We start from the raw sequence: 72,089 nt of genomic DNA on the forward strand, positions 1-72,089 counted from the left end.
AGATATCAAATTTTTTTTTTATAGGTTTACACCAAACCTCAACCCTGAGCCTTTACTTGTTCTTGTTTAACCTAGTTTTAAATGTATTTACAATTAACATATAAAAATTATCTTTAAGTGCATATTCTTTGCGGATGATATAGTGTTGGTTAAAGAATGAAAATAAGAGGTTAATATTAAACTTGAATTATGGAGGAATACAGTAAAAGTTAAGGGTTTTTACTTAAGTAGAAGCAAGACAAAGTATATGTATTGTAATTTTAGCCAAAAAATAAAAAAATAATGACCATGTGTTGGAAGTTAAAATTGGAGATAATATTATACTATTAATCTCCAAGTATATGTACTTGGATCAATTCTATAGAACGATAGAGAAATTAATAAAGATATTACAATATAGATGTTACTCATATAATACAAGTTGGATGGTTAAAATAGAAAGAATTATTTGTAACTTTAAAGTACTTATTAAATTTAAAGGAAAGTGTTATTATAATGTAATACAACAAACTATCTTAAGTGGTAGTGAATATAAGTTTTAAAAGAACAAAAAAAAAAAAAGTGAGAGTAATAAAAATGAGAATGTTAAGGTAGATAAATGATCACACTAGAAAGCACAAGATAAAAAGTAATCGTATATACAAAAATATTAGAGTAGCATCTGTAACACCTCGATTTAATTTTCAAATAATAAATTTCACAAAAATTAAGGATATTAAAATTTTTCATTAAATAAAATTCTCATCACATGGTTTCACAAATATTTCAAAATAAAAAAAAAAAGGTTATAAGCTTATATCAATTAACTATTACATGACTATTTCAAATACAACATATTTTTTTAATAATATCCTAAGCCCTATAACAGTTTCATCCAACCCTTCACTGAGTCCGGTACTGATTGTCTTGATTACTTGAAAAATGAATGTAAGGGTGAATACTCTACACTATCAAACACACAAACAAGCATAGAGTCTCACATTGCACCTATTCTACATCATTTCTAACACAATTCATAAAATATATTCACAAGCAGCAATACTACTCCATTTAATCTAATTCAGACACTAATGCACTCTTGGCATTAAATAGTTTATATATACAAAATTAACAAACAATAATCATGTGCACTCTCGGCACGCCAGCCACGCTCATGGTGGCACTGTGATCACAGATTTTTACTATGGATAGTCGCCGGTTACTCCCGTCTCATGGATACCACGTGGGCAGTCACGGGTCGCTCAACAAAGGTAGTGGTCAGAGGTTTAGTCAGGAAGAGGGTGTGTGGCCCGTGGTGTACCTGCTTCCACTATTGTAACACCTTAAATTTAATTTCAATTAAATAATAATTTCGCAAATCGAATAACCAAATTTTCATAAAAGATTTCAAAATAAGTGAAGGGTTACAAATTAATATCAAATAACTGCTACAGAACTTATTCAAATACAATAGTTTTCCAAAATAATATCCTAAGTTCTATAGCAGTTCCATCCATCCCTTCACTGAGTTCGGTGCTGATCGTCTTGATTACTTGAAAATGAATGTAAGAGTGAGTACTCTACACTACTCAAAAGCACACAGTCAGCATAAAGTCTCACCTCTAGCACATTACCAATACATTAAACAAACACAATCACAGGCAGCATTTCATATTTATAAGTACAATACACAAACTCGTGCATACGCACACCAGCCACACTCACTGTGGCACTGTAATCACAGATTTACCCCATGAATAGTCGCCGGTTACTCCCACCTCACGGATACCACGTGGACAGTCACGGGTCACTCAGCAAAGATAGTGGTCAGAGGTCTAGTCAGGAAGAGAGTGTGTGGCCCGTGGTGCACCCGTTCTGCAATCAGTGTCATCACCACTCCCTCTTCCCCAGGGTATTTCTACCGTCCTCATCTCCCACATCCCTATTGTATTGGTGAACCATTCACAATGGCGCTAACACGCCTCATTCACATATGTTTCATTCACACACGCAATATTCATGCTTACACATGGCACATAGCCCACATAACACTCAAATAGACGGCACTAGGCCCACATTCATTTCACATTACACGGCACATAGCCCACATTTATTCACAATATTATTAATTTACCAATCTATGACATTCTATCACACACAATCACCCTCACGGGGTCCAATTATTCTATCACACATCACATTGTATATCAATTTTCATCAAACACACAATTTCTATCTTCTATCTTAGCCACATTGCATTAATCATCAAAACACACAAGAATTACAATACATTGAGATAGGGTAGAGTCCCCTCTTACCTTGAATTAAAGACCCACATGCTAAATCCACCAAGAAGTGCTCCCCCTCACGGATTTCATCCTAAACACATGGAGAAACTCCATGAGAACCTATGGAAACCACGAAAACAGAGACAGGGGATGAAAAATCGAAGCCCTAACCATTAAAACTTACCTCTAAGCGTTTCTCACACGGATTCAACCTTTAATCAAGCTTCCGAATGGCTTTGGAGGCAATTTAATCGGTAGAAAAGGGTTTGAGAATGAGAGGATCGAAGGGAATTCGAAGGGAGAGGGAGAAACAACCCTCCCCGAACCCTAACTTTCTTTAAATCCTTTCTTGGTCGTGACACTCTCGCTACAATGAGATATTCTTACTGCAGCGAGGGGACCTCGCTGCAGCGACACGCTCTCACGCTGCAACAAAAATATCAAACGAAACTGTACCCTAGTTAATGTAGAATCTCGCTACAGCGAGACCCTCTCGCTACAGGGAGACTACACCTAGAAATGTACCCCAAACTGTCGCTCTGCCGCTACAACGAAACGTCTCTTGCTACAACGAGAAAGCGACAGTTCTGGTCCTTCCTCCCAGGGCCCCTCTCGCTGCACCGAGAACAACCCATAATTACTCCTTGCACTTAGGCACTTAGCCTATTTCAACCCTATCCAGTCATGCATACACATAATACACACATTCATATACTTAATACACATAAACATCATTATCAAATAAATCAATATAATAATAATAATAATAATAATAATAATAATAATAATAATAAATATTATCAAAATTCAGGGCTTGTCGGTATCACCACCACTCCCTCTTTCTCAAGGTATTTTTACCATCCTTATCTTCCACACCTTCAGTGTATCGTTAAACCATTCACAACACATTACACAGGCGTTAATCACGCCCCATTCACACACATTGCAATATTCATTCTCAGTATACGGCATAAAGCCCACAGTCATGCATAATACACGACACTAGGCCCTTATTCGTTTTACAGTACATGGCACAAAGCCTACATTTATTCATATTACACAGCTCTTGGGCCAATACTTATTTACAATATTCATCCAAATATACGACACAAGTGCTCATACCCATTCACAATACTTGGCATATATGGTCTCATTCTATTACACGACATTTATTATATAATCCACATTAATCAGTTTCGAGTAAACACACATTCTTTCATCCATGCACATAATATTCACATCTCACGGCACATGGCCCACATCATATTTCACAACCATTCCCATTAACACATATTTCCTACCTTCTAACTCCGCCACAACACAATATTCAATGAAACAAACGGTTAATCACACATATTGAGATAGGGTAAAGTCCCATTTACCTTGGATTGAAGACCCACACTCAAATTCAACCACGGAAGTGCTCTCTACATGAATTTTGGCCTAAATGCATGGAAGAACTCCATGAGAATCCAAGGAAATCGAGAAACCGAGAAAAGGGATGACAAACGGAAACCCCAACCATTAAAATTCACCTCCAAGCGTTCCTCACACGGATTCAATCTTCAATTTAGCTTTTGAACGACTTTGGAAGCAATTTAATCGGTGGTATAGGGTTTTGGGTCAAGAGAATTGGAGAAATTTTGAAGGAAAAGTGAGAAATAATCTTTCTCGAACCCTAACCCCCTTTAAATTGTCTTCTGGTCACGACACTTTGGCTGCAGCGAGAAAGGACCTCGCTGCAGCAACTCATTTCCTTGCTACAGCGAAAAACTTAGACAAAACTGCACTCTGGTTTGTGTAGAATCTCGTTACAGCGAGACTGCACCCAGAAATGCAGCCTAAACTATGACTTTGTTGCTACAGCGAGAGACCTCTCGCTACAGTGACAGAGCGGCAATTTCATCCTTCTCTCTCAGTAACCTCTTGCTACAGCGAGAATCCTCTAACTACAACGAGAAAGACACAGTTTCATGCCTCACGCCCAGGGGCCTCTCGCTACAGCGAAAATGTCCTGCAGCAGCATCCACACTTAGCCTGTTTTTAGCCCAATCAATCCAATCTAATTATATAGACACACATACACATGCATCCATATACATTATACCTACAAACATAATCATTACGCATTCAAATGCAAATTACATCTTTCACATTTAAACGTACATATAAACACATATACATATATCAATAATAATTAATATAACAAAATTTGGGGCGTTACAACACCTACATTGAAAAAATAATAAAAAAATCATTTAAGTTGATTTAGTCATATGTAAATAAAATCACTAGAGGCACAGTGAAGAGATAGACATGACTTTTAGTTTGGTAAAAAAAAAGGTACAAGGAAGATCTAGAAGAATCTTAGAAAATAATATTAAAAGAGATCTATTGATAAATAATATATTTGTGTTTCTTTACCTATTTTTTTTAGTCTTTTTCTTATGGATTATTATCATATTATGTTCTTGTGTAATTACATAAAAGTGTATTGCCTAAAGAGTATTGGTTTACAGTGACAAGACTCTACAACCTACAAACAATCTCATCTCTTTTTCCTCACCAAAACCAAAGTTGAGTTGATTAAACTTACATCATTAGTGTGTGTGTTCTCTCCCATTTTTTCACTTGCAACTTGTTATACTATATAATAGTTGTTTAATTTTAAACAACTCTTGTTGCTTATACTCTTGGCATAAGGACTGTTTGTTTAATTTTATTCTTGACATAAGGACTATTTTGGCCCAATGAATTAAAATTTTAGGTATTATCTGATAGGAAAAATTATTATATTGGTCCTTTAATTCTTAATTTTATTTTAATTTGTTTTTAAAATTTTTCTTTCTCATTTTGGTCTTTTAATTTACAGAAGTGTTTCAAACAGGTTATTCTTTGTAAACAATGCTTATTTCGTTAAAAAAAAAATATTTATCTTCTTTTTTGTAAACTCTTACAAAAACGTAATATTTTTTTGACAAATTTGTTGACTACCACATTTTCTTTTTTTTTCTTCCTCTTACCCCCTTTCACCCTTCCATGACACATTTTTTTACATGTTCAAACTCTGACAAAATCTTGTTATTTTTATTTTTTCTTTTCTTTCTCTTTTGACATCTTATCCACACCTCCACAACTTATTTTCCCTGTCCCTTTTAAATCTAGATAAAAAATTTTTTTCTTTCTCTTTCTTTTACTTTTTATCCATGTGTTCACGACCTATTTCCTCCTTTGAACTCTTACAAAAATATTCTCTTTTCTTTTTCTTCTTCTTACTTCCTTTTTCTTTGTCCCTTATTCACTCTCCTACAACCAATTATCCCCTTTTGATTTTCAACACAAATTTTCTCTTTTCTATTAGATTTTTTAGTTAGATCAACCTTACTTTGTGTCTTCTTCTACAATCTTAAGACTCAACTGAAAAAAATACTAAAAGAAAGGAAAAAGGTAAGATTTTTTTTTAGAGTTCCAAAATGGTAGGAGACATGGATGAAGTATGAGAAGAAAGAAAAAGAGAAAGAGAAAATAGAAATTGTAGAGTTCAAAGGATGAGAAAAATAGGTTGAAGGTGTGACGAAATGTAATAAGAGAAAGAAAAAGAAGAAGACAAAAAATAAGAAAAAGAGGCAAGTAAAAATTTTACAAGAATATATTGTGTTTTTAAGAGAGTTAAGAGACCAAAATAAGAACAGAAAAAGAAAAGAACTCAACTTAAAAAAAATGAAAAAAGACTTATTTAAAATACTTTTATAAGTTATGGTATTAAAGTGAAATAAAAATAGTTAAAGGACCAACCAAAATAAAATAAAAAATTAAGAACTAATCTACTAATTTTATCTATTTAATATTTTTTTTTAATTTTAGAGACTAACTTTTTTTTCCAATCTTATAAGGACTAAAATAACTAGAAAATATTCAAAATTTTCCTATCAATTATCATCTCATGCTAAGATTTTTTAAGATCATTGAACCCTTTACCTCAATCTGTTCTAATATAGGTGATGACGAAGAAAGAGGAAGACTTTCAAAGAATTAGAACAGAGAAAATTAAAATGAAGTATACTAAAGAGCGCATTTTAAAAAACCATGTTGCTAATATTCCACTTTAAATAATCTACTTAGAAGTTAGAACCTATTTGAACAAGAGTACTGCTATTTAGTACGGAAAATAAGGTGTGCATTTTTTTTAATAAAAAGAACATGTTGCTAATATTCCACTTTAAACAATTTACTTAGAAGCCATTTGAATAAGAGTACTGCTATTTAGTCCGAAAAATAAAGGGCACAAATGACATAAATCAGTCTTTTAAAGTTTTATTGACTGAACATTAAATAATTAAAATTTAAAAATGATATTTACTTGAGAGAAGTCATATGATCGAAGTTGAAAACAATTTTTTTCTTTACTTACGTACTCAAAATAATTGTACTATTAAGCATGTGTAATGGAATTTTTCCACTGAAAATTAATCGTAGCTATTTAACCACAAGTCCATTGTATTAAGATGCGTGAAACCACCTTCCAAGTATTCAAACAAAGAGATCTTATAACAAATTCACTGAATCCCGTTCATTTTTCTTCTTTTTACTTTTGGGACTGTGACTTGTAACAAGTTTTTTTATAAAATAACGTTAGAATTATATATATAAAAAAAGGTGTAATCGAATGGAAATCAAGGATACTCTGCTTCTCCATTTGCAACATGAACGATATATTGGAACTGTATATATACACAAGTCTGAGTAGAGTGAAAAATCAGGGCATCAACAATTTCTTCAATTGATTCCGTCACAGAAGAAGAGAAACAAAAGAAACCTCGTATAGACAAACAAGTTGTAAGAAGTAGAAAGTGCATGCGAAGTTCACATAGAGCTCCGGTTACATAGGATGTAACCAGAGATGAGCGAGCTCATTGCAAAGGCAATAAAAGCGATGAAGGACATTCCAATTGAAGCAGTTGCCATTTCTGTGAACTCATCTTTCCCCCAATTCGATTGCCAATCGTCAACCCGCGTGGCTGCACATGATGATGCTGATATCAGAAGATATGCCAGAACCTGATCATCAATTTGTCGCACAAATGTTACTTAGTCTTTCCCACAACAACCAGAGAATAAAACATTCAGTAAAGCATTGGAAGTTGGGGAGATAAAAATGGGCCTCAGTATCACCCAGCTAAATGAATACAAATCTAAGATTTCTCTTCTTCATCATCATCATCATTATTATTCATCAGTATTTAACTAGGTTAAATTACTCCCTAAAAATGCAGCTTCAGTCATATTAATTCCTGAATTATAAAATTAAATTTTTTAATGTGTCAAAGTTACACATATTAAATGTCATATTAGCCAAATGAATCCATGAGATTGAAAATGTGAGAAGAAATTTCATAGAGAAAATGCATATTGAGTGAGCTTAAGCGTAGTTTGGTATGACTTGCCTGATCGAAGAAGAAATCAAAGTGATAGCGAAGGTGGTGACTGATTAAGTGTTTCCCAGTGACTAATTGACAAGCCAGATCACATGCTTGTAACGCCGAATAAGCAAATCCGATAACATTCACAGATAAACAATACCTGCCACGTCAATAACCTTTACCATCACCGTTCATAATATCACCTAATTAGGAATTCCATTTAAGTTGCACATTCTGGAACCATCCATAAACTAGGTTATAAATTTAAGAACATCAATAAATACTTTTTTTTTTTTTTTACAAATATTATGTCAAAAGATAAGGCAAAAATTTATATAATAGCATAATTTTCTAATTTATTTGTCAAGAAAAATTATACTAATCAAGGAATCTAATTATTGGTAAATTTTCTAAAAAAAGTATTAGCAGCGCACTCTTTCAATTATATTTATAATTATTCATATATTTATTATGCTTAACATTTTTATACAAATAAAAAGATATTAATAAAATATGATAGTTAATATTATTTTAAAATTTTATATCAACAAAAAATAAAGTAAATTTTATTTTTACTTAAAAATTAAATAAAAATAGATATAATATATTAATAACCATTTTTAATATTTTTATTAAAAGTTATAAACTTTTAATATTTAATAACATTAAACATTATAATTTTTAATAATTTTTTTAACCAAAACCTAAACTAGTTTTTAAAAAAATTAAGGAAATTGATAATACCTATATTCTCTATAGCGATCAAAGGAGTCGCCACTCCAACCTTGCGTTTTATCTGCAGCCATAACTGAAAACGAAATCAGACACACCGCCACCTCGCTCAGCCGGAACCCTAACGCCGCCTTACTCACCACCTCCTCCGTCTTCCACCCCAGTGCCGCCGACCTAGATCTCCGTTCACCTCCTCCGCTTGCCGCTCCCAACTGCACCGCCGGCCGCTGAGGCTCCTCCGCTGCTGATCCGGTGTACATCATCACCGCCGAAGGCGCTTTTTCCGGCGGCTTCTGGCGCTCTGCGCGTTTATTGGGAGAGACCTGCTTTCGCATATCGAGCTTCACGATAGCCATAGGGTTTTCCACCAGTTTTCCCGGCGAGTTTTCCGTCGACTGGTATTCCGGTGACTCCAGCGGGTCAGTTCCGTCCCATCGCGCTGGAGAGTGGAAGGGGAGAGGCGAGTCGAACTGAGTCGAGGAGTCGGAGTTCTTCGACAGCGATTTTTTCATGGTGGCAGCGTCCTGGTGAGTTGTGATTCTGCGTTTTCCGTTTGCATTCATTTTTGTCTTTCGTGGATTTTAAAAGGATGATGAGGGAAAGAAGAGAAAAATAAAGGGAAAGACAAATGGAAAAGGAAAAAGATTGTTTGGGTGGTCGGAAAGGGAAAGAAAGTGAAAAAGAAAAAGAAAAAGAAGAACAATGGGCTTTAGTTTTGTTAGTGTAAGACCATGCCACGTGGATTTCTTCTCCAGTTCCACTCCTCCTTAGTGCTCTACAGACAAAGGGCCAAAGAGAAAAGTTATAACCAATAATTAATTAACCAACCTAATGTTAATATAATTTATAATCGGATTTTTTGCATGCTTTAATATAATTTATATAATTTCTATTGAAATTTTTTTATTTTAAAATTATTTTTCAAAAAATGACTATGGACAATTTTTGAAATTTTATTTTCTGTTGTTCCATTTTGAATACAAGATGAACCCTTCAAAGTAACTTTGACACAATGCAGCATACAAGACGACGGGGTTGCTTTTTTGGATTCCACCACCAAAACAACATCCCTCAAAACAGTCAGAAAGCGGAGGGCACGTTTTTTTTTTTAAATATTAAAATAAAATAAGTTATTAAGAAAAGCATTTAAATCAAACAAATAAGATCTTTTAAATCAATTTTAATAATTATTTTTTAACAAATCTAAATGCAGAAGAATTTTTTTTTCTTATCATTTTCTTCCTTTTTATTTTAACTTATCCAAATATTAAATATTATCTACTTTATTTTTTCTCCTTTTTTTTTTCTATTTCACCTAGTATTCAAACATACATAAATAAAAAATATTTAAAAATAGTCCTAAAGTTAACGTCTGTTGTAAAACCATTATCTCTTATTTACATTTTTTTTAAATTTTTTTTTGACCCATATACATAATATATATATTTCATTGTAGTAATACACGATGCAATTTTTATTTTAGTCCTTAAACTAAAAAAAAATAAAATCAATTATAGGATAAAAAAAATATTTTATTAGGAAGTCAAAATTATATATATATATATATATATATATATATATATAGAGAGAGAGAGAGAGAGAGAGAGAGAGAGAGAGAGAAACGATAAAAAAAAATCACCAATAAACACAAGTTGATATTTATTAAAGATGACTTAATAATTTTAAACAATATCATTGAACTTATAGAGACTATTATGAGAAGATGATGTTTGATATTTAAATAAAAAATATTTTGTCTTCATTCATTATGAAATATTATATATGCGAACTAATTTTTAATTTTTTTATTTGAAAAAGTAGTGATAGCCTCTCTTTTTTTCTTAATTTTATTGGTTAAAATTTATAATTAAATTTGTTCAAATTTCCAAGTATAACTATGGTGATTTACATTATTAAAAAAAACTATGGTAATTTACTTATTTAATGAACAAAACTTAAATACAGTCATTCAATTGTTGGTCTCAATTAAAATTTTACTTCAATGACCAACATAATAAAAGTTAATGTCGAATGATGATCCTAAATAAATATCTAATTTAATCAAAGAAAAACATCAAAAGTATTAAGATACAACTGGTAAGTTTTACACTTAAACAATCTTTTAAATAATCTTTAAAATGTATCAAGAGTATATTACAAAATATTTTTTACTAAACTTTTAAATAACAACTTTCCATAATAATTTTCATAAATACATTAATCTACAATTATATTATTTAAACTTAGTAAATTATCTTTTGTAACTTGCCATGAATCAATGTAACCTCTGTCAACTTGTTATTTTTTTTTTTTTGGGCATCTTTATATTAACACTTTTTTTTTTCATATTAGTTCCTATGCATAATACATTCTTTTTTATTTTGATTCTTGTAGTTTAATTTTTTTACATAAGGACTAAAATGAAAAAGTGTACTATGATGACAAAATATGTTGTGTATAAAAATTTAAGTAAATAGTAAAGCAAGATCAAATATGATCAATAATGATTGATCTTTGTGTTTCCAAACAATCATGGCCGGAAGGACCTTAGTAGTAGATGAAGAAGAGAAAGAACAGTGACTTTTTTTAGAAAAAAAATAACAACCAATTAGTTTATGTAAAACTAATAGAAATGGTAAGAGTGAAACTAAAAAACAAAAGACGATGGTTAAGTCAAGTATTTTCACTTGTATCTCCATCATTCTTCGCTTAATAGAATTGCATCGTGTTTGTTTCTATCCCTCGTGCTATTTTCAAATTGATACAACATTGAGATGATGTGAAATTATATTTATTCAAGATGCAATTCTTTACCAGCTTTTAAAATTATAATTACTAATCAATTTATTCCTTATATTACAACAATTTTTTTAAAATGTGTAACATTGTACATAAGAAGTTATATATAATATTTTTTTATTAAAAATTGTAGTATTTAGTAGTATCAATGAGTTATATTAATTTATGTAATTTTCAATAAAAATTTACCATATAAAACTTCTTATATACAATATTGCTCATGTTCAAAAAAATTATATTATAAAAAGAAATAATCCAACTTTCGTAATTATCAATCAATTTGGTTTTAAAATTGATATTACCGGTGAACATAATCTCTACTATTATTAAATAATCAATTCTACCGTTAAATATGATAACTATCATTAATTTAGTTCCTAAATTTGACAGTAATTGGTTGGTTTAGTTCTTAACGGTAATGACCAAATAGAATGATATAAATTGAAGTTAGGGACCATATTAACTGATAGACCCCAAAATCAATAACTAGAATTATTATAATTGTCAAATTTAGGGATTAATTGACAAATTCATAACATTCAAGCCCAAAATGATTGGAGACTTTTTTTAAGAAAATGTTAACTAGGCTCTTAACTAGTGAATTAAAATATCTTTTTATTAAAAAAAAAAAAAAAAGGTAATAATACATATATTATTGTGATTCTTAATACATTTCAATATAATATTTAATAAAAATTGTTGCTTATGAATTCCTTAACCTGAACCTTAAAACACTGATTATCGAGACATTTCTCTTTATAATTTTAAAAACTACAATGATAATTTATAGCATCCTAAGGATTATTAATTTAATAGTTTGCTCCAATTATTTTTCACAGATGTTACATAAAATTAGATAAATCAATACTAATGCCATAATTATATGACCAAAACAAACTACACACCTACGGTCGTATACAAAATGCTTGTGACCATAAAGTTTAGTAGTCTTGGGATGCTCATTTTAAGTAGTGTCAATGCCTTAGAGATATATGCTGAAAATTGTATATATCAAAACCTTAAGCATTAAGGTAGAGGATATACAAATAAATTTATGTACCTAACACATTCTTTCACTTACTAATTTTTGTTAACTTATTATTCTTGTACCAAACATGCAGTTAAAATGTGATGATGTGTTTACCAAACCATCCTATATTATAAGTCAAGTTATTTCTAAAATAAAAATGAGTTACAAGAATCCAATTCTTAACTAGGTAAGTCTTGATTTTGTAACGGGATAAAATTATTCTAAAATAAACATGTCTGTATTAACTATCTGGTTATGTCTTATATAATGTCACTGGATAAAATTTTCTAAAATAAACTTCTGTGTAAAGTGTACAAGTACGAAAATATTCACTCAAGATTTCACTTAAAATAAGTCAATCTTTTGCTCAAATTTAAACATGGGCATTCTTTACAAGCTCAAATTTAACTTGCTTAAAATGAACAAATATGTAAAATAAAAAATAAAGATTAATTCAACAAAAAATAATTATTTATACACATTTAAGCTCATTTGGTGAATATGATAAAATGATAGGATATCCTATCATATCTTATTCTTATTCCTAGTGTTTGTTGATTAATAAGATATAATAGGTTATTCTTCAAAGTTATTCGTTCAAATTATTATCCTAAAAGAGTGATGAGTTAAAAAATATCTATATAGCATAATTTTTTTTATTACATTTTTACTTATACTTTATACTTTTTTAAATATTTTATAACAAATAATTTTATCATTTAAAAAGAATAACATAATATCATCTGTTTTACTATCTTATCATGTTCACTAAACTGATACACATGTATACAAGTAATACAACAAATGTACATGAATGATTTTATATGACATGCCTAAAAATACTTTTGTTTTCTTATTGCTCTATTGTCTGTCATCTCGGCTATGGTGAATAATCGAAGGAAATTCAAGTGGGCCCAACTAAAATCTAAACAAGCTTTTCCCATGGAGAAAAGTTATCTGATTTCTTTTGGGAGTAGCTTTAGTGTAATAATAAAGACACGAATTCCGTCATACTTTAGCCAAGCGTCTGCTGGAAAGGTTCATCCTGCGCGTTTTAATGCAATTTATTGATATAAAAACATCTATAGAAAGCAACCCACCCAGCTGAATAATGGAGCACTTGCTTTCTCACAAGACACCTTTTTTGTCGCCACACGTCACCAAAAGCACTCTAGGATTATACAGGAATCTACCACGAGGCACCTTTTGAGCTGCCTCCTCCTTGACCATAATTGTCTTGATGGGGGCCACAAGAAGGATGAAGCGTATAACTATTATTTCCTTTTTGCCAAGAGGAAACCCATCATTATCAAGAGGAAATAATGAAACCAAATCTGTGGATAAATTACCACACGTTTGAAGTTCTTTATTGTCAAATTTAATTATATAGGCTTCCTTACATACAGGCAGACTGAGCGCGACTTCCACACCAGAGAAGTCCAAACAAGAAAAGAGGCACACATAGGCCTGAAGTATAATGCACATAACGGATTCCTTAATGGTTCTTTCGGAGTTCCTAACACTATTTTCACGGTCAGCAAAATTTATATACACAATATGATAACTAAGAAATTGGTAACAGAAACTACGAAAAATTGAACTCATGAAAGGATTGAAGGGCTAGAAAATAGCAAGTGCCTGCATGTTGGGTAAAACTACTCTCAATACAAAACGTAACACAGTACTGTAACTAGTGTCAGAATCCTTCATGTTTCACCCCGTATCAGAGCAACAATAAATTTAGATAGGATTAGGGTTTTGTCGCTTACTCAGGAAGTTTCAACCGGTTGAACAACACAAGAAAACTTTGCTCAGGCACAACATAAAGGAAACCAAGATCTGCACCTTTCATGTATGGTCCCATGCCCTAAATATGACAACAGCAAACACAAAAAATGTCAACAGAAATTCTACCAAACAAAGTCTGTTGATTGAGACGAAAATTCAGGCTTGCATATTGAAGAAAATGAAACAAATCTGACTGCAAATTTACCTTGCCATTAAGTTGAAGCAATTCTCCATCAACCCATTTTGGATTTCGAAAACCAAAGTCTGCTATTCTCCCCTGGCCCTTATAACTAGCAACCTGTTCGTAAATGAGTGCAGTATTTAAGATTAGTTGCTTTCCAGAACAATCCAAAATGACCAAAATGACAACTCAAGAATAAAAATCAGGCAAAGTAGAAAAGATACAAACCAATTAAAGTATATGGGTCTCAAAATACATATAAAAGTATTAGAAATCAACCACAGAAATTGTAGCAAAACTTTTATGCATACTAAGGGTATTCTTCAGCTGACAATTGAAAACTAATTTTTCAAGGAGTAAAGATTACCAAAGTGCATATGGTCTATTCAAACAAAACCTTTACTGCCATCATTATCTTTTTGTTTTGGTATACTGTGAATGGAGAATCAGTTAAAATTGACTGCCAGTAATGTAACTTTCTTTAAAACTTATAATATGGAGAAAGAATTCAATTCTTACACTTCATGCTCATGTTTATGAATACTGAAGAAGTTAGGAGATTCGAGTAATTAACAGTAATACAATATAATAGTGGCACAAAATAGGACTTGAAAGGGCAGAAAGTTAAGTGAGACAGCAGGTATGAGGTCACAACATAAAGGAATATTAGGGAACAGGTCCAGAATGATGGTTAGAAGTGAAATTTGAAAAAGCATGAGAACGCACACTGACACACACAAACCCAATTATGCAGCATTTACCACTCCTAATTCATCAGGATACATCCCACGGTTGCTGTTGCGATTGCCTCTACCAATTTTGGCACGGAATGTCACCTACGCAAAAAAAAAAAAAATTAAAATTTTACTTTCTTTTCATGCTCAAACATAAACTTGATATAAGTTTACAATATGATTGCAAAGATTCAAGAGATTAAAGATGTATAAACCTGGCCAGCAGGAACATTAAGATCCCCAGTCAATTTCACAGCCTCTACATATTCAAAGAATTCCATGTCTGAAGTGTGGTTTTCAGTGTCCATTTCATTCCAATGTCCAAATTTTCGTCTCAGTTGCACTATTTCAATGCCATAAGGGCCAAATGCACCAACATAGAGTCCTACATTTTAACCAGAAGAGTCCGCTTTCTTAGCTAATTCTTTGCCCAAATTCCAAAGAACATCATGGACACAAAAGATAAGCAACCTTACCATCGAAAGGATCAAAATCCCCTCTTGAACAGGTAATCCGGTTAAAATATGTATCCTCAGATAATCTACTTCTTTTCTGTGCTTGACTAATAGCAAGTTTGACAATTTCACGCATGCTTTTGGAAACCTAAGTTAAGTGAATAATCAGTCAGTTCACTGAAAAGAAAAACATGAATTTCAGGTTCGAGTTAAAATAAACTGTGCAAGGGATCAGACAGACACCACAATCCCATGTTTTCAGAGTAATTTAAGATAAATTTGCACAGGAACTGTCATCAAGATTATGTTACTGTCATAATGTTATCATTTACATTAGAATATAAAGTCAACTCTCAACTACATTCATTTTGACTAGATTACGATAATCAATTACTGATTATTATGTTGATGTTAGTTTTTGTCAGCTAGGATTAATCTCTATTTGATTCTAAATCAATCAATAAATTAAAGACTACCTAACACACAATTTCTCTCAATAATTCTCTCTTTCAATAGATACCACTTCCATCATTTTGGGGTAAGGAAAATCATTTTGAATGCAAGCATTTATCAATGATAACCAAGAGAGTAAAACTAGAACATTCTGAAACAAAATTTACAGAAAAATTTATGTAAAAATTATGCATTCATTATTAATTTACACTTTATTTGGAAAACTATATCTTCCCAAATGCAGTACGATTTGTTCAGTACTACACTTCTATCTGTAAATAATAGAGCAAAAAAAAAAAAAAAAGGAAAGAAGAGTAAATCAAGCTAAATCTCTCAAAGTTCACAAAAAAAACTTAGACAAGACTCCTCTAGTTTCATTTTATATGAAGATCTACTGTGTAATTGACTTTTCAGGGGATGTGAGTGGCAAAATAATAATAAATGCACAAATTTAACCAGAGGGATTTTGGGGAAGGTTATTGATGAGATAGAGGATCCAACATCCCTCAGCTGGCTAAGACCAGGCCCAAGGCCCTACAAGTGTGTTCTAGGTTGAAGGATGGAAAGGGTGACTTAGTTAGTGATGCAAGTTGCATGTTAGTTAGAGGAGAGAGAAAATGGATGATAGATCTAATGTATTTTATATTTTTTTTGGGGGGGGGGGGGGTTACATGAGGTGAAATTGTGTATGAGTTTTCCACCTTCTAGGTTAGGCTTGAAGCTTTGGAGTTTCATTCATATCCACATTAGCTCTTCCCTTTTTTGTACCTCTTATCAGTTTTTAAATCAATAGTACAGTCTAATTTTCATACAGGAATTGTCCTATTGGTTAGTGTAAATTGTCAAAAGAATTCTAGTCAGCATGATTTTCACTTAACATTATAATCATAACAGGAATTTATTAATTCTTATCTAGTATCAGCTAACAGAACTAAAGCAATATGAATATAACAATGATTATATATTACTTATCTTAATCTCACCTTAGAAGACACTTTGTCAGAACTCCAAAATGCCTTGGCAACATCGGGAGGCATAAGCTCTGAGACTCCTTGTGCTGCTAGAGCTGCCACTTTGATATTGGGAACCTTATCTTCTCTCATATCATAATCTAGATTTCTCTTAGGAATATGAAAGAGAAAAGAATCCTTTTCCATATCCTTTATTTCAGCTGGAAGACGTATAAATTCATCCTTGACAGGAGTATCTTCATTGTTGTGTACAACTCCACCAATAAAAAGTTTCATATCCAAATCCTTTTCTTCTTCTGAGGAATCAGGATCTCCTTCTAGAGTGACCCCATCCGGTTCATCCAGATTATTAACTTCCTCATCAGAATTCTCGCTGGATTTTGTTTTATTACCATCTTCCTCCATCAATTGCTTAATAGAATCATTGTCCTCTGCCGCTTCCTCTTCAACATTAACATTCATAACTTTTACTTTCAATCCTGGAATTTTTTCTTTAAGAAAGTTTATGACACTTTTAATGCCCTCCTCAGTTGCTCCCTCAATGTTACTGCTTTTCTCATCATTTTTCTCAACCTTATCTTCCTGTTCCTGCACCTCAACTGAAGATGCACTCTCAATCTCTGGTTTGGATGGGCTTTTAGCAGGTATAGATGGAGGGTTACTCGTAGAATTTCCTTTGGCTCGTCGCAAATATACTACCTAATAATTGTTGACAAATATGACATCATAAGCATTACAGGCACACTACTGAAGCAAGATATTCACAATCAAGTAGAGATATCAACGACAGCAGACTCAGTAAAGAAATGCCACACCTGAAAATTATAAACTTAAGTGAAACCTCAAAATAATGTTCCCACTTTATAATTCATTTATGTCCAGTTTACTTATTAAACATTTGCATTAGTACCCCAAAATTAAGATTCTTCTGAAAAATATGTGGGTGTCCTTTTTTCAGATTGAAACAATTCAAAATCATCCATGAATCAACATTTGGACTAAGACTTTGTTTTCCTCAAGTGTATTTGTGGGTCACAAATGAACAAGCATCATTTTGTTAGAAAATTGGAATATTACCTGCATATGATATGTGTCGTCAGCATTTTTTACCACATAAATTTCAAATATTGGTGTTCCAGTAGATGCTGTGATCAACTGTCTGTATGAAGCAGAAATAAGCAGTGCAACCCAATAAACAGAGGGAAAAATAGAAACTGGAATAATCATACCTTGGACTGTAACTCTTGCCAACGAATCTACCCATCCCAGGACTTATATGTATGATTCTACCAAAGGGGTCATCTGAATCTTTTGAGTACCCTACCCACCAACCCACCTGCAAATAAAGGTAAAAAAAATAAAAAATTCATGGTCATTGGACAATAAGAGAATATGATTAACAAAACATGCCGAGGACACAAGTACCATAATCAATACTCACAAATCATAACCACCACTTTATTTTCCAGATGGGCTTATCTGTACCTTCCCAGATAACTCCATAAGTTTATTATCACAAACTTGTTTAATCTGTTTTGATGTTTCTTAATCTGGAGATCCTTTCCTATTATAATATATAACTTTTGTCAATCCTTTTCTTAGTTATAACTTAGAAATGTGTTGAATGATGACAGTTTCTAAATTTCTTCTAATTATATCTCTTCTTCACTCCTTCACGAAGACAAACTTCAAAACGTTCTCACATAAATCAACAAGTTAGACTGTCATTAGTGAGTGAAGAGGAAACTTTTGGAGGGTTTCCGCAGCTGCCTCCATATGACTCCCAATTTCTATTTTCCAAAACACACCTTTAATTCCTATTCTCTCCTGCACTCCAGAACTGAGTTATTGGTTGCAACTTACAAGTAGCGTTTGGGTTACTGATAAACACAGTGTGAGAAATAAATATTATTAATTGTTATTTCGTGCAGTGGATATTTTAGTTATATTCTCTAATGGATCAGGGCAAGTTTGGTGAGCCATGTTGAACTGCGTATTTTTTTGTTTTTCTCCCTTTTCTCATTGTGGGATTTTCCCAGCCAAATTTGTAAGGAGAACAGAAAAGAAAAGAAAGAAAGAAGCTAAATATTCAAATATTAAGGTAGTGTTTCGCCCAGCTTTTTTGGACTTCTCATCTCCATAAAAGCAGATGTTCCTTCAAAAGTTCTACCCTTCAAAATTTTTGGACTACTTTTAATTTTTAGAGCTTTTCTAAAATTTCTGTTTGACTCAACTTCTTGTTAAGTGGAAAATAACCCTAAAAAAATTAACCAAACGCTACCTAAATACAACGAAGCTGCATATATGATAATAAAAAACAGAAGGAACAACGGCTAGCACAAAGTAGCAACCAAGAAAGTTACCAGTCCACTTCCAGTGTATCTGCACAATCTTGAAGCATCATGGTATCGTTCATCATCTATGGCATTCTGTAACACAAAACAATCCACGACATCACCATAAACCAAACTATAAGTATAAAATTTGAAAAACCAACTAAGGAAATTTTTCGTTTTACAATTAGAAAGTCAATTCTCACACTTCTCAATAAAAAAAAACACACGTTTTCTATTAAAATTATATATTCAGATTGATTTATTTGGTATCTAAAATTATATTCAGTTGCACAATTAATTTCATAAAAATCATTTCTACTCACCTTTTACTCAAACACACACTAACTCAAGACAAAACTGGCTCTTACCTTCAACTGAGACATAATTTCAGCAACGCTATCTTTCGACGTTGCTTCCGCTATAGCTCTCTTCAACTTCGCCGCTTCTTGAAAATCTTCCTTCTCAATAGCATCTTCAAGTTGAAACTGCCCAAATCAATTTAAACACAAACCAACTCAGCATAGAGTAGCACTTTTTGAAATTTCAAAATTTGGCAAAAATGATATAAAATTGTTTATAATAGTTTTGAATAAGAAGAGAGGGTTTGATACCTTGAGAACAGAGGCGAAGCTCTCGGCTTGTTCAATTTCGGAGAAATGGCGGCACCAGCGATTCCAATCCCAGTTAAGAGAAGTGTGGTTAGAATTGGCGGTGCAGCGGGAACAGTGGTGGTTGCGATGGGTCCTTTTGGAGGAGATTGAGACATTGGGCTGCAGGGGCTGGGCCCAGCCCAAGAAGGAAGTGGGTGACTTCTTAGGGTGGAAATCGGAACATGAAGGGCTTCTGAGTTGGGGACTTGTGCTGGAGATGGAGATCGAGATGGCTTGGGATGCACCCGCCACCACCATGTTTGGTTCGGTTCGGTGTTTCTTTCTCAATGAGAGAGGGTGGACTTTCGAAGAAGATGGATACGGTACGATACGAGTTTCTGCGGCTTCTGGGTGGGGATAAGTTTTCTGTTGGCATGGACAGAAATTATTAATTTTAGACCATGTGGATTGCGGTATTCTTTTTTTAATATATATATATATACTGGTATAAGTTAAAAAAAATTTATGCTAAATTTAAATTTTTTATTTAATTTAAATTTAACAGCTAGTAAAGTAATAAATTATAATTTGTTAAATTTAAAATGTAATTTATGAAGACAAAAGTAAAATAATTAATTTTACACTTTAAAAAATTGTTACTAATTTAAAATAAAAAAATATTTTCTCAAGAAAAATTGTTAGTGGGAGTTTTGAAAAATAAAATCTCTATTATTATTATTTGAAATCTTTTTCTATAAGTTGACATTTATAATTTGTGCTAAATTGCACTTTAAGTTTTTTATTTCATTTTTTTTATTTTTTTATTTGAATTTTAACATTTTATTATTCATTTTTATTATTTTATAGTTTATGTACAAATATAGTAGTTTACTTTAATTGTGAGATTGTTGCAAACATGAGTGAAAGTGTGAGATTTTTGTATAAAAAGTCAATTTGTATGTATATTTTTTACAATATATTAGACAAGGCACTAAAATATTAGCTTTGTTAATATATTGAAGTGAATATTCCAAAAATAGTAGAGAGTATAATTTCATGTGTCTAGTATCTATTTTTGGAGTTTTTATGTACTAAAGAATTGCAATAAGTAACTATGATGATATTCAACAAATGTATCAAATACATTACGAACATCATGTCCTAACTCCTAGCATTGAGTTTTACATTATTTTTAAATAAATTACAGTTGATGCATATACATAAAGTGGCGATGAGGAGCTAAAAGCCTATGCAAGCATGTTCTTAATAGAGAGGTAAAATAAGAATAAAACAACACTAAAAGTGATGATGCTGACTTTGAAGAAGATTATGGAAGTAATGAGGAGATGAAGCCTATGCAAGCATAGTTCCTAAAAGAGTAGTAGAATAAGAATAGAACAACACCGAAAGTGATGATGCTGATTTTGAAGAAGATTATGGAAGCGTTGATGATAGTGATGATGAGGATGTAGATGATAAGGACTCTCATTTATCAATCTCAATGATTGGCCAACATTTGTTTGAGGAGCCATTATTCATGCATGCTTTAGATCTTACTACTGCGCAGGCACCTGAATTTTTAGAGTATACTAACTTAGGTATGTGATGTTTGAAATATTATAATTGTACTCATAAATTTGTGTTTAGTTTTTCAATTAATTTTTATTATTTTTGTATTTGATAGGTCATTATGAGGTACATGAAGAATTATATGTTGGAATGCAATTTAATGATAGAGAAACTATTATACAAATAATTAATCAATACAATATATCAAAAGGAGTGGACAATAAAGTGTTTGAGTCTAAACAAAATACATTTTATTGTAGATGTGTTAGCTATGACTTAGATTGCGACTCAGATTGCAGATGAATTGTTCAAGCTAGTTTGAGAAAGAACAAATATTTTAGGAAAATTAGAAAGTATAACGGGCTACAAGTTGTACTCAAGATATGATTTTGTAGGATCATAGAGAGTTGGATGTAGACACAATTGTAAAATGTATTAAACCAATGGTAGAATATGTCCCTTCTTTTAAGATAAAACTTGTGATTAGTGAAGTTTAGACTTGATATGGATACATGACAACATATTAGAAAACATGGATGACAAAGCAAAAGACAATTGAAAAGGTATTTGGTTAGTGGGAAGCTTTGCATGAAGCCCTACCACAATGGTCTGTAGTAATGTGTGACGTTATTTGCAGATCAATTGTTCAGTTGAATGTTGTTAAAGTTTATTGCAATAATGAGTTGATTCCTAATGTTCAAATATTACGTCATGTTTTTTAGAGTTTTGGTTCTTGTATTAGAGCATTCAGACACTTGCAAACCATTTGTGCAAGTTTATGGGAAACATTTATATAGGAAATACAAGGGAGCTTTATTGATAACAGTTGCACATGACGACAATCAAAATATATTACTAATTAGTTTTGCTATTATTGAGGGAGAAAATGCAGATGGTTGACATCTTTTCCTTAATAATTTACGCAAACACATTGTGATGAATGATGGCGTTGATATTATTTTGAATTGACACGAATCATTTATGTAGCAATAAGACAAAGCGATGGACAGTGGAAACCTTCAAAGGCATTTTACATATATTGTATTAGATATATTGCTGCCAATTTCTTACGAAGATTCAAGACACCTTATTTGCATAAACTTGTCATCCACATAAGTAATTGACATTTTTTCTCCTTTAAATTTAATGAATATGTATACATTTTATAGGTTGTGGTCATGATTATATGAAAGAGTTTGTGCTGTGCAAATTATTCAAGAACATAACATGAATTTAATATTCATTATGAGCAAATGCAATAACATGAAGAGACATATACAATTTGACTTAATGAAATTCCACAAGAAAAATGGATTCTTGCATATAGGTGGGCATTAATGGGGTCACATAACCTTGAATCTTATTGAGTGCATTAATTTAGTGTTAAAGGATGCTCACAATCTTTCAATAACGACACTAGTTAAAGCAACTTATTTTCAATTGACTGAGTTATTTACACATAAAGATAGTAAGGCATATGCACATAAAAATGTTGGCCATATTTCTTTGAAGTTGTAACAACTCAACTTCAATCAAATAAGCAGGCCTTCAAAAACCTTTGTGTCAGCATATTTGATAGATAGAACAAGACTTTTCTTGTTCAAGATGTATCCAACAATTAAGAATATAGAGTTTATCTAAGGCAAAGGTATTATGATTGTGGTGACATGCAAACCTATAGATATTCATGTCATCATGTCATTGTTGCTTGCTCTAGTCAAAACATTGATTGGCGTGGTTATGTTAATAATGTTTACAAGATCAATGAGTTGTGCAAAGTATACAAGGAGTTTGGCATCATTAATGAGAAAATCATATGCGTGGAGTAACTTACGAGATGTCACACTTTCACCACTGCAATCAATAGATCTCCTTCGACGTGATTCTTTACTTCTTAAACCACGACGATTATCTTTTCTATTCACAGACATTTGTGAAATTTATTGTTGAGATTCTTCATTCTATTGAAATAGCTCCCATTGGTTTATGTGAGGTGACCGATAAAACTCCTCATTCGGTTGAACTAAGGGTGATAGAATCCCCTATTAATGCTAGGGTAATGATGGGGACATAAGATCTTGCTCCATCGGAAATTGATGTTGTTTGGGTGGTGGTTGCTCCATTTGTAGGGGACAATCATAGCCAATTCATTGCATACAATATGTACCAACTTCAATACTCATTCGAAGGGTAATACTGGTCAATTGATATTCCTTATAATGTATGCTGATTTTGTCATTCCCACATTGTCACCCAATCATTATGTATCAGTCTCTAGTTCTTTGATTCTCTTAATTCACATAAATATTTGTTGTAGACTTCCTGAAGACTTATAGTGTGTGAGGAATAGGATGAGCAAATTCATAATGGCATATTACACGGTGTCGCAACCGGGCGATCGCAACGGTACGACGGATGACAAACTTGTTCCAAAATATGAGAGGAGTCGCCACCAAAGTTTATTTTTAAGAAAAACCTTGGAAAAACTTAAATATAATACGATCTTTGAAACCAAAAAATGAGTTCGGGAGTCATTTACGTGTAGGGAAAGTATTAGCACCCTACAACGTCTGTTTAAAAAACAGTTACCTAAAATTAATTGTACAAAATTATTCTAATTTTAAAAAATATTTATTTAACCCCTAAACATTAATTATTTTATTTTAGAAGAAGAAATATTATTTATTGAAATATTATTCGGGTTATTTTAAAAATTATTTTGACTTGACGGGTACGGTTCCCGCTCCTACGTATCCCCGGATGCAATGGGGAACTCAAAGCCACGTAGTTCTATCTAAATATTATGAAATTAGTTGATTATAATTAAGTTTAGTAAAAGAAAAATTTATTTTAGAATTAAAATTATTTTTCGTAAAAATTATAATGTTTAGGATACAAGATAATGCAGTTATACATGTACCCTACGAGAAAACAATACAGAAAGTGAAGGAAGATCACACAACTATACTGCAAATCATTAAGAAATATTTTATTCGTAAATGGAGTATTTGAATTTTAATTTTGATTATGATTAATATTGAAAGAAATTTAAGATAGCGTAAGCTATACATAAACTTCTTATAATTTATTAGACTATCGAAGGCAATTTAAATTACACATCGATATTATAAAATTTATAAAATGAATAAATTATAGTAATTTAATTTATCAAAATTTGAAACATGACTTAAGAAAATAAAAAAAATAATTTTATTTGAATTGATTAAAGAAGATACTCATTTAATAAAAAACATTAAAAATTTTATTTGATAGATTTATATTATATAAAACCTAAGGTAACGTTGGTACACATAAATTTTGACAATTTATAACGCATAAAGGTAGAGTCGCTACACATTAGCATTATAAATTATTTCTTAATAAAATAATTTAGATTTAAATTAGTTGATTGATTTGTAAATTAGTATTTAGAAGAGAAATACATCTTGCATTATTATTAAAGTGATTAACTAATTAATTAATGATAATATGTGATAAGTTAATATTGCATAAAGTCTTGGTAACGTAGGTACACATAGACTTTATCAATTTATAATACATGACGATAGAGAAGCTATACGTTAGTATTATAAATTGATACAATTATATTATTATTTATTAATTAATTATAAAAAAATAAGTAATTTAGTATTCACAATATAAAATAAAATAATCATAAATATAAAATTAAATCGCATTAATATGATACAAATATACAATAAATAAAATAAAAGATAACGATCCTAAAAAAGAAGATATAAATAATGAAATATAAAAAAGGAAATAATTTAAAAAAAATCAACTCAGATATGATATTGTAAAGTAAACGGTATCAAGAGATTTTAAATAAATAAAATAAAATAAAATAATTTAAACAAAGTTAACATAAAAAAAATAAAATAAATAATAAAAACTCATTCATTAAATAAATTAATAATTATCATAATAACAAATAATAATGATGATGAATAAATAAATAAAACTAAAACAATAAATTATATGTTGAACTAAATAATGATAAAAATAAAATAAATAAAAAAATTCGGACAAAAAAATAATAAAAAAAGGATAAAATGGTCTCAAATTTTAAATTTTCAGATTTGAGAGGGAAGGACTTTAGGGTTAGGGGTGTGCTTTTCTCCAAGAAAAACAAAAAAAAGGTTATGAAAGGGTGGAGGTGAGGTTAATGGAGGCCATGGTTTTGAGTGGTGAAGGTTATTGAGAGCAAAAGGAAGAGGAATGAGACAAGGTAGGGAAAGAGTTTTTTTATGGTGAGTTTTGTGTTTGTGGATGATGATAGATGGAGGAATGGGTGGAGAGGTGGTGAGACATGGATATTTGAAATGGTGGTTTAAAATATTTTTTTATCATTTGAGATTGATTTGATATAGGAAATGTTTATTCAAAATATAAATATGTATGAAGAAGAAAAATGTGTAAAATGTATGATGAAGCTTACTTGATGTTCTTGAAAATTTTTGCTTGCCTCTTGTTCTTCCTCCTTTCCACTAACCTTTCTTTCTCTCTATTTTCTCTTTTTCTCTCCCCGTTTTAGAATGCCTCCTCTCAAAAAGTTTTTAGCCTCCTCTCATGTCTCCCGCTGCTCCATGGTCCTTTTTTCCTTTTATTGTTAGGGTTTTCACCAAAAGACCCAAAATTCTGAATTTTTCCTTTTTTATGTATAAAGTAATATTGGTTCAAGAATTTAATTATTTGTCATATTCTATTTTCCTTTTAAAAATTAATTCTGAAATTTTCCTATTTTATTAAGACAAATTTTTGTTTTTTTTTGTTTTTTTTTTAAACCTTTTGATTCCATTCTTCTTTTGTAATATTAAAATTCAGATTTTTTATTTTTTTATTTTTTCATTTTTATTTTAAAAAAAAATTTAAATCAAAATTTTAGTGTTCACACACGGTCAGCTATATGCCACTTTACAACCTCAAAGCATATCAATGAGCTCACAGTTGGTCACAATACACATTCTCCTCTCACATCATCTAGAACAACAACTCAATAGTTTCATTCTCATATGGTCGCCACAAAAACTGCATGATCACAAAAACCATAGATATAAATAATATTAAAGAGGTACAAAAATAGTTAAAAAAATGTTAAGATATATTAACAAGATACCTCATAAAGTCTTATTTGATCTAGTGCTAGTCTAACATTTTCAAGATCTTTCTATATAAAATGTTGGTTAGATATCAAAGGTGTCTCTATCTGAATGCAAGTAAAAATATTATTGGTTCACTAGGTATTGGAGACAACCATAGAAGCTGGTGTCATGCCCATACCTATAACAGTATTAGGTATCCACAAATTCCTTTAGTATCATGTCATAAACCACAATCTAAACCTTTATATAGAAAGGCAAGGGATGTTGAACCTCAATTGTATATTTCAATTCATGGACAATTACCAACATTTGCATGAATTTTATATATACTACTAATTTAGTTTTATTTGACATTAGAACATGCCTCCACAAAAAAAATACATATCCATGAGTATGTTGTAGTATCCTTAATGTCCAAATTAGCAAGAAGCCAACCAAAGTGTTGTGTGATCCACTTTAATCTTATTTTGGAATCTTCAATATGGTTTAATCCATGCCAACTGCCTAGTAACTATTCACATATATCCTGCAATGCTAAAGTATTCAGATTAGTAGAAGCAATCATTGATAGACTATTGATTCGTAGTCTAAGCATCTTCTAATATTATTCTGCATTCTCTTCAACGAAGATGGAATGTATTTGTTTATGGTCTCTAACATTCAACAAGTGCACTTATAAAACCACCATTTATATGCATTTAACATATTTGTGCAAAACGATTAAGTTCAACATTTTGTAAAAGATCATTTATTTCAGAATTAGGTGACATTATCAATAAATGATGAGATCATAGTATTCTCATAACCTGTAGTGTTAGAGTATTTAAATTAGTAGAAGCAATCATTGGTAGATCATTGATTTGTTGTCTAACTAACATAGCAACATCTTCTAATGTTATTGTGCATTCTCTACAAGGAAGATAAAATGTATGTGTTTTCGGTCTCTAATGTTTAAGAAGTGCACTTACAAGGCCACCGTTTATATGCATTTAACATATTTATGCAATATGATCAAGTTTATTTTGTAAAATATCATTTATTTCAAGTTTAGGTAGCATTATCAATAAATGATGAGAACATAGTACTCTCATTACTTGAAATTATAAAAAAAAAAAATCATTCTATGAAATAAACATATATCAAAATAAAAAGAATTATTCAAGTATACAAAAAATGATATATTTCCACTTAATTATACCCACACAAATTTAATAAATTATTTATTCATTACTTTTTATTAATCAAAATTAATAGAAAATATTAATTTTAATTATTATTGATAAATTTTACATTAAATAATTTTACAAAATTTATTTTTAATAAAAGTAATTAACAAAATAAAAATTGCTATACTTATCATTTATTACGTTAACTTTGTCAAAAAAAAAATTATTTTTATATTATACATTTTCTAATATTAAAATTCCAATATTTAATAAAACTATTATATCTTTTTTTTCATTATATTAATGTTTAATAAAAGTATTTAACAAAGTAAAAAAAAATGTGCTATACTTGTTATTTATTACATTAACTTTGTCCAATATTGTTATTTTTATGTTATACACTTCCTAATATTAAAATTTCAGTATTTAATAAAATTATTATCTTTTTATAATTATATTAATTATTGATAAAAGTAATTAACAAAAAAATAAAAACATGTGCTATAGTTATTATTTATTATGTTAACTTTGTCTAAAATTATTAGCTTTATATTATACATTTGCTAATATTAAAATTTCAGTATTTAATAAAATTATTGTATATTTTTTCATCATATTTATTTTTAATAAAAGTAACTAAAAAATAAAAAAATGTTATACTTATTATTTATTATGTTAATTTTGTTCAAAATTATTATTTGTATATTATACATTTCCTAATATTAAAATTTCAGTATTTAATAAAATTATTATATCTTTTTTAATTTCTTATAACATTAAAAATATTAAACTACAATATTAACTTTTTACTATTTAAAAAAATTATTATGTTTGTGTTATGCATTTTTTAATATTAAATTATTAAATAATTAAAATTTACCATCAATAAAATTAAGTTAAAAATATGCTTGTGCGATTCTATAATTGCATGACAAACCATGTTCATAGGATTTTTAAATTTTTTTTTTATAAAATTTGTCTATCTAAAAATATTTATAATTTTTTTTCTTCACTTGCTTTCTGGCCTCCTTCCCAAGCATTCTTCCTTTTTTTTTCCCCCTTAATTCCCCTCTTATCTACATATGAAAGTGTTGTTTCAAGCCTTATTTATAGTCTAAAAAATCGCCATTAGTGAGTTTTCATGGAGGCTTCGAAACACTCTCCTCCCTGCTCATTAGTGAAGCTGAAATTTCTGTGCCAGTAAAAATTGTCACAGATGAATTTTTAGGAGTATGCAACTGTTCTAAACACTGTTTATGACAGCTTCACCTCAGATCAGGCAAAAATCACCATTGACAATTTTTTAGAGGCTATATCTCTGAAATTTTGCAAAAAATCCATTTTACTGTAATTATAAAACTTAGATTCTCTATTTAAATAACTTATCCGCAATTTTTTTCTATAGAAACAAATTATGGTGTGGTTATTTATAAAAAAAATCTAAATTTTATTTTTTAAAATAAACCTTTTGAATTACTATGCTTTTAAGATTATAAATTTATATATTCTTTTTATTTAATGTATACTTTATAAAATAGTAGGAGAATCATTAGGAAGATATAAAAAAACTCATATATGAAATGATTGTTGTCCTTCCTAAAATTGAAAGTAATTTGACTTGTTCATTTGCTGATTTTATTTGGATTGATTAAGAATTAAATCTTATATTTATTACTTAAATATTCAAATAAATTTTTCTGAATACTTTATTGTTTTATTATTACCGATATCCAACAGTATTATTTCTTAAAATTGTAAATTAATTTGATTTTATTTTATTTAATTAATAATTAAATATTACATTTATCACTTATAAAAAAGTAAATTTTTATTTTTTTAAGGAATACCATATCAAGACGCCATCCTTTCCAAAAAGTATAAATATTTTAGTTTAATTTTCTTTGGTCATTCATTTGATTTAATTTAGTCCGTAATTAAAAGCTATTCTTGCCTTTGATTTAAAGGAGTTGTATGAAATTATTTTGTATCTAAATTCACTGGTATATAAACAGTACATTGGACCATTCAACTAATCGAAGCCAAGCTTAATATATGGTAATTTCTAATTAAATTATAATTTACGTGTTTAAAATCGGATCAATTATTAAACTGATAAAGACTTTGATTCATTGGTGCAATCAATTGAATCGGGATCAAACTACTATTAATTAAATATCTATTTTTAATTTATATATTTAGTGATAAATTAATACAGAAATATATAAAAAAGAGAGAAATTAAGTATAAGGTAAAAAAATTATGATAAATAATAAATAATAAATAATAATAATAATTTATAAACAGATTTTGTAATAAGAGTTTTTATCTATTTTAAAAAATATTTTAAAGTTTAAAAACCCAAAATATGATGTCTTCTAAAAAGGTGATTGAAGCCATTTTTCTGGGTTGATTTTGAATATTTTCAGCACTTTTCACCAAACTGTGACTGTTTTGATTGATTTTGACCAATTTTCTAAATTGTGCAAACTGAAAATCTAACCTAACCTAATTCACCCTAAAACGTTGATTGAATAGTTGAAAATAGTAAAAATGGTTACATTATGATAGAAAAATTATATAAAAACTACTCACGACAGCTGCTTGGAAAAAAGTATCGTATTAAATAGAACCTATTACGTGACCATATTAAAATAAAGACTCACCTTCATATTAAAATAAAGACTCACCTTGATTAACTTCAAGTCCCATTAAGGTTAACAAAATAATTTTGTTAACGTGACCATATCATTTCCTTAATAACATGAGACGATCCAAATCTCCGTATATAAACCCTGAAAGGTATCAACAGAGAATTTTTGGTGAGGAGTCTATCCATACATGCGTGTTGAATCCACTCGACTTGGCAGTTGTTTGCCTAATCCTAATCTCACTGAACTTTCTAGGTGGCGCTAAATTGTTAACCGTGTCCTTACCGGTCATTATCTGAAAATGTTTGTCCAGACACTGGGCAGTGTTTTTCCACCACGTAATTGAATGGGCAAAAACCGAAGTTCCAGCAGGAGAGTTTATATCAAACGAGTGGAATATTTTATGTATTGAAAACTATTCATGACCACAATAATTCCAAAAGAAGTTGCAGACCTCGAGATGACACAGGCTACGAAAGAGCCAGCTCAAATGTTTAGCAGTAAAAGAAAATACAGGAGTCACTATCACAAACATACGAACATTACATCCAGACAAGAACCTGATCGTGTTTTCTTGCAAGTCAAATAGCGCCAAGGTCGACGCAATACTACCAAGTAGGCAAGTATATTTGACGATACTTGTCATTGGAAAACGTTAAGGATGTCAGTTTTTATTTAAACAAGGATCAACGGCGGCTCTGAAGCTAAAATTTCCTTCATGTAGTAGGGCCAAAGTGCTTTTGGGAGAGTGGAAGAAGAGCTATATCTCTGATGTGCAAAACATGTACCACGTTCACATTCACTACAACAGCAAGTCTTCAACATGCATAAACATAAAACAAAATATAAAACGTCTAAAATAAATGTGTATTTCATTTCCATATCAAGCCCCTCTTCCCAAAAATACAGATTCTTACCCCAACAAGTAGAAGAAAATGTAGGAAAAAATATTCAATATACAATTCTTAGAATTGTCAACTCCGATGACAGTTTATTAAATCGCCAGACAATTGCACATCTGTAGTTCTGACCTATGTTAGCTAAGGAATATTTTCAACCTTCGAGTCTTATTTGTACAAGATCCCTCAGTAAAAGAAAGTTATCCATTTCCTTATGAATCAGTCCAGAAAATTTCTTGTTAGAATGTACACCGTTTTTAAAGCTTCAGTCGATGGTTGGATACCGATATGTACCCTTCAACTTGTCACGAATGGGTTAGAAATATAACAGAAGTTGAGAAGCAATATGAAAGCAAGTCTAATTTTGTGCAGAGGAAAAACTAACAGGCAAGCGTTCAACAGAAATGGCCTGGTCTCCAGTTGGCATGTTTCGAGTGACAACAGGTCTAACACCATCTTCAGCATTTTCCAAAGCACTGTCTATCTCACCAACTGGCACAGCAATTTCAGTACACACTGGGCGGAGAAGCCCCTGTAGTCTCAACAGGTAACTCTGACTAGAAGGTTGGCCTGTCACATATCTGGTTGCTGTCACAACACTGGCGGAAGATTGTTCAGACTCGGAACGGATATTGGACAGAGCACTGAGATCAAGATTAGGAAATACTGAACAACGGCATCGAGGACATTTCACATTAAGCCGAAGCCACTCATCGATGCATTCAACATGAAAATTATGAGCACATGGCAGGCCGCGGACCTGCACCACATTAAGTTAGAAACTAAATTTCAACTGCTCTTTACAGTATACATTGCGTCTCAATATTATTAAAAGTATAGGGCTCCCATAATTTGCTAAAGATAGACAGAACTTAAAGACGGAAATCATCAGAAATGATTTAAACTTAAAAGTAATATATATGATGGAATATGGAACACAATGCACACTAATATTTTTTGTTAAGGCCTTGTATGTAGGTAGTCAGATGGAACAATAAGTATACCTGATTCCCTACACGGAACTCTTCTAAGCAGATCAGACATTCACTGCAATTAGTAGGAACAGCATTTAACCTGAACTCCGGGAGTTCCTGAATTAAAGCTTCAACCGCTTCTCTCTGCATACAACCCACACAAGAAACCTAAGTAAGAGCAGTGAAAGGATATTCAAATAAGAGATCTCATATAAGCATATTGCACAAATAATCCTAACCTACATTTTGTTAAAATACACGAGACAATGGTATGATTAATTCATCAGAGAAACCAACCAACAGATTTCATTGACTATTGAATGCCCCAATAAGGTTCGTTCTGCTTGGCACATAAAGACATAAATTGCTGCTTTATATGAGTTCCAATATGTGATCAAGACATGTAGAAATATAAACCAAAATAACCTGAGCTGGAGTTAGGTAAAGTCCAGGATGATATGTAGTATCTTGGCCTATGCTCCTTGTTTCTTGACCTGCAGCCTCAAATGCCCAATCAGGCACTCGGATCATTTCAACTAGAACCTAACAATAAAAAACATCAATTGTTATTGATACCATTCAATTCAATAGTACTAAATTTTGGAGAATCAAAAGGGAATGTATATTTAGAGGGGGTTTGGTTTGTTTTTAGTTTTCGTTTGCTGTTTTCACCATTTCCTTCACAAAATTTTGAATACAGGAAATAAAATCAAAGCAAGGTAACATTGTTGTAATTATGATAAAAACATATCAGGTTATCAATTACAAATAAAAACGTGAAAACAAACCAAACACAAGCTTAGATTGCTAAGAATCCCCATGAACCCTGTATATGCAACATCTTTAAAATTGAAATGATGAAAAACCATTAGAAAATTGGTATTCCATAAAACTTCAAGAAAGAACATGAAAAAGCAGACCACACTTTCTTCATAGCTTGAAGGTAATCCCTCAGAAGTTGTATAGGATATTAAGTTTGCATGAGATAATGGGATTCATTATAAAAGTAGATACACCTTGTTAGTTTACAATCTTGTTACCACATAAGGTGCTTTACTCAGTAATAGATGAGCGCATTAGACAAGATATACGCATAGCTCAGAACAGCCAATAAAAAATCTGACAATAAAAGAAAGCAGAATTCACTTGGAATCTAGAAGCATTAAACTGCAATAAATTCAAGTATATGATGTAGAAAGTTTGCATAAAACAGAAGAATCTAAAATGTTAGTCAGCAGTCTCCAAAGGGACAGCAAACAGCTCAGATTCATCATCGTTAGATAAGTTCATCAGAACAAAATCACTACATGGTTTCAAAATCATAAAAGAAAAAACACTAAATGGGATTAAAGCATCATCGACTCATTATAGCTCCAATAACATGCCAGATTACCAGATATTTTGAACATTAACAGATACTACACAACACAACTGCAGATTCAAGAAATACAAAATAAAAGAATCTTTTATAGTCCTTTCCTTTTCAGAAGGAGAAAAGAGGAAGGAAATTTCTTTTGGTGCCATTCAGCATATAACTTAAAAATAACCCTGTATGATACTAAACATAGCAGTATCATGTCATCAAAAGGTGAAGTTTCCATGAGTTATTAACCAACACTCTTACATATGAAACATAATAAAAATAGAACTTACCCCATATGCAGATACAGGGATACCCTCTCGAGCACCTAACGAGTGTGCTTGTCTTCGTTTCAACCACTGCAAATAAATAAGCAAAACAAAATGAAAACTAAACTGAAATAGAGACAAGAAACAGTGAAGGAGAAGACAATATTCTTCCACAGCATGTGCAACTGATAGGTCATTCTATAAACAAGAACAGCACAACATGCACAAAAGAAAGAAAGCATGTTAGGTTATGCATCTAAAACTGTGATACGTGCATTTGAATAGACGCTGCTCTATGTAGAGCAGCTGTAAAGAAATATGAGTTTAATAGCATCTAAATGCAGAACCAGAGATGTACAGAGTTTATTTTATCATGGCAAGTGGAAACATGTCATTGAAATTTCTCATGTGCAGCAACATAGACCACTAACCTTCCCTATTGACATGCAAGCAATACAAAGCAGTCCACAGTAGCTAAAAAGTAACCAGATGAGGAAGCCCCATTTCTGACCCTCTCCTGGCAACTGCACATAATTATTTGGATTAAGTATCATAAACTTGATTACAAAAGTACCATTGAGGATTAAAAATAATAAAACATACACAGATTTTAGCATTGCTGAACCACAAGGAACCAATTATTGTCCAAGCCCAAAGAAATGGATAGAGAAGCAATGCAAGGATTGAAAGCACAACCACTCTTCCACAGAAACGAGCATATCTCTGCTGCCACCCAAAATCTCTAGAAACAAAGCAAAAGAGTGGAAAATAGAAATAAATATAAATATAATCTATAATTGGATTTGAAAAATAACTAGAAGTCCAGAACCATTTCTTGACGTTTATTTAATGAAATCAAAGAAGTCAGCCGTGACATGAATGATCTCCACTTGAGTGCTTGACACTTGGAAGTCAAGTAAATATAAGAGAAATTAACTCTGGAAACTTCATATTCCAGAGTTATACGTATGAACAATAAATTTTAATAAAACCATAGGAGTCTATATTTTCAAGAAATTGTCCTGTCCAATTCCACTACAATTTTAACCTAAGCCATACCGTCCAGGAAGTGCTGCAAAATTTAATTCAAGCAAAGTGAATAACTATACTGCCTCACAAACCTATGACTTGAAAAAAGCATATGATCAAATACTAAGAAAAATGTTATGAAAGACTTTAAAAAAGAAAAGGATCCATGTAACATATATTCGGGCTATATAAGACATATATGAGGAGATAACATGTGTAAGAACTTCTGGAAATATATCTAAGAACTTCTCAATATTGATAAATTTACATCAAGGCCCCTTTGAGCCCTTATTTATTTAATCTAGTTTTATGTGCTTATAAGTAATATACAAAAAATTATCCTTAAGTGTAAGCTATTAGCAGATGACATAATGTTGGTTAAGGATTCAAAAGAAGAGGTTAATATTAAACTTAAGTTATGGAAGAAGATTTTAAAATCTAAAGGTTGTTGCTTAAGTAGATGTAAGAGAGTATATGCATCATAAGTTTAGCAAAAAACAAAATGAGAATTATGCATTAGAAGTTCAAATTAAAGATAATATTATATCATAAGTTTTCAAGTTCAAGTACTTGAGATCGATTTTATAGAATGATGAAAAATTAATGAAGATGTTACTCATAGAATCCAAATTGGGTGGTCAAAGTGAAGAAAGACATCAAGAGTTATTTGTGACCATAAAGTACCTATCAGGCTGAAAGAAAAATTTTATTATAGTGTAATATGATTAGTTATCTTATACAGTAGCAAATGTTAGGCTTTAAAGGAACAATACGGGAAGAAAATAGAAGTGGCGGAAATGAAAATGTTAAGGTAGTTGAATGGTCGCACAAGAAATAATAAGATAAAATGATAGTACATGTGAGAATATTGAAGTAGTACTTATAGTGGAAAATTATTGAAAATTGTCGAAGGTGATTGGGTCACGTGTAAAGAAGACCTTTGAAAGTATCAAAGTGGATTGCATGACTTTTAGTTTGATAAAAACGAGTCGAGAGAGACTCAAAAGAACCTTTGATTAAGTTATTAAAAGAGACCTTTTAATTAATCAGATTTATGAAAATTTAGTTTTTTATTGAGTTTAACGATATTATTGTGTGATCCATGTAGCTAACCTCACTCACTAGAATAAAACTTGGTTATTGTTGTTAATTAATGTTACCCATACTACACACAACTGCATCAGTTTCATGTAGATTGATGCCAAGATTATGGTATGTACAAGAACCGTAGCTACAACATGCAGGTTTTTGCTTATTCAGTTTCGACTATTGACTAACTTTCAACCACATAGATTAGAAAGAAACACATGAAAATGCTGCAACATGATGACTAGTCTTTCATCAACTCATCATCATGCTCTAATTTAACCGGGGCTTACAATATTAATGCATGCATCTATTCATTCAATTTGGAATAAGAAATCCACCAAAACAAGTAGCTCAAAAGTTAAAAGAAAAGGTCTTACAAACCCATTCCCGAAGCAAGCCCATTATCAACAAACATCAAAAGCCGAAAAGTGAAAACAGTAGTGTAGTCAACCTGAGTCATTCAAAAAATAATAATTTATGAGTCAATTTTATCATATCAAGAAAAGAGAAATAGCAATCTAAAAAATAAAAATAAACAGCGTTAATATAAAAACCCACCACAATCCAAATGTGCAAAGGGTGTGTACAAGAATGGTACCGCTTCCAATTAATCACCACAATGGCTCTATAGGTCATATGGTCATAGAAAACGCACTCGCGATTCATGTTTTGACTTCATTGCTATAATGAATTACAGAAATTTATTTATTTGTTCTTTTTTTTTTCGCATGGATATTAAGAACGTAGAAAAATCAATGAACCAAAGGAACACTACGAGAATCCAATATTAGAATTAGAAGGTGAATTGTGAAAGGATACACGCTGGTAGCGAGCATAGACAAGAAAAAGCCATCGAACCTGCAAGCAGAGTATTTTGCATGTCAAATTGAGAATAAAAATCATGTTCCTAAAGCAATGAAGAAAGATTGAAACTAACCACTTGAAATTGACGCCTCTGTCAGACATAGTGGAGCGGAAACCCTAGAACGCAACGGTGTCGTATCCAGAGATTGATGTCATGTAACAGTGGAAAATGCATGAATGTGGGGATTGTGACACAGTGGAATTGTAGTAAGATGTTTCATGGAATGAGTTGAAGTTATATATGAACATCTAAGAAGAAGAAGAAGAATAGAGAGAGAAGAGGCCAGCGAAGCCAGTGAGGGTCCTTAACCGAACTGTGCTCACTGTCGGGTTGACAGTTACTCTAATTTTTTCTTGACACTTCAATAATTTTATAATTTCATTTTTAATAATTAGTATATATTCGTTAAAATTATTTTTACTTTCTTTTTTAAAATATAATAAGAAAACTGTATATAAAAAACTACATAATTGTTTTTATAAAAATCAGAATATTAAATATTTTTAAAACTTTTAAAAAATATTAATCATTGATAATATGGAGGGAAAAAATCTTATATGGTTATTTATTAATTAATTTTTGTTAATATAAGTTCTATTATTAATTTTAAATATCTAAAATAATAATATTTTATTAAAATAAATATTTTTATATAAAATATTAAAATATAATAAATATCATTTACTTTAAAAATTATTATTTTTAAATACTTTAAAAATATTAACATTTTTATCTATTTACATTTTATTTACTTTTTGTGTTTTTTCTTTTTGGGAATTTGAGATAAATAAATGTGTTGGGTAATTAAGTTATGAAAATGTTATTTTTTTTATTTTGTTATTCAAACTATTAAAATTGACATAACGTCAAGATGATATAGTTTTAATTAAAGATAAAAATAATGTAAATTTTTTTATTTATTTTTAAAGATATTAAAAGTATGAAAGAGAAAAAGAATATTTAGAATTTATACTAGTTCATCTTAAAATGTTAGGGCTATGTCTAGTTTTTGAGTCATAGTCAAAATTTTTAATATTCAATCAAAACTTACAAATGCAAATGTAATGACTAATACTAAGAATTTTTGTATGAATATTTATAAACTAAAAAAGTCAAGTATATTACACTTATTTCTTTAGACTTAAGACACATTAAGAATAAGAATGAAGTTTTTTAATTTATAAAAGACTTAAAATAATAAGAACTTTTTGAATGTATTTATATTTGCTTCTTATCTTTTGTATGAATATGTGTTTCTTTATATATTTTTATAGATCTGGTAAATGAGCTAGCCCTAAAAAAAACTAATAAAAATATTTTTGTCATTAAATTTATTACTATATTATCTTTAAGTGAATTGTTTTAAACAATTATAACATTTAAATTAATACTCTTTTAGTAAAAAGTTGAAAGCAATAATAATTAAAAAAAAGAACTAGTAAGTACAAAGATCAATAAAAAAAAGAAAAAAGTCACTTGTCCACACATATATATGTAGTACTTAAATGTATGCTAAGTCATTTGCACGAGTATCTATGATCTATTTAAAAACTCAGATAAAGACAAAGTATGGAAACTTAAGTTTATTTGTTTGATAGTGTCATGATGCAACTCATAGATTGGAGAGGAATAAAAAGTAGTGATTGTTTTTAACATAATTTCTAAATGTGCCTTTAATCAAAGTAAGATTTTTTGCTCTTCTTTGAATTTGTACAAGATAAAAAAGTAAACATTATTATTTAACAGTACTATTAGTCTAACACAGTGTTATAGTTTATGAAAGTTATCATTATGTCCATATAGATCAACAAAATTTAACAAATTTATAATAGTTGTAGTGATAGAGGACTTATTTGAAAATTTTTAGAAACATAAAGACTCCGTAAAAAACTTTTAAATTATAAACACTCAATAAAAATTTAGTAAAACCATGAGTATGTTAACCTATATGATATATTTAAACTTTTAGTGCTTAATTCTTAGCTAAAAAAAGAAGGAAAGAACACCACCTTTTCTGTTAAATTATAAAAAAAATTGAGTGACCCTAATTTCTTTCATAATTCTATGTTCCCGAGCTTTCCTTTGCCCCAACAATTAAATGGATAAATACATAACTAAAGAGGAACCGTGTGTTCATGTGATAGTAATAATGATACATAATGGAATTGAGGTACCTGTAGTTCAAAATCCCTATCCTATATAGAGTGTAGGATGATATTTGGAGTAAGTTCATGTTCTCTTATTTATTACATAACATAACACTAATAATGGGTTTATGTAAAAGACAGATTAGGAGCTTTATCTTATGCTTTGTACTATGTGTAGAAAAAATTTATTCAACAAAAAGAAGTTTTAAAATATAACTTCCCATATTTTGTACTACTCATATTTCAATGTGCTTTGTCTGGTGAGATTGCAAGGTATTATGAGTTTTTTTAAGTACTACTTGATGAAAGAATTACCATGCAAATAAGTTGTATTTAAAATGACAATATACTATTAGAATGGCTTATTTATGTTTAAGCATTTTTACCTCAAAGATGTGTATAATGAAATTTATTTTTCACAAATGCATGAGTACATAAATAGTTGCTCAAGAGAAGCTTGACAGAAACACATCCATGACCATTAAGTGAAGACTGAAGTACTCCAGTCAATTTGGAATCCTTATAAGGTATATGACTAACTTTATCTTTAACCAACTTCAAAATAACATGTGCAACAAAGATAATTATACTTCAACAGAAGCATAAACATGCATATTCATTAAATACAACATATAGTGAATTATTTATGCTTTAAAACTATTGCACAAAGATCATTCTTAATCAAAAGAATATACTATCATTCTATCAATAACAATAGATAACATAATTGGCTTAGAAGGAAGAGAAGGTTTAAAGCTTAAAAGAATATAGAAAATGAAGATTCTGGAGCAAGTTAAGAGATCAATGGTACAAGACAAAGGACTTGATAATTTTGTTATGATATATTACTTAAGAATTTAGTTTCATTTAGAGCAAGCTATACCCGTAGCCTCATTGTGTTATAACCATGCACACCCAAATTATGTATCATTATTCAAATAAATTGTATAGACAAGGTTCATATTACATTCATGAACACATTAAATTTTGAAGTAACCACGCTTCATAAAACATAATCAACATATATAATTTTCTTTCCTTAGAAAGTATAAAATATTTGTACTAAATATGTTATCTTTAATCTTTATTAACTCCTTAAAAACTTTGTAACTTAACACCTTGTAAAAGCTTTTATTTGACATTTAGATGTCAGAATTGAGAGAAATAAACACCTTAAAAGCTTTTCAAATCAATTAAATAATGACATAGTTTTACTATCAAATAACTTAATCATTATAGTAAAATACTCAACAAAATATTCATATAACATTATAAGTTATGGATAACAAATATAACAAAATAATAAATATTCATATCTTTAATGTTATTTGCTAACTCTAATATTTTTTTTAACATGTTAGTTTATGTTATAGACATTTATACATCTATTAGACAATTTGTACACATTTTTTGAGAAGTGCTTTTGACAAGGTATAGATTTTTACTCCATCAAAAGTTCTTTTTGAATTCTTTCTCCTGTTCTTTTTATTGACTTAGTGCTTAGTTTGAAGAATGAGTAGAAATGTGATTTTGTCTCTACTAAAAAAGTACGCTTTTACTTTATTTGAAAATAGATCTATTTCTTTGGTCAACACTTACTTTTGTCGTTACTTAATATACCATCAGTTAAGTACTTCTCATTATTAATTTTTTATAGGCCATAATTTCTAATGCATCATTTTTTACCAATTGATGTTTTTGAATGCTAGCTTATAATAAAACATTTAGTAGACTTATCAAATAACAATATAAAATTCAATTAGGACATTTTATTTTCTTTTCATACACAAAATGTGTCAGACTTTTAGTCTTAAAGAAAATAATCTTAAATCTAAAAGTTTCTTCCTTTTTTATGACGACAAAATAATAAGTTTTTATAAATTTTATTAACAGCAATAAGCATACCATAATTTAGTCATGCATCAAATACAATCCTATAGATTATCAAGATAAGAGCAAGTATAACAAAGCAAGTGTAAAAGATTTGTTTTGTTAAAAAAAGAAAGGCATTAATTACATCTTTACTCTCTCCATTTGTAAACATAAAAATAAAACTTTGCCAAAAACTATACTTCTTCTATCTAAATGCAAAACATCATTGCCTCTATATGGCAAATGACTCTAACCAAATAAGACAATTAGTAAGATTAGAAGTGATGGATTGTTGAGGAGTAGTGAGAGACTCAAGCTTGTCAATGTAAGGTTTCAAAGTGTATTGTTGAAAAATTGTTGGAGGTTAAATATTTAACAAGAAAGGAAGTGGAGAAACAAAGGATGTAGTTTTATAATATTTGTTAAGCACAAAGAAAGGAAGAATAAGAATAACCTAGAAAGAAAAAGAAAGATTCATTAGCATGTAATAAAAAAAAGTAATAGTATAAAAATGCTTGGTAGGTTTTAAAAAAGGCTAAGACTTAAAAGAATAAAATAGAAAAAAAAATCAATACAAAATGTAGAAAGATGAGACAATCTCCACTAAATTCTTTTCTTTTGCGGTTAGACAAAAGATGGTGCTTAAGAAATTATTTAGACCTTATGATTTACAACAATTAATCTTACATATGTTTCAACTACGTTCGTTTTGAACAACATTTTAGTCTTTTCTTCTTTATTAGTGTTGGTTGGAGGAATCCTTGGTAGCATTACATCATGTAAAAGTTAATTTGATAATGCATCTTCCACGGGTCCACTTAGGGATTTATTTTAACTCTGAAGTACCTCTCACTACCCTTTACTTCTTGAGTATCTGGTTAATCAATCACTCATCTTATGCATTAATCAACCATAGGCATTTAAGGACTTCCTTAACTTTAATTTTTGGATAGTTGATTGAAAGTTTAGGTGTTAACTGTTTAAGGTTTAAAATATTGGAATTATAGGTACATTTAGGATGTTGGATTCTTATATACAATTATTTATAGTGAAACTATATTTCCATCTACAAGTTATATAATGTCATCAATCATATTGTTGACATCAAATATGACATTATCATGTTAACGACTAGTATCCTTCATATGTTTCTCCAAGACCTCAATGATAGTTGCACCTTTGTTGCCTTTTCTTCTCATTCCTTTTTGTATTGACTCTACTTATTAGAGATTATTTTATGGTTATACATCCTTATTATATAGTTTAAAGATTGTAAGCTTGCATGAATATATGTCAACAAATTGAGGATTCTTTTTTACCTTGATTATCTTAATTTTTTATTTTTTATTTTCCTATTATGATGTTCAATTGGTTTAACATGCATAACAACTTTGAAGATAAAGACTTCAAACTTTGACCTTTTGTTTTTGTTAGTGGTTGAATAGAAAAAGGTTCTTTTTGTTTTAAAGTTAGTTGGATTGGTTAGGATTTAGATGATTGTATTGACGATGCAACTATAGACACTTGTTGTCCTTAACATGAGACTAGTGAGGTTAGTCTCTTTAATATGTCTATTTTTAAGTAAAAATAATTTCAAAATTAAACTGTTTATAACATCAATTCTTGTTTTAATTTATCAGACACGTCACATGTTAACATATTTCAGCAACAACATATTGGAAATATCATAAGTCATTCAATTCATCACCAAAATTTATGATACAAGTGACATTTTCCATTTTGGTTATATAGTTTTACATAAAAATACAAGTAAAAACTCATCACTCTCAGATTTCAAAATAATTCATAAATATTCTCTGCTACTCTAAACAACTTACTTCTTAGAATTAGTTAAATAGAAAACTCACAAATATTTTATTTTAAGTCTAAAATTCATCAAACTAGTGAGTATATTTTTCTTATAATCTCTATTTTCATTCAAAAATACTAATAAAATATGCCATTTGTTTCCTTAAACGCAAAAACAGATTTCTTAATAACATGCACCAAAATATTATTTTCATACAACATCTTCAGAAAATCATAAGTATTATATTTTAATTCCAATTTGAGCAAACTTAAAGAGAATAGTTTCCTTATGAAGTCTAATTTCGTAAAAAAAAAAAATATAAATAAAATAACTTCATGCATGAATTTTAAGAAGAAAAGAATTTAAAGTGAGCTATTCTTAAGAAATCATTTACACACATTATAATATTAAAAAATTCATATCTATTTTGTTTCAAATCCAAATCAAGTAAAACTAGTGAGAAAATCTCCATTAATAAGTCTATTTGTATAAAAAAAAAAATATAAAATAACACCATATAAAAATATTAAAACAAAATTGAATCAATGCATACTGCTCCTAAAATACTATTTTCATGTATTAGAAGCTTAAAAAAATGATAACTAATTCAATTTAAATTCAAATAAAATAAAAATAGGGGGAAATCTCATAATTTAACTATAAACATGAATAAAATACTAAAAATATTTGTAAAGTTTTTCTCATATTTTACCTTATTTGCAGTTTAGTCCTTTTACTTTATGTTAATTACAAAAAGGTCATTTTCTCCAAATTTGGTAAGTCTCAAATTGTTCAACATATCTTCCATGAATTCATTCTCTTGGTCTTATCACACATATGGTCAAGTGTCTTGTATTTTTAAGGTATATTTTGGGTCCAAAAACGCAGTCCATAGTCATGTCTAAGGTTCAATCTTTCAAATTTGTTCTTAAGTCTTTGTTCTCATCATATTTCTCGTAAATTCTAGAGGTTCCAAATATGTCCAAGGTTTCATAGGTTCTTCTCATGATCCATTTTCATTTTAGTCCATTTCTTATTAAAGTTTTGTATTAAAATCTTCAATAATGTCTTAAAAATACTTTTTAACTCCAAAATAATTTTGATCTGAAAGAAAATCATAAATCTAACTTAGACATCATAGAAATAAGTCACAAAATCATAGATGCACATGAATATGCAAACTTCCATGCAAACAACCACATAGTAAGTAAAGTCATCATCAAATACAACATGCTTTGTGGTTCATAGTGATTTCCATGTATTTATTTGTTTTAATCAAACTTTTAACCATGGATTCACCAACACAAACAATTTCAATCACAACCAAAAGAGGTTAAGGTTCTCCTTTGACTTAAAATCACTTAAATAAAGTATTTCTCTTGATTCTGAAAGGTACATCTCTTACTTGGTATTTTTAGGTTGATCTTGGCTTGATCCTTGGGTGGTCTTTCTCCTCTTCCCTTTTTTCTCTTTTTCTCTTCTTATAAGTGATTTTCTTTCTCCTTGGTATCCTCCTTGCTCAAGTGACAATGGTCTCTAAGAAGTAAAGTTAGAAATCTTGTGAATTTGTGGGGTATCATGGTATTTTTCATGGGGTTCAAGGTTTGATCAAGACTCACGTGACAATGGTCTCCAGTAAGAAAAGTTGGAAGCTTTGTGAATTTGTGGAGTATCATGATATTTTTGGTGGAGTTTAAGGTTTGATTCAAGACTTTTATGGTAAGTTGATGGATGATTCAACATAGTGGGGTTCAAGAGATGAGTGTATGACTGATTGTAGAAGCGTTTGAATGTTGCTAAATTTGGAAACTCTCTTTCCCTTGCATGGTTGCTCCATTCTTACGTGAAATTGTATTTCACTTTGAATGTGTTTCTAAAATTTTGTTTTGGCTGAATTGTCATGGGTGACTTATGAATAAATAGAAGAGTCTAAGAAAAGCATTTTTACTTCACAAGGTGGGCCTTTATAGCTTCCTATCCATGTTAAAATTATCCCTCAAAGTTTCAAAGTATGGTTAGCAATTTTCCAAGTCATGATGTCATGTTTTATGACTTTGTATTGCAGAATTTTATATATAAAATTAAAGATACCAATGATCATATATAACATACATCATAACATTTTAATATAATTCTAACGATATATAATTGACTAATTGCATTAAACGCATACCTGATAAGAACTCGCGAGTCATAAGCAATCCTTATTTTCAAGTGAGCATGTACTACTCTCTTCTCTAATTGCTATTATCCTACACTAGTAATCATGTAATGGGGTAACAATTATATATAAGCCTAATCATATGAGAGCAAGAACCCCTCACTGGATATAACATCCCGAATTTTGTAATATTGATTATTATTATTATTATTATATAAATGTAAATGGATGTTGAAACTGCACTTGAGTGCATGATGAGTATAGAATGGTGATATATATATACATGTGTGCATATATTATAAACGTGGATGCTGAGTGTGCATCAAGATTGGCTATACTGAACTGTTTGAAATAAGCTGAGTATAGGGTGCAAGGTGTTCTCGCTGCAGTGAGAGAAGTCTCGTTGTAGCGAGAAGACCCTGGGAAGAAGGCGTGAAATTGTCGCCTTCTCACTGTAGTGACAAAATAATAGTTTGGACTGTAATTTTGGATACGATCTCATTGTAGTGAGATTTTGTAGAAACCAGGATGCAGTTTTCTCTGAGATATTCGCTGTAGCGACAAGAGGCGTCGCTGCAGTAAGAGTGTGTCACTGTAGCAAGAATGTCGCGACCAGAGAGGTATTTGAAGGGGTTAGAATTTGGAAAATTCATTTCTCATTCCTCTCTTCAAAATCTCTTTGATTCTCTCGACCCAAAATTCTATTTCACCGATTAAATTGCCTCCAAAGCCGTTCGGGAGCTAGATTGAAGGTTAGATTTGTGTTGGGAAGCTTGGAGGTGAGTTTTAATGGTTAGGATTTTGATTTCTCATTCTCATTCTCTGTTTTCTTGGTTTCCCTTGGTTCTCATATGATTCTTTTATGTATTTAGGATGAAATTCATGTGGGAAGCACTTCCTAGGGTTGAATTCATGTGTAAGTCATCAATTCGAGGTAAGATAGAATCGAAAAAAGCAGTGAAAAAATATATTCAATAGTCTCGGATCAATGGTCCAGAGCATCTCTATCTATCTACATAAAAGATGACACAAAAATCAGCAGATAAGCAGATATGGGTCTCTAGTTCGGATTGAACTACGTCCTTGATTCTGAGTTGATGGCTTGCTCACTCATATAAGCAAATAAAAAATTATGTATAGAAATAGAAAGAGCAAGACATGCTTGAATAACAGAAGAAATGAACGATTGTCTCTCAGCTCCGTTCAGCTTCCTGCTCTCATAAGCAAGCAACTGGGTGGCCCTCAACAGCCACAAGTGCCATGAGTCTCCTGTCTCCTCTCTTGGAAGGCGAACTTCTGCCCACCCTTTCTTTGAACCTTGTCAATGATCGAACTTAAAGATATGAACTGAGTGCCATTTGATGAGTAACTGAGAACAAGGGAGAGGGATATGGAAAGGATGAAGTAATGAAAGACGAAGTCATTGCTAGTAGTAAGGACTTGTCACGATCCATTGGTTCATATAAAATCCATGTCCTAGGTGTATCAAAAAACATTCTTTTCGCTAAGCGTATATAATAAAATAGAGTGAAAGGTCCACCCTGAAAGGGGGTACTAACTAACAGCTGAGTCCTCTCCGAACCGCAGGATATAGTTGCCAGTCGATTGATCCTCTGCTTATGGCTGTCTCGCTCCTATCGCTTTATTGGCAACCCCTATCGCTAATTAGAGAGAGGTAGAGAATCGAATTAAGTGGCGGCCTTTAGCTCTTCTTCTTTTCGCCCTCTTTGCCGCAGTTATTCCATCTGGTGGTATACTAGAGTTGATAGGCTTGCCTAAAGGCTGCTCTTCTGCCTGACCCTTAAGTAAGGGCAGTGGAACTCTACCCTATCTCCTTGTGTTTGGATTACCGTTATTCTGTTAAATGTTGTAATGTGACTGGGATAGAGGGTAGGAAATGTGTGTTTTGATAGAAGTTATTATGTGTTTGAATACAATGTGATCTGTGATGTGATGAGATGGTTGAACCCATCGTGGGTGATTGTAAAATGTGACATGCCATTGATTGGCGATCTAATACAGCAATCTCAAAATAACATTCTAAGCCCTATAGTAGTTCCATCCAATCCTTCACTGAGTCTGGTGTTGATTGTCTTGATTACCTAAAAAGTGAATATAAGGGTGAGTATTCCACACTATCCAACACACACACACACACACACAAATAGAGACTCACCTCAAACAACATTTACTAACATATTTAAATTATGCATTCACAAGACAAGCATCTCTATCTTAGTTACAATCATCATTCATCATCTATTCAAATTTAAAACACAATCGATGCACTCATTGCACTAATATTTCACACACGTGCACTTACCGCAACTATTCACGCTCATTGTGGCACTATGATCATAGTTTCACACCATGAATGGTCGCCGGTCACCCCCGCATCACGGATACCACGTTTGTGGTCACGAATCGCTTAGCAAAGGTGTTGGTTAGAGGTCTAGTCAGAAGGAGAGAGTGTAGCCCGTGGTGCATCCACACTCACTGTTACTGTCACCACCACTCTCTCTTCCTCAAGGTCTTTCTACCGTCCTCATCTTTCACACCTCTAGTGTATCGCTCAATCATTCACAGCTTCATTACAATGACGTTTAACATACCTCATTCACACACATTTCAGCACACACACACACAACATTTATGCTTGCACACGGCACACAGCTCACGTTCATTCACAATACATGGCATATAGCCTATATTCATTTACATCAAACGACACTTAGGCCCACATTCAAATCATACTATACGGCACAAAGGCCCATTTTCATTTACAACACTCGGCACATATGTCCCTATTCTATCACGCTACATTTTTCACATTTACCTACATTCATCATGCCATCCATGCCCATTTCCGACTACTTACATTATTCAATCATCAAGTAAAGATATAATCACATACATTTCAATCAAGGGTATGTCAATCCAATCACAATCAACTCACATTACATTCAAACACACAATAATTTCCATCAACACACTCATTCTTACTCTCTATCTCAATCACATTACAAAAGCATAGCAATTAAACAGATTTTCAAGCAAATGAGATAGGGTAGAGTCCCCCTTACCTCAGATTGAAGACCCACACGCAAATTGACCCAAGAAAGTGCTCCCCACACGGATTTCATCCTAAATACACGGAAAAATTCCTATAAGAATCCAAGGAAATCACAAAAATAGGGAAGGAGAGTGAAAAATCAAAATCCTAACCATTAAAACTCACCTCCAAGTGTTCCCAACACGAATCCAACCTTCAATCTATCTTCCGAACGACTTTGGAGGCAATTTAATCGGTGGAATAAGGTTGTGGTTCGAGAGAATCGAAGAAATTTCGAAGGGAATGTGAGAAATAACCTTTCTGGAACCCTAACCCTCTTTAAATCTTCTTTGGTCGCGACACCCTCGCTACAGTGAGATATTCTCGCTACAACGACACCCTCCCTTGCTATAGCAAAAAATTTAGACAAAATTGTATTCTGATTTCTGCAGAATCTCGCTACAGTGAGACTGCACTCAGAAATGCACCCCCAAACTGTGGCTTTGTCGCTACAGCGAGGGACCTCTCGCTACAACGACAATGCAACAGTTTCATCCTTTTCTCCCAATGCCTTGTTGCTATAGAGAGGATCCTCTCGTTACAATGAGAAAGACACAGTTTCATGCTTCACGCCTAGAGCTCTTTCGCTACAGTGAGAACCTTCTTGCTACAGCGAGAATGCCCTGCAATAGCATTCACACTTAGCCTGCATACACACACCCACTCACATATATGTATATGTAATCAATCTATTTTAGTCTAGTCTTAATCCACATCATTACACACATGTATAGATCATACTCATGTGAATCAACATACCTCATAGGGTAACTCACACATAAATACATATATATATATATATATATATATATATATATATATATACTTTAATAATTAAACAACATTACAAAATCTAGGGCGTTACACCAACAGTGAGCGTGGGTGCACCACAGGCCACACACTCTCCTCCTTACTAGACCTTTAACCAACACCTTTGCTAAGCGACTTGTGACCTCATACGTGGTATCCATGATGCGAGGGTAATCGGTGGCCATCCATGGTATGAAATTGTAATCACAGTGCCACAATGAGCGTGGTTACGTGCAGTGAACGCACGTGTGTGTAAAATATTTTAGTGCCGTGAGTGCATCGGTTATGAATTAAAATGAAATGTTTGAAAGTGTTGCGTGTGATTGACTATAATTAAATAGAATATGTGAGAATATATGTGGAATGTGTAAGGTGAGTCTCTATGTTATGCATGTGTGTTGTTTAATATAGAGTACTCACCCTTACATTTATTTTTCAGGTGACCAAGACGATCAGCACCGGACAGAATGAAAGGGTGGATGAAACTCTATAGAACTTAAGAATTTATTTTGAAAATTGATGTATTAATTGAGTCCTGTAGCAATTATTGATTCAAATTATAATTCACTCTTATTTTGAAATACTTTGATAAAACTATATTAGAAAAGTTTATTTAAATGAAAAATCTATTATTCCCATTTTGTGAAATACATTATTTGAAATTAATATGAAGGTGTTGCACTGGGCATATAGAATGACCTAAACCATCACGAGCCATTCATACTAAAAGCCCAATCACAAAATCTATATAATTAATAATAATTGTACCCATTTATTTTATGTCATAATTAATAACAATATAGCTATAATAATTTAATAATGCTAATCTACAAATTAATATAAATATTAATATTAATGTTAGAAAATCTAACATGTACTTGTCCAATTTGATTGTAATTCTTTGTTTTGATAAATCTAGTTTCTTTCCTCTTAATTCCTAGTTGCTTAGGGAAGGGTTTGGTCATGGTTCAATAAGGAAATTTGGCAATTTGACTTGAGTCAACATTCTCTCGTCATTTCTTGAAAGTTTAGTTGACTCAAGCTCTTCTCTTATTGGCTCTTTTTTTATAGCATCTTCCATACTTTAATTATTGTTCAATTAGATTTTCTTTCAAGCTAAGAAAATATGCAAATTGAATTCGGTTGGCTAAGTTGCAAATTTTGCAAGTTTTTGGCACAAAATGGACCATTTTCCACATCATGTGTGGGCTATTTTTGAGAAATTTGGTTTGAATTTCCTACTTGGATTTGTGGCTTGTTTCTTGAAGGAATATAACTCTATTTGGTCCAATAACTTACCATAAAAACTTTATAATTTTTCATGATCATTTCCTTACTCAAAATGGACCAACATTTTAGCTCTTTCTAGGGATATTTTGGTTATTTTGGCCAAATTTTACAATTTTATTTATTTTCTACTTTTTATTCTTTCCAAATCCATATAATCCCTTATTTATATGGTCTAATTTCATTTAAAATAATTTTAGTAATTAATCTCTACATAAAATTAGGTTTACTCAATATTTACAGTAATCGATTATCCCTTAATTGACTCTTTTCTTTATTTTTAGCTTTTCATGTATTACCTAATTCTAATTTATTTAGATTGATATGATTAATAAATAATTTAGAAGTGATGAAATTCTGGAATGTTACACAAGGCAATTTAAATAAAAGACTAATATGCATAATTATTGCTATTTGAAGGACTAATTTAGGAATTTACTCATATATATACACACACAAACATACTTTAAGTTGAATTATTACATTAAGTGATATATTAACAACTTCAAACAATTGATTTATAGAAACAAATATTGAGTTGCTTCCTTGTGTAGCATGCTTGAATTTAAGAGATAACTTTTATTAGGAAAAATTCAAAAGTCGACTTTAACTCCTATATGTTTGACCATGCGCAATTTAGACTCTAACTTTTGAAAGTATGCAATGCGATACCTATACTTACTAACATGTGCGAATTAGCCCTTCGATTATTGAGACATCTAATCTCATTGTTAAGGCTCCATGTTCTCTTCACATGCACAATTTCTTGGACAAAATTATCTTTAAATCCCTATTTTTTCATCTCTCAATAGCAACAACCTTCTTCTTCGTCTTCTTCTTATTTACTACCTTCATCCAATAAAGTTTCTTTGGTAGAGGGATATCGTCAAAAATTATTTAAGAACTTCATCAATTAATAACTTAGCAGTTAGTTGAAAATGTTAAGATTGCTAAATAGGTTAAGCTCATATTCCATCTTTTTAAGTTCACTTTCCTTGATGGTTTTCTTCTTTTCCCTAATTTTGTAAATAACATTAACATTGTGTATTTACTTACTTTCTCAAACTGCTTATAAGTTCTAATGAGTCATATCATTCTACTGTTTCTTTTTATCCATTTTCTAAATCTAGTCCCAAAATCACGTGTCATTCTCCACCATTTAATTTATTAGCTATATGATACTTAGTAAAGTCATCTTATGTGGTGTGATGTTCCATTAAATATGTAAGAGTTTGAGAAAAAAAATCAGATACAACATTGATCTACCATTAAAATTACTTAATATTATACTATACACCATCACATTTTCTTTTAAATGTGCCTAAAGATTTGGCATGAAAAGATTTCACTTTACTTTAATAGAATTAATCTCTCTTTAGTAACCTTCCCTTAACAAAGAACTTAAAAGATAGAAGTTGAAGGAAAGAAAAAATATTTTAGAACTAATTGAAAATAGGTGTAATGATGACTTATCAATTGTTTTTACATAACACATTAGAATATAATGAGCAAAAATACAATTTGCCTAAGCCATCATAGATATCTAATAATGGTTGTCGATGGAAACAAAAGTATTCTATGTAACACTCTACATTTCTCCTTCTTAATTATATTAAGTTTATAAAATTTAGAAAGAATAATCAAACTTTTCCTTATAATAGTTAATCAAAATTTTCAGAGATAAAAACTTGTCATCACAATTAATTTGTATATATGACAAATTTAAGAAAAATAAACTATATGATGTATATTAGAGAGTAATATTCAAAATATATCAAGGTTTATAGTAGTTCATACCCATTTCTACATACTGAGGACCTGAAACTAATCATCTATATTATGCCAACTTTCAATTTCCGCAAAGTCCTCAGTGGTTAATTTATCATCCTCTCCAAGATAGGCATCACTAAAATCATTCACCATTTCTATAATAGGGAATCTCTCAAATGTATGACTATTAGGTCTTCCTAACAAATCGTGATCATGATACGTAAATACATTATTCATTATCTGAGAAAACCTTTCTATTCCCTGGTATAGATAAAACTAAGAGATTGGTGAATTTGACCACTGGTTGGAAAATCAAAAAGAACGTCATAATTATAGACTACTTCTAATGTGTACTCCCATCACTTCCAAAATATACTCTAAAATATAAATGTATAACATGTTTATATTCCCTAAATACATAATTTAATTTACTATTAGCATAAATATCTACTATATCAATCTGCAAAGGATGGGTTGTCATATTTGCTACCTACAAAATGGTTTAAGGGTGAGCGTTTATCCCATTTTATAATACAATATAAAGATGTCATAACATTTTCATAACAACATCATGATTATACAATTAGATGATAATTTATGTCACATTACTATACATTATATATCTTATTCATCACTTACATTCACACAATCTCATTGACACTTCTATTCTCAAATTCGCACTTTAAGTACACTCTGATCACAATCATTTGATGCTTCCAACAGTTCTTGAGGTCTTACTCAATCATGTAAATAGTTGTCAGATAGCTCATGCAATACAGATACAACGTATGCAATCATGAGCCCCTTAGCAAAGACATAGTCAATAGTCTAGTCGGAAAGTGAGTGTGAGGCTATATGGTGTATTCACACTCAACATTAATATGTGCACAATCTTGAATTTCGTTCACCACCCTATATTTTTCCAAGATTTTCTTGTCGTTTCTGGACTTTATACCCCAAGTGTATCTCTGTAACTATTTACACCAATCCATTCAGCTCTCATATTCATTCCATCATCCAATCATAAAATTGTGCTTATTAGCACTTCCAGACTATTTCCATATTGCTCATCACTTACTCATTATCTTAATAATCACATCATTCAATAAATCATCGATGACTCATTCATCATTTTCAGGCTGATGAATCCATATTTTGACTGATAATTTAGCTTAATTCTAACACATTTGATAAGAAAAATATATAAAGAAAGCAGAAAAACTCAGAAAAAAAGAAGGAATTGAAGTTTTGTTTAAATTTGTAGTTATTTTAGCAATTGTGAAATTTTTGCTTAGGAATTAAGTTTTTAATCTTGTTTTTGAAGGAATAAATTGAGCAAGAATCATATCCATGGAGGTTTGATGACAAGGAAGAGGAAAGAAGCAAGTCTGGACTCCAAAAATGCAAGAATAAGAAATTGCAGAATGAGCGTGATCACTATCGTCAGTGAAAGTGATCACTTCAGAGCTCAAAGAAGAAGGAAAGCTCTGCGTAACCACTTTTATCATTAAAAGTGATAGTTCTAGAGAGGCAAAATATCAGAAAAGCTCTGCATAACCATTATTGTCATCAAAAGTGATCGTTCTAGAGAGTCTTCAACTTGGCGAGTTGCGCGTAGTTACTTTTATCAGCAATAATGATAACGCGCAACTACCTTGGCTCTGCGTTGTCACTTTTATCATCAAGAGTGATAGTTCCAAAGAGCTCTCAATATCAGGAAGTTGCGCGTGGCCACTATTTCTGGGAAAAGTGTTAACGCGCAACCAAAAACTCTCTGCGTAACTACTATTTCTCATAAAAGTGATGACGTGAAAATCTGAGAAATTCTATAAATACTAGAAACGATCCAAAAAAAAGAAATTATGTTCATTTTCAGTTTTTTTAGTTAGATTCTTGTTAGAGGAAGTGAGAGAGAGGAGTGAGGATTCGAATTTCGGAGCTTCACGAAGAGGAATTGGAGTGGAGCAAGCTTCCATGGCGATTCTGATTTTCTTCTTTTCTTCTTCTCTTTCTTTTCTTTTCTCTGTTGCCATGGCTGTGTAATTTGTTCATAGTTAGGGATTGTAGATCTGAAATGAATGTGTTGAATTGATTTTGGATCTGGATTTCAAGCTTTGGAATATATTGAGTTATTGATTCTGCACTTCACGTAGGAATTGAATGAAAATTTGATTAACTAATTTCAGAGGAACTCTTGTCAATGGAAATTGAATTTGTTCTTCAGATCTGAACCAATCACCAAGATTATAGTTTTCTTAGGGATAAGAAACTTTGATCTTGCAATCTTTTGATTTCTTATACTTAAAGCAATGTTGAATTAAATCAGATCTAAGGAATTAGAATGTTTTAATTGAATGTTAGGTTCACTGAGTTAAGGAATTAACCTCTGAACAATAGAACATGAAACTGATTGTCTTTCTTTCCAAATGCTTGTTAATTCAAAACTTTATTGATTAAACATTGGAGTTTAGGTGAAGCAATTCCCTAGCTATGGTTTCTTCCTCTGTTATCACCTAATTATTTGTTCGTTGTTCTGTTTTCTGCAAGTTCATTTTACTTTTAATTGTTCTAGTTTACAACATGTTAATACTCTCCTTCCAATTTTGAAAAAGCTTAAATAGTTATAATTCTATGAAGTGGTATTTGAAACCTAAATTCCCTGTGGAGACGATATTTGGATCTTAAATTTACTCATTACTTGCTGCAATCCTAGTGCACTTGCTACTATTAGATTGCGAACAACATAGGCATATCTCAGCAATAAACTCATATCACATTTAGTACATTCATCAAACTTGTTAATTATAATATTATACTTTTTCATCATATATTTCATATTTACACAGTATAATAAGTTAACCAACCATCAAACACATTCATATTAGTAATCTTTCTTCATTAATACTCATTACTCATACATACATCATCAAAATTGCTACATAAACATGCTTTAATGAACTCAACATTTAACTTACATCATATAATGATAGAATAGAGCTGCCCTTACCTTATAATGAAGATCTAAATGGATATTGATGATGAAGAACATCCTAAAAAAATGGCACTTCTACCTAGATAACACGAATTTATCTCTTAAGAACGAGATTTAAAAAAAAAAACAAACAGTAAAAATATGATTAAACTCAAAGAAACTTACTTAGAATAGTGTAGGATGATTCTATGATCTTAAATTCGAAGAACAATCAAGGTTTTGAGGAGTTTTATCTGAAAAGGAATTGTGAAAGTTGAGAGATATTAGAGGGAACATGAAAATGGTAGGAAAATATGATTTTTCATGCAGAAAAATCCTTAAATACCCTCAGAATGCAACATTCTCCCTACAGTAAGAGAGTATTCGTAACACTCCTTGCTATAGTGAGTCATTTCTTGTTACAGCAAGACTCTCTCTCGCTACAACGAAAATATCAGACAAAGTTGTATTTTATTTTGTGCACTTTTCGCTACAGCGAGACATCCTCTCTACAGTGAGAACGTTCCAAAATGTTCCATTTTCACCACCTCATTCTCGCTACAGCGAGAGCCTTCTTGTTCAACACTTCAAAAAATCTCCCAACATACCCTTACATGCATATTTATCATATAATACAATTTTAATTAATACAGAAATAGGGATGTTACATTTTATTGTATCCATTTACAAGGATGATAGCTAAGTTTTACAGTGTAACTATAATGGCTAAATTTTTCCTAAAAAAATTTAAAAAGAGTTTAAGTTCAAAATTCATGCTCAATTTAAATCTTAATGAAAATTTCATTTTGAGTAAAAGGGAAATGTGTATTCTATTATAACAATAGTATAATTTACCTTATTTCAAGCATCATCTCAAAAGTACAATACATGCATCTTTTTTCTCTATCTTTATGATACAAGTAGTTCTTATAGCATGGGAAAAACACCAATTTGCAAATGGTTGCAGAGGAAACCTTGCCATATACGACTCTTAGTTTCCTATACTACAAGCAATGAGGTTTAAAGTTTGAACATTTACAACCTGATCACGCCAACTAATTAGCAAAACTATGATGAGTTACAAGGATAAATCTATGATGAGTGGAATTTATACTAGAAGAAATATGTTCATATATTTCTCTATAAATTTTCCACACTCTAATCAAATTAAAACAAAGTTGAAAAATGTGATTTTCTTTGTGTCATGTTTATAACTTGAGGGAAGAAAATTATCATTGACAAAAGTTATAAATGAAGTAAGAAGGAGCACAAAGAATAAGGTTGTTGCCATTGAGAAGAGGAAGATTAAGAATTTAGGAGTATTTTTGTCCAAGGAACAAGTGAAGTATTAACGATAAAATTGAACATCTTAGTAATATAAAAACTTCTTCATACATGTTGGCAAGTATACTTATTACGTTATACACTTTCAAAAACTAAATCTAAATTGCACACAACTAAGCATATAGAGGATAAAGTCAACTTTTTCTTTTTTATTATACGTTTGATAAAATAAAAAGTAATTTATTTTGCTCAAATTTATTCTTTAAGTTTTTAATATTAGATTAGCACTTTAATCTTTTGACGTTTAATATTAAAAAAATATATTTTATAGATATACACTTTAGTAATGTCTTTCTAGACTGAGAAAGAATAAATAATTTTAAAAAAAAATGTGTAGATCAATAAATATTTTATATATGACTTGAATTTTCTATCTTTAACTTATTAAGGTAAGAAAATAAGTGATTTTTAAATAATTTAAGCTATTTATTTTAAATTTAATTGCTAATTTTTTTATAAATAAGTGACTTTTTTCACCTTGAAGGTAGAAAATTCAAATATATATTATATATCTATTGGTTTGTTTGCTTTTAAAGTTAGCTTTGAAACTGTTTTTAGTTGTTGAATGAATTCTTTTTACTATAAATATTAAAATTGTACAAGAGATGAGGAGATGAATGTGAGAATAATTATTTATATACTTGTTTTTAGTTGTTGAACGAATTTCTTTTACTATAAACATTAAAATTGTACAAGAGATGAGGAGATGAGTTTGAGAATAATTATTTATATACTTATATAAAGACAACTTTTTAATAATATGGAATATATCTAAGTAAAAGGATCTTTATATGAAAATAAAAATAGTAAATTTAGAACATATAATCATGTAGAAATGGTAAAAGTTAAAAAAAATAAATTAAAATCACATGGTCAATTAAAAGATTATATACTTTTTTTTAAAAAAATTATATTACTTTTATATGTTAATTTTAACAGTTTATGATAGGACATATTAATTAAATTTTATATCTTTTATTCTTTTATATATATATATAATTATTTATTTTGAGAGTAAGTCTTCACTAAATAATTAAGTATATATATATATATATATATATATATATATATATATATAAAGTTTCCTGTTGAAATATTACATAAATAAATAATCATTCAATATTACATAAATATTGAGGGAAAAAAAAGAATGCAACTATCTTCACAAATTTTGAAGTACTAAATAAATTATAATAATTAAAGGAGCAGGACCTCCCCTTGACCGAAACATCGATCTGATAAACGGCATTTCAGCATGTGCAAACCGATGTCAGGTTGGTCTAACTGCTATGCACGCCCTACCAGTGGCTATTTCTATTTAATTGGGTAAGTGCGTTTTATTATTAATTATTATTATTTTGATTCAACTTCAAATTTTATTTTAAAAAATAGTGCAAATTGCAGAAAATTATATATTTTACTTACCATTTATATTATTATTTTTAATTAATTTTAATACATAGTGAACATAATAACGGGTGGATCGTGGTTACATGTGATTTAACGTTAGAATAAGAAAATATATTTTTTTATTGTTTGAAGTGCATTTATCTTTAAAGCAAAGTGAGATATAAAAATCAAAGAAAAATAAATATAATAAATACAATATAGAATACAATGATTAAAAAATATATAAAAATGAAAAAAATTAAAATTATTCAAACAATTATGACTACAGCTCTAAGGAATAAATGTATCTCGTAAGCCTCGGAGGTGTACCTGCAGGTGCAGGTGTTCTGTTCTTAATGTATATTGTATGATTGTTCATTTGTTCTTAAACCCAAAGAAGCTGAACATCTACAGCACCACCGACAGCTCAATAGTAGTGTTGTTTGTGCAGTTATGTGAACTAACGAAAATTTATATCCAATATAATATGAAAAATCTTAATTGGTACCTTACAAAAGTTCGTTGAAAAAATTAAAAAAAGATTTATATAATATTACATTCTATTTGGGCACAACTTTACGGTAAATGGTTGTCTACATTCACGGTTTTTATTAAAATAATAAATACACCAAAACCAAATTTTATAACAGGGAGTAAAAGAGGGCCCGCAACTCAGTTAATGGATAGCTAAAGTCAAAAAGGAAGCATCTACGGAACCCAAGTTCAGTGTTAAACAAACTATTGGAGTTGCCTCGTTTATTACCCTACTTAATGGCACCAACTCCATTGAATAATGTTAAAATCCACGTCCCGTTTTCGCTATCCATTTGATCACAGTTAGAGTGCACTACTTGGATCATAATATATATATATATACACACACATGTGTATGTATGTATATGCGTCTAAAAATATATATCCTAAAACAAAGGAATCCGAAAATGGACAAACATGGTTTTCCTTGTCATAAACTAGATGTGGTCCACTAACTAATCTCCAACCTAGCTAACTACAAACAACACCTGCACTGTGTCTTTGCTAAACAAAAACGAGGCAACGACCTTGCCATGTTTCATTATCTGAGGAGGAGCAATGGGAGATAAGACAAGCAAATAATTAAAGCGACCGTTTTACTATGAAATTTTGAAAGCGGTACACTATATAAATATGAATTTACCCATACATAACGTCAGAGGCGGCCATAAAATACAAGAAGAGAAAAAATAAAGAAAAAAGGATCGTTAATCCTAGTCATTGATACAATGCTTGTGCAGAGAAAAGCAAGCTATGTCTGGAGAGACCATAAATTCATTGTCCCCGGGACCCAAGTGATCAAATGTCCCTCTCTTTTTCTTCTTCTATATCACTTTCTAGTTTCTCTCCATTGGGAACGCAACACACACAGCAACTCAAAATGACTATTCACTTCATCTGCTTGTTCTTGTCACTCTCATCTTTCCATGTAAGAAGCAACACAACCCACTTCAATTAATGCATAAAAATCTAACTGCATTGTAATTTCCATGTTAAAGTTGTTTCCTAATTTCCCTCATGAATGCAGGTTTGTTTATCTCAAGCTCCACCAGCACAACATTCCAAACAGATCAACCCATTCAGCCCCAAAGCCTCTCTCATTCGCTATTGGAACACTCGAGTCTCCAACAAACGTCCCATCCCAAACTTCTTTCTTTCTAAAGCTTCCCCTCTCACACCAAACCACTACGCATTCCTCAACAGCCTCCTCAACCGTAGCCCCAAACCCTTCACACCACAGTTCCACCACTCTCTCTGCTCCGCACCAAATTTATATTGTTCCTTCGACGACACCGCAAACACACTTCAACACCCCACCGTTTCCAAAAACGACGACGCCAACTTCGCCGTTTACTCCAACAAGCGCTTCGCAAACTACGGTTCCTCCCGAGTCGGCGGAGTCGACTCGTTCAAGAACTACTCAAACGGCTTGAACTCAAACAACGACAGTTTCAGGAAATACAGCACGACCTCAACTCGCCACAGTGGCGAGTTCAACAACTACGCCGAAAACGGCAATGTTGCAAACACCAACTTCACAAGCTACGGTTCCGGCGCTTCCTCTACGTCCAACGACTTCAACAACTATGACAAAACGGTTAACGTCCCCAACCTCGGTTTCACCACCTACGATTCCGGCGCCGGAAACCACAAGCTCTCGTTCTCAAGCTACGGCAATGAAACAAACTCTGGCACCGAATCTTTTGCCAGCTACGGCAAGCGCATTCGCGGCGGAACCAGCGACTTCAAGAACTACGCTGGTGGCGCCAACATCCTGCAATCCGAGTTCGCCAATTATGGCGATTTAAGCACTGGAGTATCCAACGATTCCTTCAAGTTCTACAGCTTCGACGGCAACAATCCTCGGAACGTTTTCAAAAGCTACGGCGCCGGATCGGTCTCCGGCTCCGACACGTTCAACAGCTACCGTAACCGTGCCAATGTCGGCGACGACTCATTCCAAAGCTACGCCGTGAAATCGAAATCCGGCACAGCCAATTTCGCCAACTACGGCCAATCGTTCAACGTGGGAAACGACAGTTTCGCCGAATACGGAAGAGGATCGTTGGGCCGGGCCTCGTTTGGGTTCAGGTCGTACGGGTTGGGCCGCGCGTTCAAGGGATATAACAAACAAGGCGCGTCGTTTGCTGAATATCACAATCTTAGCGCTTCGAGTGGCAAAGTTGTGAATAAGTGGGTGCAGCCAGGTAAATTTTTCAGGGAGGAAATGATGAAGGAGGGGAACGTGATGGTGCTGGCGGACATTAGGGATAAGATGGTTGAAAGGTCGTTTTTGCCCCTCGGCATTTCGTCGAAATTACCGTTTTCTTCTTCGAGGCTGGAGGAAATGAGGCAGGTGTTCCACGCGCGGGAGGGGTCGGCTACGGAGCGCGTGATGGTAAACGCATTAGAGGAGTGCGAGAGGGCTCCGAGCCGGGGTGAGACGAAACGGTGCGTTGCATCCGCAGAGGGAATGATAGAGTTTGCGGTATCGGTGTTGGGATCCGACGTGGCGGTGAGGACTACGGAGAATGTGAATGGTTCAGGAAAGAGCGTGATGATTGGAAGGGTCTACGCAGTGGACGGTGGAAAAGTGACCAAGTCAGTCTCGTGTCATCAGAGTTTGTACCCTTATTTACTGTATTATTGTCACTCTGTCCCCAAAGTGAGAGTGTACGAAGCTGATATTCTTGACGTGGACACTAAGGTGAAGATTAATCATGGGGTTGCCATTTGTCACGTTGACACCTCATCGTGGGGTCCAGAACATGGTGCCTTCTTGGCTTTGGGGTCTGCCCCCGGAAAAATTGAGGTGTGCCACTGGATCTTCCAGAATGACATGACTTGGACCATTGCCCATTGAGGACAATATCTCTGCTTTGGTTTTTCTCCCTTAGTTCGATGATTTAATATTGTGAACCCACATTGCGTTTTTGTTTTCTTACTTATGGAATTCTATTTATAATTCAGCTTCTGTCGTTTACTCGAATAGGTTTGAATTATCCAGTGGTCATGACTTGTGACTTTTTTTCTTCCTTGTGCCTTTTAGCTATTACCTATTAATTAAATGATTGTGTGATACTAATTCCGTTCATTTTGGTCACGCTTATTTTTAATATTTATGTAATGTTTAATTTGGCTTCAAATTAATTTATTTCTATAAGTTAAAGTTTTTGGATGAAACATTACATTTAATATATATTTATCAGATGCTGTTTGCGTGTTTTGAATTCATATTAAATACAAACATACATTTTTTTTAAAGCTATAAATTATAATATTCATTTAAAATATAACTTAACGTAATTGTGTCGAATATCCAAAACGCAAAATGTTTAGAGATAAGAAATAATAAATCTGGGGGACGATGAGATGTGATAAAAAATAAAAAAAGTAAAAAATATTAATGAGATTGATATTAAATATAAAAAGACGTGAAGGCTGAAGATTCAGGTGACATTGTAAGGCAAGAGAGATGCGAAGGTTAAGAAATGTTTGGCGAATGGAGCTATTTTGTGATGATGGGATGGAGGCATGGTTTTGATTGTTACAGTAACAGAGGAATGCCTTGGCTAGGGAGCCAAATGGCATCATACTTGTTTCATATATGACTCATTTGTGCGCATGTTGGGGAGTGGAGTGATTGTGCGGTCTAAAGTGAGAGCATAAACAGCATGCAAGCATTGCAGCTTTAAGTGCAACCCAAGAAATGGACCATCAAAGGCTCAAAGCCATGATCCACATAGCATATGATAAGTGAGTGAGTGTAGACTAATGGGTGGCATGACATAGGCAAAGGGGACAATATCGGGCAAAGAGGACCCACCACCACTTCTTGCATAGCCCTTTAACCCTTTTAGGCTTGTGAAACAGTGTATGTCGTATCCGGGAAAAACTGTGTCACGGTTTAATAAAGCCCAATTTTGATAATCTTCAATAGCTGATTGAATAAACTTCGTTTCTCTCTTTAATTGTACGTTGCTTCTTTTCTATGTAGCTTTTGCTGTTGTGTTCTTCATTTTTTATGCTTTGACTGTTTGGTGTCGTATCTGAGTTTCTTCGATCCGTGTCTCTCTTTTGCATCTCTCCCACGGAATTTTAGTAATGCGCCTTAAAATTTTGTGGCAGCCGTTGATTTGTTCGAAAATTTGATCAACGGCTAGCTCTTATTTCATTCTTATAGCTTGTAAGATAGACTAAAGTTGTTACAATCACTAATTAATAATTATTAATTGGTCAAAAAAGAATATGAAAATTTTGAGTTCTTATATTGTAATAAATCGTTGTCGATTATTAAAAATAAAAGAATAAATGTATAAGTTAGTTATTAAATATTATAAAAAATGTATGTTACTTTTTACTTTCTTTTTTTCACCAAATTTAAGTTCTAACTATAAATGCTAGGGAAACTTACACTTAAATTTTTTAAGTTTAGTGATATTACTCTTCACATCCATAACTTTGTTGTATTCATCTGTTCTATTAGCACAAACTTTCTCTTTTTCTATATATTAGTATATAAATTAAACGGGATTATTATAATATAAAAATTAGTATTAAAGTAATATTGTTATTAAACTTAAAGAATATAAATTTGTCAACAGTATTACTGATTACTGATTTTGTTTATTGTTTTTTATACTTTTACTTTTTAATATTATTTTTTAACCAAGAATAGAGTGATTCACCATTAAGGTCTAATTGGCTAAAAATCATTAAATCAGTTAAAAATTAATAAAAAAATTAAAACTATTAAGTTATCTTATTGAATTAAGACGGTTTATTAAAATTTATTAAAAAATTTAATAAATATAAAGTAACATAAAATTACAAATTTGTATAATTTTTATATAAATTTTTACTTTTATTTTTCAGGCAAAAGTATATCTTTAGATAATTATAATTTTAAGTTTTCTTAGTTAATTTTAACTATTATTATTTTAATCTAAAGATTAAATATTTTAATAAAACTAAAAAAAATAGCACAAAAAATCTAATGATTAAAATAAATAGCATAATACTAAAAAGTAACCTAAAATATTGAAAATAGTATAATAATTAAAATAATATCGAGGATAAAAGGCTATCAAGTTGAAATAGTATATAGAAAATTAGCCAAAAAAAAAGAAGAAATAGTATATAGAAAATATTCTAATTAGTGAAACATATTCTTTTAACCAACACTTTTATTTTAGTCAAATAATTGTTTTGTGTAATTGTGTGTTCCCTAAAAGCATTATCCAGTCAACAGACTAATTATTTTTACAGTACTGAAATTATTGAATAAATCTTAATTTTTACTTTTAGACGAGAGATTTTTGAAAAACAATCCACTTTCTCGTTAAATCGGATAGCTTCTTCTACTATAGTTTTTTTTATAATAATATTTGAACAAAATAAAATTAGAATTAAATTTAAGTAATATTATTCAAAATCAAATATTTAAAATATATAAAATCAAAAGAATTATTTTTTAAGGTAAATTAATTTTAAAATTATTAAAATTTTACTTAATTCTAAATTAAATTAAATTAAATTGGTGAATTTTAACACATCCTTAAAATGATACTGATGTCTGGATTGAAATGACGTATTTTTATTTTTATTATTTTTAATGATTTTATATTATTAATTTATTTTTATTTAATATAATGAAATATTTATTATTAATTATAAAATTATTTATCATGCTCTTTATTTTATGTTGTATATATTTTATTTAAATTTGAAATTTAAATATAATGTACAAAATATTATGAAATATTTATTAATCATGCTAAATATTATCAATAACTAACTTGTAAATTAAATAAGTAAATAAATAGTTAAAATGATTAGAAAAATATGCGAAAGCTAAAAGGAGGTAAATGTGATTGTGTTTGTTGTGCAAATAAAAATTTTAATTGATAATTTCTACATAACTACATAAACCAAGAAGGCATTTAATATTCTCTCACACATAAAACAATTATCATTATTAATTTTATATTAATAGATAGTTGTGTTTGTATTTTATTTGAAAAAGATATAAATTCTTTTTAATCTCTAAGATATTAGAGGAATAATAACCGTCAATTTAGAGAGAATATATAATGCCCTTTCAAATTTACATGCACCTTAGCAAACACCTAAGTAAGTATATTAAGCAAACTCACGAATGCATTCCATTCAGACTTAAAAAGAATATGAAAAATTGGATAGAAAAAAGAGAAAAGAGAGTGGGAAACTAAGATATAGTATGCCTGTAAAGAGAAAAACAAAAAAAAAAAGCGACTTCCACTAACAATACAAGATAAGAGTGTAAGTAAATTTTCACATGTCAATCTTTAAATTAATATATTTTACTATAAAAATTTTATTATCAATAATTAAACTTGTTTATCATGTATGTTAAAAAATTAAGACAAGTGATCAGTCAACGTGAAGGCATTTTTTTTTTTACTCAACCATCAATAAATTATGAATGTAGTGATATTTAAATTCACAACAACTTATAATGATAAGTTGTATATACACAAGGGAGCAGCAAACACAGATAAATACAAAATTCAAGGTCGAGTGAACCTAAATCATGCCTGTTTGTTTACAGTATATTTTGAAGAAAAACATTTTTTCTTTAAATCTCTCAGAAGAAAAAAAATTCTTCAAAATAAGTTAACCCAAATAGAGACATATTTCAGTTTAGAAAATGTTAGAAGAAATCTATATATACATAGACATTCGATCCCTCTTTCCAATATAACATTAAAACACAGGAAAACAAGAGAAAGAAAACAAAAAACAAAACAAAATCATATATCAAAACACCATATATCTCCCCTCACCAATTAGAAAACCACACTAAGTTTATAAAAAAAAATAAAAAAATACAGCAACAAATATAGTAACTGTGTTTCACTATTAACAAAATATATTTAAAAAATGAAACAAAATGAAAAAACCTTTGGAAAACATTGGGGTTTGGCCACTAAGCTACTCCAACACCTGTAACAAAAAAAAAAAAAATCAAGTTTGTAAAAAAGGGTCAAAAACTAAAAATAAAATTAAAAAAAATGTAAACAAAAGAAAAAGAAAAAAGAACTTTGCAGCTCTAGTGAGACGATCGCCACACTCACCTCTCACCAACGGAGATGTTGAGCACGAGCTTCTGAACCTTGATTTCCCACCTTGGGGCTCGACAGTTTCTTCTATGAAGCCTGCAGCAAACAATAAGAAACAAGCGGTTTTTACTGGTGAGAGAGAAGAAACAGATACGTACCGTCGGAAATGGAAGCAGGAGAGAAGTGAGAGTTTGCAGCGGCACCAAAGCTACCAATGCCTTAGGTCTCAGAAGTTAAAAAAAAACTATGTTAATACGAGGAGTAATGCTATTTAAATACAAGTAATGCTATTTAGACACTCATTTTAGGTGTATGTACACGACACCGTGTAGGAAAAGAAATCAAGTAGTGAGTTGCACTAAACTTATTCTACACAAGCACCAGTTACCAAACCTTTTTTCAAGTAACACTACATGTTCTTCACTCCCGCCATCTCCTTCCTTAATAATACTACATGTTCTTCAAGTAACTTTTTCTTCACGTTATTTTCAGGCTAGCCTGTGCATTTTACTATGTGACTTTGCTCTTCACTTCTCCTCTCACGTCTACACGAGAAAAATAAAGTTATTTTTCACTCTCGCCATGTTTTTCCTCTGTTAAAGTAGATCTTTTTCATGTGACTTCTTCTTCACGTTACTTTCGTGCTAACCTATGGATTACTCTGTGTGAGTTCTGCTCTCCCACTTCTCATCTCATGGATACATGAGTCTTATCAAAGTTGGTGCATTACAAATCCAACACTCAGCTTCTTGCATTTAAGCTGAATATTTTTTGGTAAGTCGGTCTTTTTAAGCTCCTGCACAATATCCTCTCTTTTATAAAAGTTTAATTTTTTTTCTTTCTATGTTGTGTATTTTTTGCAGGTGGTAGATTGAACGTTTAAAGCATGTGGAGGTGCAAAGGTTTATTAAGGAGGAATCACATATGCATGACAAGCAAAATGTTGTTGAAGCTGTTAGTTAGTTAGGTTGGTAGTGTGGATGATAGCTGTGATAGCTCTAACAATGTTGAACCAACTATTAGAATGAAGTTTGATGATGTTGAAGCTATTAAAGCATTTTACAAGAACTATTCCACTAAAGTGAGTTTTGGATGGAAGATTAGAAATTCAAAAAAAGGGTCAGATGGAGAGTTGAATTATTTGATTCTTGCATGCATACGAGAAGAAAAAAGTTGTTCAAAGGTACCAACAACTTTGAAGACACTTTTCAGAGTAGCTGCTAAATGTGAAGCAAAGATTATAGCAAATAAAGGAGGATTTGGAAAGTGGTCTATAAAAACAGTTGTTCTTGATCATTCTCATAGAGTGAATCCTTCGAAGGCAAGAATGTTTTAAAAAATAAGAATATTAGCATGCATGTGAGAATAACTCTTGAATTACCCAGTGAGGTAGGGGTGAGGATAAACAAGACTTTTCAAACCCTTGTTCATAATGTTGATGGACATGATGATTTGTCATTTGTAGAAAAAGATGTCAGAAACTATATTAACAAAGAAAGACGTTTAATTGCAAAGGAAGGAGACTCCAAAGCTTTGGTATATTATTTTTGTACGATGAAGGAACAAAATAGTCAATTCTGGTATGATATTGATGTTGATGAGGAGTTTCACATCAGAAATATATTTTGGGGAGATGCTAGAAGTCGAGCTGCATATGAATCTTTTGGAGATATTGTTAGTTTTGATACAACCTACCTAACAAACAAGTTTGACATGTTGTTTGCTGCTTTTGTTGGTATAAATCACCATGGTCAATCAGTTTTACTTGGTTGTAGCTTAATATCAGCAGAAGATACTGAAATATTTGTCTGGCTTTTCAATTGTTGGGTAAGATGCATGCCTGGGAAGCCATCGAATGGGATTGTGACTGACCAATGCAAGGCTATGCAAAATGCTATTGCAATAGCTTTGCCTGATACTCAGCATAGATGGTGTTTACGGCATATCATGAAAAAAATCCTTGAAAAACTTAAGGGATATGTTGTGTATAAAATTGATTGACCTTATATATATTTTTTATGAAATGACCTTATTATATATTTTTAATATAAGGCCACCACAAAGGAATCTAAAATGAATTCAGAGTACTTATCAATATTATCTATACCTGTAACATTGTAGAAAACTCAAAGAAGAGGAAGGAAAAGTACCTGTGATGCTACGAGTGATGCCCAATCAGTATTTCAAGCTTTCAAAACACAGAGGCTGGAATGAGGGCCAATGCGCATATACGAAGGAGTAGGTTGCAAACAACAAGTGAGAGAGAGTCACAGAAGAATTAATAGTGGGCGGGAGTGAAAAACGTTTCTTTTTTTGTTGAAGAAAAGGACATACAAGAAGAAGAGTGAGAGTCATTCAAGAAGAGGACATTCAAGAACATGAACAAGGACGAGAGTCATTCAAATGTTTTTTTTTTTTTTTGGATTCGTTCAAGAAAAAGAAGAAGATGACGAAGGAAAGGCCACTAGGCAGTTAGCAGCAGAAGTTTTTTTTTTTTCCTTTGATGAAGAAGATGAATAGGATGCATGACTGGGCGAGAGAATTGAAGAAGTTTTTTTTATGAGGTTTGGTAACATGTGCACGTGTGTAGAATAAGTTTGTTGCAACCTATTACTTGATTTCTTTTCCTATATGGTATCGTGTACTAACACCTAAAACAGATATCTAAATAACATTACTCTAATATGAGAGTGCGGTATGGTGCGATTTTGAATTTTTTTCATCCTCGGTGTCATTCTCTGTTCTTATTTATTTGATGGCTTAATCATATAATATTAATTTTAAAAAACTACTTATTATATGCCCAAAAAAATTATATTTAACGAATGAGTTTAATTTAAATTTATTCTGGATAAATTTTTATCATGATAAAGTCTTGTTTGATGGTAAATCAATTTATAAGATAAATGATTAATTATAAAATCAATCAAATGTTAAATTAATATGTTAGTCTCTATGATTTTTTTTTTAATTTTAATCAAACTCTTCTAGTTTAAAATTTTTAATTGATTTTTTATAACTTTAAAATATTTGAATTAAACTCTTAACCATCAATATCACTGTAGCACTATTAAATATCAATGACTAACATTTTTAATTTATTAAATTTTATAAGTATTTTTATAAGTATATTTTACTTGATAATAATAATTCTGGCTCTATGTTGATAAGTTATTTTTAATATCCAAATAAAAAATATATCAATTCCAATAATTATTTAAATTTAATTTTCAGGCATAGTTAATGTAAAAAAAATTAGATTATCAATTGATTGAATTAATTGTGAATACGAATTAAATAATTATTATTATAAAAATTAATGATTATTGTTGATCTGTAAATTTTCACATTGGAAGTGTATTTAAGTTAAATTTTAATTATTTTATAATTTTAATCATATATAAAAAATTTTAAAAAGTATTTGATTGTCAAGTAATTACTATTTATTAAATATTTCTTTTACTATTTTTAATATATATATATATATATATATATATATATATATATTATTCAAATAATTTTATTAATGCAAAATTTAAATATCATATAAAAATTAAAAGTGTTTGAAAGTAAGCATTTTTTATTTTATTCTATCCTACTCATAGATATTAAAATTTTAATTAAAAAATATTTATTCATACTGAATTTTCTTTAATTTACTGATTGTTATAAAATTAAATATTGTTTTCATAAAGTCAAAGTAAATAATAATTACTAATATATATATATATATATATAATTCAAATAAAGTTTTCATTTTATTAATAAAAATTATAAAATTAAAATAAATAAGTTCTAATGAGACCTATAAAAATAAACTTAAGTGAATCATTTGACTTTTTTATATAAATAATACTTTTTTAAAAACTATTTCTTAAAATAGAATTTTTTTTAAATTAATTCTTGGTGTTTTTTGGTCACATCAATAGTAGTATCGTTTCTATACAAATTATAGTAACTTTTTATTATTATTTTAATAAATTATCGTCCCAATATGGTTGATATTATCTACAACTTGATACATGTCATGTAAAAAGTGTATTGAATAAAATGAAGCAATATTAAATTTTTATTATTATTTTAATAAACTATCGTTTGAAAATGGTCGATAATGCTATCATTCTATTTTTTTCGATACTCTCTATAACTTGAAAAGTCAGAATACAGATTTATAGGATTTTGAAAAAAAATTAAAAATTTGAGTAAATGGATATGTTCATTTGATGAGGGAGAATAATGGGAATGATAGCATAGGGTTTAAGGTAAAAAAAAGTACGTGAATAATAGCATAGAGTACATGAATGATAGCTCAGGGTATCCACAAACATTTATTAATAGGGTTGTCTATTCAGTCGGTTTTGGATGTAAATAAACTAAAAAAACTCAAATTGACCTCTGAATGATTAAAGATGTAACCGTTTGTTTAGTAGGTCGGGTTAAACGAATTTCAAATTATGTGGATTACTATTTAAGCGGATCAGGCAAGCAGTTTAGAGTCAATTTGAGTCCAAAATGATTTATTTATTAAAAACTATCAAAAATCTTATTTGTTCATTTTTAAACCTAGTTTTAATTTTTTTTTATTGCATATTTTTTCCCAACAGATTATAGTACATAAGAATTTTTGAAAAAATAACATATGGCAAATAATATATTAGAATGAATTTTTATATTTTAAAAAATAGAACTAAAATCATAATAAATTCAAATCTGCCTTATATAACAAATTTTAAATGAAATAATAACCAATCCAAATTTACTCATGTAGATGCATTTTAGAAAGGAAAATTTAGAAATATCAATTAGGTCCTAAATTTAGTCCTCAAATAAAATAATAAGTACACATAACATCTCTTTTCAAAGAGTACAGAAAAATAAATTAAAATACCAAACCAAAAGAATCAATATTAATTGACAACACACTGATTAGCAAAAGACAATTTCCTATACAACTCCTTAATTAGCTCTCATTTGGTTTCCTATTTGTAAATCCATAGAGGAAAACTGCAAAATAGTGATAAAAATCCTTAATAGGTTAATGAATTTAACTTGCAATAAAGTTCAACACATGAAAAGAATGAATATTGGAAAGAAATGAGTCATTTTTGGGGCAAGCTTTATGCATCCCAGTAACAACTCGCATATATTTCTCTTTTTGAAATTCATATTAATTTTAAATTGCTTATGTCATATTTTACCTTTTTATCTTTAATTTTTATCCCTTTTCATTTGTTGTGGCTGAAAAACAACATATAAGCTTTAATTTTTTATATATCTCATTTTTGCTCTCTTAAGCATTATGGGAAGAATGATCAAATCAACTACATATAGTGTTAAGTATTTTCTTACTCGATTTATTCCTCTTTTTTTTTTTTTGGTTTGAGAGCTTATTTTTCTTGTCCAAATTCATGATTTTTGTTATTAATGATGATATGCATGTATCATATGATAAATCAGTATTTTCTCATGCTTCTTGTGGGTAATCTTTCATATTTGTGTGCTTACCATAGTTAGTAAATTTTTTGCTCATAACTTGTTTGAAAAAAAGAATGCTTATCACTTTTTGTTGTAACATGATTGCAACATGCCATGAATTTGTAAAGTAACAGTGACAATGGTGAATTGAGTGTACTTAGTTTTTGTTAGCCATATTCAAATACAATAGATCCCCTGAACTCTCTTTTACTAAATTGTATTGTGGTGCATAATGATCTTATTAATTCTGAAAGGCTAACACAATGGGTATAAAAGATGTATTATGTAACACCCCTAGATTCATACAAGTGACTTTTCTGACTTATAAATGAAATTAGAGAATTTTTGTGAGTGAATTTTTCCTTTCATCTTTCTTTTCTTCTTTCTTTATTTTATTTTCTCTACCTTTGTCCTTTTCCCTTTGATTGATTTGTATTATTACTTATGATTGGTTGATAAAACATAAACAAAGAAAAGAATAAAGGTGAAAACTTTCTCATATATTTGTGTCCAATGATTAGAATATATATAGAATGTTAGGCTAGAGAAAGTCTTAGGAGGATAAGAAGGAATCAAAAATAGAAAAGCATATTTTTGTACTATTTACAACTCATATTCTATGATGTTCATTCTATACAAATCAAAGAAAGATATGTGCTAGTATGCTGTTGTCATGTGGCATTTTAACTTGAATCATGTGCTTTTTTGCTTTTTCTATTAGTTGAATCGTTGTCTACCTATTTTATTTTTGCGAATGTAAGTTGAATCATGAATAAGGTATTAAACCTTTTAGCAGAAACCTTCAAATTTTTTTTCTTTCTTCAAACATAATCTGCACCCTTCCTCTTTTAATTCTCGCTTAAATCCTTCAAATTTACTTCACCCAATTCTACATGATAAATCTTCAAACTCGTACCCTTAGAAAATTTAGGTGCAACCACACAAAACTTACGTGCCATGCAGCCATGCAACTGACTTTAAAATATTTTATTTTCTTAGGGCCGGGAGCACTTATATATGTTTATTTCATCATGTAGCTGACCTGCACCTTTCCTAATATCCCCTTATACTGCCACTTAACCGCATATGTAACAAAAGGAAAATGGCACTTGCCTTGCTGTCCAACCACATGTAAATCCTTCAAAAATATGAATCCCAAAGTGGATGTTGCACGTAACTTATCATACCCAAAATTTTGTTTCCTTCTCTCGGTGTAGTGTTGATGACAATCACAAACCGTGTCGCCGAATTAAACGATCTTGAATTGGATTTCACACAATAAAAATAAAATTATTAGAGTACAAATAGGAATTGAAATAAGAAGAAAATTAATAAAAAGTGAAAATAGAATAGAGATGAAAAATGGTGCCACAATCGCAAGATTGATAAACCAAGGAACGATCGCCACAAGAGTTTTGCCCTCTTGATAAGATCAAAGAAAATTGACTCACTCAAGAACCTAGAGTCACACACTTTTACAAAAGTGTTCAATCTCAAATTGTATTCAAAACTAATTAAAAGCGTGTTTACAAGAGCTTATATATGTCTAATGCTTGTAAA

General features: G+C 30.7%; 4 protein-coding genes across 7 annotated transcripts; 1 reads left to right on the plus strand and 3 right to left on the minus strand.

Annotated features, from left to right (window-relative positions):
• Positions 1 to 6,891: 6,891 nt before the first annotated feature.
• Positions 6,892 to 8,984, minus strand: LOC113863735 (CASP-like protein 4A3). The gene is made up of 3 exons (XM_027497417.1): positions 8,432 to 8,984; positions 7,712 to 7,847; positions 6,892 to 7,325 (listed from the first exon to the last, which is right to left on the minus strand). Exons 1-3 carry the CDS (start codon positions 8,980 to 8,982, stop codon positions 7,131 to 7,133), a joined length of 882 nt encoding a protein of 293 aa, XP_027353218.1. The 5' UTR covers positions 8,983 to 8,984; the 3' UTR covers positions 6,892 to 7,130.
• Positions 8,985 to 13,615: 4,631 nt separating this feature from the next.
• LOC113863725 (protein EXECUTER 2, chloroplastic) lies at positions 13,616 to 20,223 on the minus strand. Its single transcript, XM_027497405.1, has 12 exons — positions 19,778 to 20,223; positions 19,535 to 19,651; positions 19,194 to 19,259; positions 18,060 to 18,166; positions 17,908 to 17,989; positions 16,843 to 17,529; positions 15,428 to 15,554; positions 15,167 to 15,336; positions 14,979 to 15,053; positions 14,242 to 14,334; positions 13,995 to 14,115; positions 13,616 to 13,946 (listed from the first exon to the last, which is right to left on the minus strand). The coding sequence occupies exons 1-11, from the start codon at positions 20,072 to 20,074 to the stop codon at positions 14,014 to 14,016; spliced, it is 1,923 nt and encodes a 640-aa protein (XP_027353206.1). The 5' UTR covers positions 20,075 to 20,223; the 3' UTR covers positions 13,616 to 13,946; positions 13,995 to 14,013.
• Positions 20,224 to 30,644: 10,421 nt separating this feature from the next.
• LOC113874449 (E3 ubiquitin-protein ligase SIS3-like) lies at positions 30,645 to 37,091 on the minus strand. 4 transcript variants are annotated; one of them, XM_027512678.1, is made up of 10 exons: positions 36,820 to 37,091; positions 36,702 to 36,740; positions 36,441 to 36,507; positions 36,260 to 36,333; positions 34,368 to 34,506; positions 34,196 to 34,288; positions 33,789 to 33,854; positions 32,562 to 32,678; positions 32,166 to 32,279; positions 30,645 to 31,921 (listed from the first exon to the last, which is right to left on the minus strand). In XM_027512678.1, the coding sequence occupies exons 1-10, from the start codon at positions 36,846 to 36,848 to the stop codon at positions 31,520 to 31,522; spliced, it is 1,140 nt and encodes a 379-aa protein (XP_027368479.1). In that variant the 5' UTR covers positions 36,849 to 37,091; the 3' UTR covers positions 30,645 to 31,519. The 4 variants fall into 4 exon arrangements, with proteins under 4 accessions (XP_027368479.1, XP_027368474.1, XP_027368491.1 ...); XM_027512673.1 differs by having other exon boundaries at positions 31,157 to 31,921; positions 32,166 to 32,303; positions 36,820 to 37,021; XM_027512690.1 differs by having other exon boundaries at positions 31,157 to 31,921; positions 32,166 to 32,303; positions 36,441 to 36,563; positions 36,820 to 37,021.
• A 21,743-nt stretch (positions 37,092 to 58,834) lies between these two features.
• On the plus strand, positions 58,835 to 60,817 carry LOC113851341 (polygalacturonase 1 beta-like protein 3). Its single transcript, XM_027481807.1, has 2 exons — positions 58,835 to 58,882; positions 58,982 to 60,817. The coding sequence occupies exons 1-2, from the start codon at positions 58,835 to 58,837 to the stop codon at positions 60,815 to 60,817; spliced, it is 1,884 nt and encodes a 627-aa protein (XP_027337608.1).
• Positions 60,818 to 72,089: the final 11,272 nt, after the last annotated feature.

Source organism: Abrus precatorius, unplaced genomic scaffold (genome assembly GCF_003935025.1).
Source record: "Abrus precatorius isolate BTA unplaced genomic scaffold, Abrus_2018 Scaffold10, whole genome shotgun sequence".
Classification (NCBI taxonomy): Eukaryota; Viridiplantae; Streptophyta; class Magnoliopsida; order Fabales; family Fabaceae; genus Abrus; species Abrus precatorius.

What these genes read in the sequence shown, in the direction of transcription:
- LOC113863735 (XM_027497417.1), bottom strand. Translation starts at nt 8,982, where the DNA reads ATGAATGCAAACGGAAAACGCAGAATCACAACTCACCAGGACGCTGCC. An exon ending in GATCGCTATAGAGAATATAG is followed by an intron (nt 7,848 to 8,431) that starts GTATTATCAATT and finishes TTGACGTGGCAG; the next exon opens with GTATTGTTTATCTGTGAATG. An exon ending in TTGATTTCTTCTTCGATCAG is followed by an intron (nt 7,326 to 7,711) that starts GCAAGTCATACC and finishes ATTGATGATCAG; the next exon opens with GTTCTGGCATATCTTCTGAT.
- LOC113863725 (XM_027497405.1), bottom strand. Translation starts at nt 20,074, where the DNA reads ATGGTGGTGGCGGGTGCATCCCAAGCCATCTCGATCTCCATCTCCAGC. An exon ending in GGATTTTGATCCTTTCGATG is followed by an intron (nt 15,337 to 15,427) that starts GTAAGGTTGCTT and finishes GTTAAAATGTAG; the next exon opens with GACTCTATGTTGGTGCATTT. An exon ending in TGCTTCAACTTAATGGCAAG is followed by an intron (nt 14,116 to 14,241) that starts GTAAATTTGCAG and finishes TGTCATATTTAG; the next exon opens with GGCATGGGACCATACATGAA.
- LOC113874449 (XM_027512673.1), bottom strand. Translation starts at nt 36,848, where the DNA reads ATGTCTGACAGAGGCGTCAATTTCAAGTG. An exon ending in CTTGCTTCGGGAATGGGTTT is followed by an intron (nt 34,507 to 36,259) that starts GTAAGACCTTTT and finishes CTTTGTTTCTAG; the next exon opens with AGATTTTGGGTGGCAGCAGA. An exon ending in TCAGCAATGCTAAAATCTGT is followed by an intron (nt 34,289 to 34,367) that starts GTATGTTTTATT and finishes AATTATGTGCAG; the next exon opens with TTGCCAGGAGAGGGTCAGAA.
- LOC113851341 (XM_027481807.1), top strand. Translation starts at nt 58,835, where the DNA reads ATGACTATTCACTTCATCTGCTTGTTCTTGTCACTCTCATCTTTCCAT. An exon ending in TGTCACTCTCATCTTTCCAT is followed by an intron (nt 58,883 to 58,981) that starts GTAAGAAGCAAC and finishes TCATGAATGCAG; the next exon opens with GTTTGTTTATCTCAAGCTCC.